The sequence below is a fragment of the Peromyscus leucopus genome, chromosome 4, assembly GCF_004664715.2.
Source record: "Peromyscus leucopus breed LL Stock chromosome 4, UCI_PerLeu_2.1, whole genome shotgun sequence".
Lineage (NCBI taxonomy): Eukaryota > Metazoa > Chordata > Mammalia > Rodentia > Cricetidae > Peromyscus > Peromyscus leucopus.
This window is the reverse complement of record NC_051066.1, coordinates 31,387,271-31,459,359: the sequence shown is the minus strand read 5'-3', so window position 1 is coordinate 31,459,359 and position 72,089 is coordinate 31,387,271. Positions and strand designations below refer to the sequence as shown.

At 37.8% G+C, this 72,089-nt stretch overlaps 1 long non-coding RNA gene across 3 annotated transcripts; it reads left to right on the top strand.

The window, feature by feature from the left end:
* Nucleotides 1–17,921: 17,921 nt before the first annotated feature.
* LOC119087838 lies at nucleotides 17,922–46,175 on the top strand. Of its 3 annotated transcripts, none has more exons than XR_005091322.1 (6): nucleotides 17,922–18,043; nucleotides 26,688–26,779; nucleotides 31,010–31,067; nucleotides 33,799–33,932; nucleotides 41,143–41,246; nucleotides 45,348–46,175. It is a non-coding gene; the product is annotated as an uncharacterized LOC119087838 (long non-coding RNA). The 3 variants fall into 3 exon arrangements; XR_005091320.1 differs by having other exon boundaries at nucleotides 31,007–31,067; XR_005091321.1 differs by lacking the exon at nucleotides 17,922–18,043 and adding an exon at nucleotides 20,094–20,536 and having other exon boundaries at nucleotides 31,007–31,067.
* The last annotated feature ends 25,914 nt before the right edge of the window (nucleotides 46,176–72,089 follow it).

Here is a 72,089-nt window from a genome sequence, read left to right as displayed (position 1 = left end):
AAGAAATATGTCTCAGTATTTATACTCAGTGGTGAAAGTTTTCCTCTATGATGAGGAATAAGACAAGAATGCCCACTCATGTCACCACAATTTAGTGTAGAATTCTGACCAGCACAATTAGGCAAACAAAACACACAAACATCACCCAAGTTAGAACGAAATGGTAGAGAAGATGGCCCTTTAAGTAAGGCATTTGCCATAGAAGCATGAGGACCTGAATCAGAACCACCGGATCCCACACAAAGCTGGGTGTAGTAGCATGTATTTGTAATCTCAATGTTCCTGTAGCAGGATAGGAGGTAGGGAGAAAAGAATCCTGAAGTCCTTGGGCCTTGCTAGTCTGGGTAGATAGTGATGAACAGCAGAAAACCCCGTCTCACAAGATGGGAAGTCGAGGACAGACAGCCAAATTGTCTTCTGACCTTCACATACAGGCCATGTCCTGTGTGTGCCTGAACTCACACAACTGAAAATGCATACACACAAACATGAAATTTAAAAAAATAGAAAGTAAAGATGATGTCATATATAAAGACTTCTTCACCAATAGAACAAACTGTTGCTGGAGGGAATCCTGGGATAGCCTATGACTAATGTCTAGATCCTCTGTGCCTCTAATGAGGAACTGGAAAACAGGAAATAGTGGTAGTAAAAGTATAAATTTACTGAAAGTGAGAGGGAAGGCATACAGTGTACTCCACAGAAGAAGCAGACTACAGCATATGTGGCCCCACAGGCCTGAGTTTGTTTCTAGTTTCTTCTCCTGAGTTCACAGGGAGGGAGCAGCTGATTCCTAGGAGGAAGAGTGGGGTGGATCCTTACCAAAATTGACAGATAAAAATTGACCTAACTTTGTAGGATTTGACCATGTAAAGGTAGAGACCATAAGTCTAGTAATTTACAACATACACATACTCCGTCATGTGTACACATGGGATCGTAAATAGGACTTTCCTCCCAATAGGCTACTTCAAGGGCACATTGACCCTCACAGCAAATACACTTGTGCAAGTTGGCCTTGCTTATCTCTCCTTTTATAAGGAAATACTTTACAGGAATTTCCCCCAGGTGGGGAGGAGCTGAGTGTTACCCTACTGGGATGGTGCAACTAAAGAGAGGTGAAAAGTGTCCCAGAATGTCCCTATGGATACCTTCTTCACAATGCACAAGCTCAGTAGCACTGTAATACTACAAAAATAGCACAAAGCAGTGTCATTTCTACACAGTAAAAATGAACTATCTGAAAAAGGAATGAAGACATCGGTCTACTCATAATAATGCCAAGCTTAGCTATACATTTAACTAAGAAGACATGTCTGTCATAAAAACTGTAGACATTAATTAAAGATATCAACATGATATAAATAAGTTCAAGGATTAGAAAAGTTAATATTATGAAAATGTCCATACTTCCCTAAGCAATCTACAAAGTCAGTTAATTCCTCTCCAAATTATTTAGGTCCACTCCTGGAGACTGTCACATAATCTATCAACTGTATAATTAGTATGTTGTTAAACTGTGGAGAGGCAGATAGTTTTAAACATTGCTTCAGTTGTGTTTTTCAACCAGATGTCAGTAGTACTGTAAACAAATAAATAGTTATAACATGGCCTAACTCAGCAGAGCTGGGCTTGCTAAGGAAGGAGAGAGAAACATGTTGAAGGACCTAGGGCACCTCATTAATACTTACCAGCAGAAACAAAAGAAGCCTCAGGGGTGGATCTTAAGGATACTGCATTAGGAATGAATAATAACTAGTTAAGAGGCTGCATTAGGAATGAATAATAACTAGTTAAGAGAGTTGGTCAATTTAGTTTCTTTTCAGTTACACCAAATTTAACACATAGCAAATTCTATGCCACCTCTGATGTCTTCTTAGGATGACCTGAAATTTGGAAACAGCCATAGTCATCCAATGTGGCACCAAGATGCCAAAACTATTGAGACACACGGTAGAAGGGAATTAAACATTTATTGAGTAGCCCTTGGTAGAATAGAATAATGAAGACCAAAAGCCCCATCAGCCGGGACTGTTTTTTAGAAAACCTTAAGACCACTCCGTTTACCACAGTTACAAGGAATGCAGTAATGAAGAAGGCAGAGATTCTCAAGGTAGCAGTCTTCTCCAGGCTGAGCTGGCAGTGGAAGATGTTACAGATTTAAGCCTGCTGATAGCAATCAAAAGAAAAAGATGGTAACAGGCAGATGCGCGATTGCAGCATCTCATTGTCAGTTAGAAAATACATTAGACAACAAAGATAGGTGAGCAGACAGGAGTCAGGTCTGGAGGAAGGCAGCCAGCTGTGCCACTGTCTGACACAACATTCAGATCCCAGGGGCAACTCTGTCTCAAGCCAATGAGAGTAATGATTACACAATTACAGAAAAATTCTAATGGGGCTTTCCACAAAGGTATAATAAAACCTCAACATACACATGAAAGTAAATACTATCTTAACCAATTAAAGCAATCTTGAGCAAAGTTAGAAGCATTACATTCCTGTAACAAAATTTATTACAATGCTGTCATATCCAAACATTACTGGAATAAATAGACATAAGGATCAATGAAATAAAATTAAGTACTAGGTACAAAATGCAGACATTTATAGCCAATGAATTATTGACAAAAGTCCAATAGTAAACAAAGGGAAAAAATTGTTGTTTTAATAAAGATGCCAGGAAAATTGAACATATACTTAAAAAATGAAATTAAATTATTTTGTTGCATTAATTAAACAATGAATTTCAAACTTAAACACAAGGCTGGTAAGTATAAAATTACTAGAAATAAATAAGAAAATTCTCATTTGCACTGGTTTAAACAATGTTTTTTTTTTCCTTTCTGGAGTGTGATCCCAAAGTATAGGCAACAGGAGAGTAGGGCAATGAAGTGCATCCCATTAAACCCTTCTGCAAACAATGGAAAAATCTCAACAGAACCAAGACAAAACCTGAGCTGAAGGAGGTATTTATGATCCAGACATCCCATAAAGAATTAATATCTAAAATACTCACAGAGTTCTAGTCAACAGTAAAATAAATAACCCAAGTTAAAAATAGGAAAAGGATCCTAATAGACACTCCTTCCAAGACACTAAGTGGCCAGTAGGTATATGAAAAAAGCTCAATATCACTAACCATCATTGATGGGAATGTCATTCTGTATGCTGTGAATGTGTTGCTCTGATTGGTTGATAAATAAAATGCTGACTGGCCAGTAGCCAGGCAGGAAGTATAGTATAGGCAGGATAAGCAGAGAGAAGAATGCTGGGAACAGGAGGTTAAGTCAGGAGTTGTCAGCCAGACACAGAGGAAGCAAGATGACAAGGTAGAACTGAGAAGAGGTACCAAGCCACGTGGCTAAACATAAATAAGAATTATGGGTTAGTTTAAATGTAAGAGCTAGTTAGTTGCAGGCCTGAGCTAATGGCCAAGCAGTTTTAATTAATATAAGCCTCTGTTTGTTTACTTGGGTCCAAGCAGCCTCAGGGCCACAGGAGCCGGGCAGGACCAAAAAAACTCCAGCTACACATAATAGAAGTGAACATTAAAACCACAATGAGATAGCACCTATACCTGCTAAAAATGGTTTTATTAAAACAATAAAAATATAATAAGTAAGTGTTGCTAAGAATACAGAAAGAGGAAACCATGGATACTGATAATGGGCATGTTAATTAGCATGGCAGCCATTATGAAAAAGAGTATGGAGGTTTCTTTTCCTTTTGCCTTTTGTTGATGGGGGGAGGGAGAGGGGTTTGGGGAGGGTCTTTCTGTATATCCCTGGCTAGCCTGGTATTCACTATATAGCCCAGGCTGGCTTTGAATTTGAGGCAATTCTCCTGCCCCAGCCTTCCAAGTGTTTGGATTATAGGAAGTGTTGTGGTTATTTAAAAATGAAAACGTTATCATAAGGTCTGCCAATCCTACAACTGGGTGTGTAACTAGAGAAAATGAAATCAATCCATTATGTGAGAGGCCTGCACATCCGTATTCCTCTGTACCACTTTTCAGAATGTACAAGATAGGAGTCACCCTAATGTAAGAATGTGTAGCATGGATCTTGAAAGGTCTTACTAATAAAATCAAACCTGAATCTAGGTGTTGGTGTAAATGCTGAAATGTCAGAGAAGCAGAACATGCCACAGCTTCCTCACCTCTCCAGTTCCTCAGCTGATCCTGTTTCCTCAGACTGGAAGCCTCTGACTCCTCCTCCAAATGAATCTCAACTGAACTTCTGCTTAAAAACCTAAAAGCTTAAACAGCTCTAGTTCCTGGTACTCATGCCTTATATACCTTTCTGCTTCTTGCCTTCAATTCCTGGGATTAAAGGCATGTGTCATTATGCCTGTCTGTTTCCAGTGTGGCTTTGAACTCACAGAGATCCAAGTGGATCTCTGCCTCCAGAAAGCTAGGATTAAAGGTATGTGTGCCACCATTTTCTGGCCCCTATGTCTATCTAGTGACCGTTCTTTTCTCTGACCCCAGATAAGTTTATTAAGGTGCACAATATATTGGGAAACACAATATCAACACAAGAATGAGTAAAGAAGATGTGGTATGTATACACACAATAAACTACTTAAATTAAACCAAGAAGGAAAGTTGTATGTGCAACTACATTGATGGACCCAAAAGGATAAGTAAAATAAGCAGGTTCACAAGGACAAATCAGAAGTAACTCCACTTACATGCAGAAACTGAAGAGGCTGACCTATCAACAGAGGGAAGCTGTCACTGCCAAAGACTGAACATGGGAAGACTCCACATGTTGCTCAGACAACACATTTAACCTAGGCAGGAGGACTAAATTTAAGAGATATATTGTCTATTGTGGCAACTATAGTTAGTACCAATATATTTTATACCTGCAAATGGCTAATTTAGATATCAAGTGACAGTCCATAAAATTTTCACAGTAATGGATATGTTAAGTAGCCTGATCTAGCCATTATATAATATATAAATATAACAAAACCTTATGTGTTTATATGTAAGTATATACAATGTTTACTTATTAATTAGAATAAATTTTAAAATACATAAAATCCTATTTCAGGACTGGAAGTGTCATTCACTGGCAGACTACTTGACTAGTATATATAAAGGTGTGGGCAGGGGAAGATTAGGGAGAAAGGAAGGGGAAATAAAAGCAGCAACAGCATATCACAAAATTACATTTTTATCTTTAACCTTAAAACTTCCAATTGATAAAATGAAAGAATATATAAAAACTCTATAAAACCAAGGTTTTAATGCCCATCTCATTAATTTTAGTAACAAAATTATGGATTAATTAATCCTATTGTGACAGGGGATTCACTGATCTAATCACTGGGGTAAGCCAGTTCAGACACCCTCTCCACTATTGCTAGTATTCTAAGCTGGGGTCATCCTTGGGGATTCCTGGGAACTTCCCTAACACTCAGTTTTTCCTTATCCCCATAATGTCTCCCTCTATCATGGCATCTCTTTCATTGCTCTCCCACTCCATCCCTGTTCCAGTTCGACCATCCAGTTCTCTTATGTTCTCATCCCCCAACCCCTACTCTCCACTGTCATCAGAGAGCCTTTCTCCAGTAACTGATGGAAGCAGATGCAGAGATCCACAGCCAAACACCAGGCTGAGCTCCAGGAGTCCAGTCGAAGAGAGAGAAGAGGGATTCTATGAGCAAAGGCATCAAGATCATGATGGCAAAACCTACAGAGACAACCAAACCAAACTAGTGGGAACTCATGAAATTTAGATCAACAGCTGTGGAGCCTGCACGGGACTGGACTAGGCCCTCTGCATAGCAAGACAGAAGTGGATCTTTATTTGCCTAAGGAGATCCCCGGGAGTAGGATCAGAATCCATTCCTGGTACATGAGCAGGCTTTTTTGGACCCCACTACCTATGATGGGACATCTAGCACAGCCTTGAGGCAGGGGGTGGGGGGAGCTTGGACCTGCCTCTACTAAATGTACCAGGTCTTAACTTCTTGTAGGAGGGAATGGGGGATTGGTTGGAAGGGAAAGGCTGGAGGGGCAGGAGGAGGGAAGAGGGGGATCTTTGATTGGAATGTAAAATGAATAAGAAAATTTTCTTAATAAAAAATAATTAATCCTATTGTTTTCTCATTAGCAACCAATTTTAAATCAAGGAAGTAGAAGGAATACCATTAAATATTTTTAAAAGTCTTGATAATAATCAAGTGGAACAATACATTTGAAATATTTGCTACAGATGCTATAAGTACTTTATAATGTTCAGTCATTACAAATATCAAAAGCTATAAATGTTTGCATATATTTTGCAGTATTTAGACTATTATAATTATTTTCTGAAGCTAGAATCTCAAAAATACATTTCCTGGACCAGAGTACCTGTGAGGCCTTTTGTTGATGGTATGAAAATTTTCCAATTAGTTTGGATTCACTTACATTTCAGGAGTTCTCTTGTCAGCGCTAATGATGTTAGTTTTTGAGTTGATAACAGGAAATAATTAACTTGCATCAGTGTGTTTCATTCTTGTGCCTTGATTATGATTATTATCAAATGGTTTGAGAGCTTACTGTCATCTGACATCCCAAGAACAATGCCAATAACCACAGGACTTGTGAAGTACAACATAGGAATAAGGAAGGTGTCCACTCATGTATTGTCTATTCCACACACTCTGAGTACATCAGTTGTTTCCCACTTTTCATTATTTGCTTTGGCACAAACATTATTATTGACATTATGAAGAGAATGGCTTACTTTTCTCAAAACAATAACCAAGTTTGAGAAGGAAGTGTTGAACACAGTGTCCATTAGGAGCACATGTGGAGTCTCTCCTTAACATACCCCAGGATTCTGAGTAAATAGAAAATGTCAAGAAATTCCATTTCCCAAACTACAAATTATAACATCTCACATAAATGTACCTTGTGTTAATTGTGAATTCCTATTTCTGGGCACATAATTCATATTTGTGGCATGAATGGAGCAATTTAATCACTCAAAGGATGGCCCTTGAGCCTGGGAGACAAGGAGAGGTGAACGCGGTGTTTAAAGAGAACAAAAAGAGGAAGCGTCAGAAAAATAGGTAATCAAAATATTTCAAATAGACTGTTACATTTTTACAACCAGCTATTTCATGTATAATTCACAGCAGAACACAAAGAACTCAAATTGTTAAGCAAGTAGGCACTGAGAAGACATTTGAAACTGTGGTTTGTTTATGGTATGTTCATTTCAATTCAGATAGCTATGGCTTGCAAAAGGATGTTTAAAGAAACATACTTATCTATTGCTTCATGCATACAAAGGGAGTGCTAGTCTACAACACCAATAAGTGAGTTTCCTTAACCTATGGCTTTCACCAAATTCTAGAACAACTTGGAAAGTACCACTGAAGTACCTTCACAGAGTCAAGAGGTGAATCTTGATGAGCTCCATGTGAAACTTCATTGGAAGCAGGGTCTCTATTTCTAAAGACTGTCTCACTAGATGAACAATGTTCTCATTGTTGGCAACACAATGGTCTGCACCAGTAAGTATCTTAGCCTCCCAGTTGAAACTGCAGACACCCTAATGCTACACCTATAACCTGACATTCAAACCAAGAAAAGTGAACTGTACAAGCTTCTTGGTCTTACCTGAGATTGTCAAGGTCTGTTTTCTTCATTTCTTTCTCTATTAATGTCTTGATTGGATGAGATCTTTCCAGTTTCAGCCATTTGCTTTGGAAGCATTGTGACCTCAGAAAATCACAGGTATGTGTATCTAGGCAAACACACTAGCTATGCTTCTCTCTGATCAGCAGTTCTCTTCATTAGCATTATATCTGAGTCCTTCAAAATGACAGACTCCTTAGCTTTTCCTTTATGCAAGACCATTTTAATACCTTCCCCTTAGGACATGATTCTTACTTTTGAAGGCACTAACATCTTTCACATAGTAGAGCAAACTAATGAGAATACCCATATACTAAAGTAAGTATGATCTTCACTGTAAACGTTTGAAGGATTGTAATGATTGCTTTTAAAAGTATTTGGCTTTGAGTAAATTTTGAAAGGTTGGCTGTAAATTTTCTGGCAACCAATGATGATAGTTGGGAATTTTGTGATATGAAAAATCCTACAGCCATGAATTAAAAGACTAATAATTGCCAGGCAGCGGTGGTGCATGCCTTTAACCCCAGCAATTGGGAGGCAGAGCCAGAAGTATCTCTGTGAGTTCAAGGCCAGCCTGGTCTACAGAGTGAGATCCAGGACAGTCACCAAAACTATACAGAGAAACCTTGTCTCAAAAAACAAAACAAACAAAAGACTAAAAATTCCTGAGTCCATAACTCTTCACAAACTAACATACTTAGGAGTATACAAAGCATATTAAAAATCTTATTAGATACAATTTCAGATTCTCAGTCTTAGCTGTTTCTTCTATGACATTGGGGGTATGGGTGTTCCAACTGGAAGTTTAAAAGTATTTTTCATATCTGCATCAGATTCTCTGCCATCCTTTCCTGAAGATGACTCAAGAGATACTGTTCAACAACCAAAATTGGTCACCTGGAATCTGAAAGTTTAGGCGACCTTTACTGGTTGGATAATATATCCCACCACCACTCCTAAACTGTTAGAGATCAAACCTAGGACTTCGCATATGCTAGGCAAGAGTTCTGCCCTTGAGGCATATCCCAAGCTGCAAATGGTTGTTTACTTGGAGATAAGAACTATTAGATAATTTCTCCCTTTCTTCTTTTTTCCCAGTTTGAGGAATCTAGGCTACAGGGTTATACATAAATAAAATGCCTGGTAGTAGTACTGAGAAAAACAATGCTAGTTAAGTTCTGTGGAGTGAGACTAGTAATGATAAACAAAGATGATGTCATTAGCCTCCTATACCTCCTCTTGTTCCATTTGAAGAAAATGAACATATGCTATGCTAACACTAAAAAGAATTTAATACACTTAAAAATTTCTGAGTTTCAGAGGTTGAATAAACCAAATGAATTCTGAGGAACTTAGACTGTCAAGAACAGAGCGGTCTGTGGGGAGGACGCAGTCAGTGAAGTGCCTGTGTACAAGCATGAGAACTTGAATTCGGATCCCCAACACTCACAGAAAAAGCTGAGTGTGCTGGTGCAAACTTGTAATCCCAGAGTCAGAAAGGCAGGGGTAGTGGGATCCTAAGAGCTGACTATCTAAACAGTCCTCTGGAAGTATTAGGCCCCAGATTCAGTGGGAGATTGACTACAGGAAGATAGCTGTCAATATTGACCTCTGATCTACACACACACACACACACACACACACACACACACACACACACACACACACGATCGCAGAGCCTCAGATGGATATCTCTAGTGGCTTATTTGGAAAGTTCTGTCTCTAGAAATTACATTTGAAAACAAGGAGTTACAGAAATTCAAGAAAGTGTAACATGGGTACATTCCAGACATTATCCATCTGTGATGAAGCCTGATGACTTTCTAAATGAAATACAAATACCACTTTCAAATGCATGCTATTCCCTTGGGGAAAAAAACTTCCTTAACAACCTGAAACCAAGCTACACAACTGTCTGGACAACCCCAGATTAAACTAGCAACAGTGGAGAGGATGCCTGAACTGACCTAACCCAGTAATCAGATTGGTGACTACCCTAACTATCAACATAGAGCCTTCGTCTAGTACCTGATTGAAGCAGATGCAGAGATCCATAGCCATGCACCAGGCCGAGCTCTGGGAGTTCAGTCCAAGAGAGAGAAGAGGGATTATATGAGCAAGGGGAGTCAAGATCATGATGGGGAAATTTACAGAAACAACTGAACCAAGCTCAAAGGCACTCACAAACTTTAGACCAACAGCTGTGGAATCTGCATGGGACCAGACTAGACCCTCCCTTGGCATATGAGAAACAGTGGTGTAGCTGGGTCTGTTTGAGAGGCCCCTAGCAGTGTGATCAGGGTTTATTCCTGGTGCATGAGCTGCCTTTCTGGATCCTATTACCTATGGCTGGACACATTGCTCACCCCTGATAAAGTGGGGAGGAGCTTGGTCCTGCCTCAACTGAATGTACCAGGCTTAGCTGTCCCCCATGGGAGAACTTACCCGGGAGAGAAAGGGGGAGGGAGTGGGAGGAGGGATGAAAGGGGGATCTGTGGTTGTTATGTAAAATGAATAAATTTTTTTAAATAAAATAAAATACAATCTATCTAGAAGTAGATAAGAGACCAAGAATTAAATCAAAGTTGCTTAGAACCATTTTCTGGATCTCTCAGCAGAAAATTACTAAACTAGGATTTATTTGATGAAAGGTGGGAGCAATGTGGTAATTGACATCATTTATTTATTTTCCTCAGTCATAATCAACTCGAGCAAATGTAAGTTTTGGATTTCTATATCCTGAGATGTGTCAGAGATACAGGGATTATTGTCATTTTGTGCTAATGTCATTAAAACAAATGTTTCATCGCTTCAGAATTAGCCCATGAGTCAATGCTTCTTATAATATCTGTAAATAAACAAAGAAGTAATGATTCTTAACACATTCTGAAAACACTGCCACACCCACTTGATGACTAGATAATGAGCCACTGTGTTAGGTACAAGTTTGTATTTCTGAAAGTTCAGAGTCTGGGTTTGCATAAATATTTAGAGGTCGATCCCTGACCAGTAAGGGGACAAAAGAATGAAGAGATAAATGGTGGCTGGAAAATTAAACACTCACTGAATAACTTAAGGGATGAATGAGTGCATTATTAAGAACTATCGCCTTTAATCCCAGCACTCGGGAGGCAGAGCCAGGCGGATCTCTGTGAGTTCGAGGCCAGCCTGGGCTACCAAGTGAGTCCCAGGAAAGGCGCAAAGCTACACAGAGAAACCCTGTCTCGAAAAACAAAAAAAAACAAAAAAAAAAAAAAAAAAAGAACTACCAAGTTCATTAATAGGTGAATTAATAATTAGAAGCATGAAAACTCCACAACCACATACAAAGTTGCCACTCTCTCTTGCCTGAAGCCAGTTGCCTTCAATTCTGTCTGCACACTGAAATCAACTGTAAAGCTCTGGGGAAAAAATACTGCCAGGAAATTGGACTTCACTGATCCAGAGTAATAGTGAGGTAAGAGTATTTTATAACTCTGGCATAAAGAGTTATAAAATACTCTCTCTCCCTCTCCCTCTCTCTCTCTCATTCTCTTCTTTTTCCTTCCTTCCCTCCCTCCTTCCTTCCTTCTTTCTTTCTTTTTTGTTGTTGCTGTGTTTTTGAAGACAGAGTTTCTCTGTGTAGCCTTGGGAGGAGAGGGAGCTGCAGCTGGGATATAAAATAAAGAAATAATTTAATTAATAAAAAACACACTGGATCAAAAAATACCACAACTGAAATCAACTTAAGGGAGATAGAGGCTTTTTGCTTTTGTTTATTTATTTTTAGTTTATGATTCCACAGGGTTAAGAACTATCCTTGGCTGGGAAGATATGGCATGGTAGCAGAAGCAGGAAGTCACTTGACCACATTTTCATCCATTCAAGAAGTAAGGTAAGGCTAAGAACCTCAAAGCTTTCCTAGTAATGTACTTCCTCCAGCCAGGTTCCATCTCCAAAAGCTTCCATAACCTCCCTAAATAGGGCCACCAGCTAGGGACCAAGTGTTCAAATACATGAGCCTATAGGGGACGTTTCTCATTTGAAACACCACACTAATCATTACAATTATATATATATATATATATATATATATATATATATATATATATATATAGAGAGAGAGAGAGAGAGAGAGAGAGAGAGAGAGATTTTCCTAACACTCAACACTCAACTGCAAGGGGAAGTCATCAGTTGGTAGGTACATGCAGAAGGCAGGACTGTGCCCCAATAGATTCTCTGACCAGGACAAAACCCTTAGAGATACTAAGTAGTGTTTTTAATAAAAGATGCTTGATCAATAATTAATTCTCATAGAATATTGAAGATTATTTCAAAATGCCAACATTCATTTTAAAAATAGGACAGTTCTATGGAAACAGCATCAACATTAGCAAAGGGGGCATAATACATTCTCTGCAGAGAAGTGCAGTGTGAGTAACACTTCTGCTACTGAGAATCAGCAGGTGGGAGGCAGAGAGCTCTCAAACAGTCCTCACTTCTGCTTACCAATCAGGAGCTGTGAGGATACAAAGGAAAGGTTACCAGCCTCTGCAGATTGGGAGCAAATATCAGCACCTCCCCCACCCCATACCACTGCATTTTTGGAAAATAGAGAAGATGGAGAAAACCCGAATTTCCAGTATTCATATGTTACTCAGGAGCACCACACGAATGCCCAATATGTCCATTGTCTTCTAACTTGCTTCACAGGAATAATGTGCCTTACCAAGAGTTTTGCATCCATCATTCTGTTTTTATTGAAACCTTAAAGGCAGGAGAGAAACCATTTTTTTTGGGGGGGGGTTCATTTATTTTTTTATTTTTTTTTTTGGTTTTTTGAGACAGGGTTTCTCTGTATAGCTTTGTGCCTTTCCTGGAACTCACTTGGTAGCCCAGGCTGGCCTCGAACTCACAGAGATCCACCTGCCTCTGCCTCCCTATGAGTGCTGGGATTAAAGGCGTGCGCCACCACCGCCCGGCGGTTCATTTATTTTTATTTCCCTTCTTCCAGGAAGAATTTCATTGTTATTATTTATGGAGATATACACTAATTTTCAGAACAAATGCCATTTAATTTTAACAGAACTACACATCTGTGTAGCCCACATATCTATTAATACGAAACTTATCATTCCACACATGTGCCTGAGCTTCTGCCAAGCTGACACCCACCACCTCCCCCACCCTACTCTGTAGCCTATATTCGTGTCATTGGTTTGTTCCTTTTCATTGCTGAGTCATATCCATGCGTATTCGTCCTTCTGCTGGTAAGCATTTGTGTTGTTTTCAGTTTGGAGACTTTTATAAATATAATTGCTTTGTGCTGGTATTTGGAGGATATATAGTTTATTTCTGTTAGGTAATTAAGAATGAGAAGGGGAGAGAAAGTGAGGGTAGGAATAAACTTTGTTAGAAATTACCAATAAGTAATCCAAAGTCTTACCATGTTGCGTTCCCACTAGCAATGAGAGTTCTAGTTGCTCGGGATCCTTTTCAACACTTGATAGTGTTAGCTTTTGAATCTTATACCATTATTTACTGCGTCTCACTTGTAAATTTCTCATAACTAATATTGACGGCATTGCTCATCCTTTACAAAATAGACATTCACATGTTTGCCCTTTTAAATATAGAAATCTTCTACTTCTGAGATGTAGGAATATTTTATACACTCTAAATACAGGCAATCTGGAATGATTAATGTAAATAAAAAGCTGCAAATGCTGCCATGTGTAGCGTACCTGTTCATGTATTGATAAGCTTAAATTTTTCAAGTATAATTTTGACTCCAAATTTAAATTTATTAGAATGGTTGGATATCAATAGAAGGCATATTCTGCTGTGTTAGGCGCTTTTGTTCTGTGAATGGCAATGCATGAAGTGGCTGGCGTTGTGTGTGTGCATACAGTAATGCAGGAAGTCCAAGTCTTCACTGAGCTTCCTGCATTACTATAGTAGCAAAAGAAATCTTTAAAAATCTTTATCTTGACAGAACTGCTTTCACCTTTAGTTCTGTAAAGTTGTGTCTTCATGTGTTTTCAGTGTTTCTATATGGTTCATTTAGGATTGTGCCATGAATATCTGTAGCTTCTCAAAATTCCTTCATTGAACTCAGCCATGAAGATGGTATGTTAGAAGATGAGACCTCTGGGAATTTTTACATGTATAATATCAGATCCCTTATTAATTTATGGATTTGTCTTTTTCATTTCCAATCTTGACTCCTTTTATTTCCCTTCATGTGTAATTTCCTCATTAGAACTTGCAGTCCAATACTGACACATGACCTGTTGTATTGGATGATTTCTATACATTAACCACTATTGTCTTACTGGATAATCTGTATATGGTCATGACATATAATAATTTACATATGGCTGGATGTTAGTGCCTTACTAAAGATTTTTGAATCTATATTCACAAAGGACGACTTTAGTCTGTAGTGGTTTTTTTTTTTCTTCCCATGTGATATCATTTGCTTTAGCTTCTGAATACTGGACGTAGGATTCTGGAAGACTTTTAAGTCTTTGTTAGAAGGTTTTTGATTCAGCGTCTTTGAAGTGGATCTTTTCATATTTCGTGTTGAGTAAATTTTGGAAGTTTGCAGGATTCTAGGAATTTGTCTGTTCCATCTAGGCTGTCTTATATACTGACATCCAGTACCCAGAGTAGTCTCTACTTTCTATTTCTATAAGGTTGACGTCAGTATTCCCTTTGTTGCTTCTTGATTCTAGTATTTTGAGTCATCTCTCTTCCTTTTCTTTGAAAAGAGAGATAAGTCTTGTCAATTTCATTATCTTATGAAAGTACCAATTTGTTTTTGTTGTTTTCTATTGTTTTTGTCTTCTCCATTTTATTGAACTCTGTGCCAATCATCCCATCATATTATATCATTTATTCTGTTCATTTGCTTATAGATAATCTTCCTTTTCTAGTGTCTTTTATCTAAAGATTTATTTATTTATGCATATGAGTACTCTATCTGTATGTATGCCTGCATGACAGAAGAGGTCATCAGATCCCATTATAGATGGTTGGGAGCCACCATGTGATTGATTGCTGGGAATTGAATTCAAGACCTCTGGAAGAGCAACCACTGGTCTTAACCACTAAGCCATCTCTCCAGCCCCTATTTCCCAGTATCTTGAGTAATGATGGTTTAAGATTCTCAGTTTGACAGTATAGCTAGAGTTTTCCTGCCTTGCCCACAGTCAGGACAAATCTCCATCACCCGCCAGTCCCACAGCCACTCAGACCCAACCAAGTAAACACAGAGACTTATATTGCTTACAAACTGTATGGCCAGGGCAGGCTTCTTGCTAACTGTTCTTATATCTTAAATTAATCTATTTCCATAAATCTATACCTTGCCACGTGGCTCGTGGCTTACCGGCATCTTCACATGCTGCTTGTCATGGCAGCGGCTGGCAGTGACTCCTTCTGCCTTCCTGTTCTTTCTTTTCTCCTCTCTGTTAGTCCTGCCTATACTTCATGCCTAGCCACTGGTCAATCAGTGTTTTATTTATTGACCAATCAGAGTAATTTGACACACAGACCATCCCACAGCATGACATGATCTAGGATCTCCTAGGAAATAAAGGAAATGTCTATGAGGGAGTTCCTAGAAAGGATTATTGGAGGTGGGAAGACTCACCTTTAACATGGGTGGCACTGTCCTGTAGGCTGGAGTGTCAAGCTGAATAATAAAGAGAAAGTGAACTGAGCACCAACATTCACATTTCTCTGTTTTCTGCCTGAAGATGAATGTGTTCAGCTGCACCACACACTTGTTCCATATTGTTCCTGCTGTGATCAAATGTGCCCTCAAACCATGACCCAAAATAAACCTTTATCTTAAATTACCATCACCAAATATTTTCTCACAGCCATGAAAAAATGAAGTCAATTTATTGACTTGATATCTCTTCTTAATTTAATGTAGAAATTTATTTCTAAACATTCCCCCAGCTATGGTTTTTGTGATATTCCTTCAGTTTGTATTTCTGATCTTCTGGTTTTGTTTATCTCAAAGTGCAATAAGTTTCTTTTGTGGTTTCCTTTTTGGTTCAATTGCTTATTTAAAGTCTGGTGTTTTACTATCCCCTATTTTTTTTTTTTAATTTTCCAGTTTCTTTCTGCTATTGACTACTGACTTCATTCCATTATGCTGTATGGCAGATGTTGTATTACTGCAATATTTTCTGAATTAAGACTTGGTTTGTAAACTAACTTAATTTTCCCTGGAGAAAATTCCATTGATATTTAAGCAAAATAAATAGTCTTTTACTATTAGATGTGCTGCTTTGCAGATTTTGGTCAAATTGCCTCATAGTGTTGTTCAGATTGTGTACCTTACTGCTCTTGTACCTATATGAGCTGGTGAGCTTGGTGGTAACCTATACAACTTATGCTTTGTTCATTTTTTATTTTTCCTTGGGTCCCAGTAGATCTATCTAAATTCACTTAGTCTCTATACATCATCAAATATGCTATGAACACCTTCTAGTGGACATTTTAAATTTTGTTCAGTCAATTTTTAAACTATAATTTTTTACCTAGTTCTTTCTTATTATGTCCATATTTTTATTGATAGTCTCTGGTTAAGTTATTCTCCTGGTATATGTTTTAAGCCATTAGTACCACTACAGTGAACTAATGAAAGTGCATGAAATGTAAAAAACAGACATTTATTTTTCACACTTTAGGAAATAGAAGATTCAATCTTGAGCCTAACTAATATCATCTTGAGCTTGACTAGTATCATCTTGAGCCTGACTAGTATTACCTTGATCATGACTAGCATCATCTTGAGCCCAACTAATTTCACCTTGATCCTGACTAGTATCATCTTGAGCCTGACTAGCATCACCTTGAGCCTGACTAGTATCTGGTGAGGGATGCTATCTGTTCATAAGATAATACATTTTGCTGCACCATTTAGGAAGGTGGAGTTCAATGTACTCACAGATGGAGGAGGAACACAATATTCCCTTCAAACTTGAGCCCTTTTATAAGTTTACTAATAGCACTCATGGGGACAGAATCTAATATCATAATGGGAAATAACTTTCAACATGAATTATGGGTGGAAAACTCACTCAACAGTTGTGTTAGTATCTTAGAATATATTGATTGTCTCTTGCTCCTTAATTGTAGAATTCTATGATTTAAAAATTCAAAACATAAGTATTTATGAACCCAAAAGAGAATTTTTAAAATTCATTTTACATATGAACCACAGATCGCCCTCTCATCCATCCTTCTGCTCCCCCCTCACCTTCCTTACCCACTCATGCCTCATCCCCTCCTCCAAAAGGGTAAGTTCTCCCATGGGGGGACAGCTAAGCCTGGTACATTCAATTGAGGCAGGACCAAGCCCCTCGCCACTTTATCAGGGGTAAGCAAAGTATCTGACCATAGGTAATAGGATCCAGAAAGCCAGCTCATGCACCAGGGATAGATCCTGATCATACTGTCAGGGGCCCCTCAAACAGACTCAGCTACACAACTGTCTCTTCTATACAGAGGGTCTAGTCTGGTGCCATGCAGATTCCACAGCTGTTGGTCTAAAGTTTGTGAGTGCCTTTGAGCTTGGCTCAGTTGTCTCTGTAGATTTCCCCATCATGGTCTTGACCCCCCCGCCCTTGCTCATGTAATCCCTCTTCCCTTTCTTAGACTGGACTCCCAGAGCTTGGCCTAGTGCATGGTTGTGGATCTGCATCCACTTCCATCAGTTACTGAATGAAGGCTCTATGATGACAGTTAGGGTACTGTTATTATCATTTTATGTGTATGAGTATTTTGCCTGTATGCGTGTCTGTCTACATGTATGCATATGAGTGCATGGTACATAAGGAGGCCAGAAGAGGGCACTGGGTCCCCTGTAACAGGTATTACAGTTGTGAACCACCATATGAGCTCTGGGAATCAAACTTGGTTCCTCAAGAAGAGTAGCCAGTTCTCTTAACCACTGAGCCATCTATCTCTTCAGCCCCAGTAATATAACATCTTCTTATAGATCTTTGTGCTTGATTATTTGATTTTTTTAAAAAAATCTTACATTTGCATGTCTCAATCCTTCTTCCCAAACTTGGATGATATCCCAAAATACAACATCAATTGTTTTGCTGCTTTGTGTTTAAATTAAATTGTTCATGTCTATTAGCAAATATAATACCATGTATGAAATTCTAAAGTTACAGATACTGATTACACTCCTCTTCTATAAATTTACTCCTATATTAGATCATTAAAATTCTTATTCTGCAATAAATTTTATTTTCTTAAGGTTGGAGGTTTTGCTTCTCAGGACAAAGGCATATGATGGAAGAAGTTTAGTGAACATTCTTGAAGGCAACTAAACTGAAGCTTCAAGAGTTGGCACAGATTTTCTTCAGCATTAGTCTGTCATACAAGGTAATATGTTGGTCAGGGCCCAGGTATGGGACATTAGATAGATCAGTGTTACCACAGAGATGGGGCCTTCTTTTTATCACTAATTTATAATATAAAATTCTTATTAGTTTTAATGCCTGGCCTGCTGGGCTTCTCCTTAGAAAGTCCTTTCTTGTGCCTCAAAGTTCAAGTGTATTCCATGCTTTCTCCTCCACTAGCTTCAGGAAATCAAGGTCTTAAGTTGAAGTCCTTGATCTATTTGTATGAGATGACAATAAAGTATTATTCTCATAAATGCAGCTATTCATTTTGACCAGAACCATTTACAGAAGATACTGTCTTTTCCCCAATGTGTATTGTTGGCACCTTTATGAAAAGTCAGGTGGCTACAGGAATATGAGTTTGTACATGTATCCACAAATCTAGTCCATTGATCAAGGTATCTGTTTTTATGACAGTATCATGTTGTTTTAAAATACTATATCTCTATAGTATAACTCGAAATATGGGATGGTGGTGACTCCAGCAATTTTTTAATTGTTCAGAATTTTTTTAGCTATCTGTGTGTGTGTGTGTGTGTGTGTGTGTTTCCATATGAAATTTAAGATCTTTTTTTTTCAATTTCTGTGAAGATTGCATTGAAACTTTGATGGTGATTGCATTGGATTGTAGATTATTTTTGATGAAGATGAGCACTTTCATATTATTAATCCTATCAGTCCAGAAGTATGGCTTCATCCTACCTGAGGAACTATGGGAAAATGATAGCTTCTAGCAGAGAGGGACTCTGGTTAAAGGTGTGATCCCTTGTAGGTTTATTATGCTGCAGTGGATGGCTACATAGCCAAAACTATTGAGGCAACACAAATTTGATTTGATGTCTTTTTATAAGACATAGAGTTAAGAGGGTAGAGTACTAGGGGCAGGTCTTGGAGGAATTGAGAAAGGAAAAGAAAGGAAAAGTGGGCCGGCAGTGGTGGCGCACGCCTTTAATCCCAGCACTCAGGAGGCAGAGCCAGGCGGATCTCTGTGAGTTCGAGGCCAGCCTGGGCTACCAAGTGAGTTCCAGGAAAGGCTCAAAGCTATACAGAGAAACCCTGTCTGGAAAAACCAAAAAAAAAAAAAGAAAAGAAAAGAAAGAAAAAAAAGAAAGGAAAAGTGATTATCAAAATATGTTATATGAAACTTTCAAAGAACTAAAAGGACATTTGAAAGAAGACTGTAATTATCTACAATAATGATTGAATTATTGCGAGCCCAGTACAGATATAATTTTACCAGCAGTTACTTTGCCATCTGAGGTACAACATGAGAGACAAAACTTCTATGATGTTCTTTTTACAGTCATCCATGATGGTAACATACATCATATCCCTAGCTGATGAAGGTATTGGAAATACCAACTACATAAAACCATCTGTCTGACAAAAAAATATTTCATTACTGCTTTTTAAAAACAATACTGTTAGTGAAAACCCTTCCTAAATTTTTAATAATTTTAATTCAGAAATTTTAAAAAAATAGAATAATTTACTTTGAATAAGTAAGATTTACATGCAAGATTGAATCAACATTTAAAAATGATTAATGCTACAATTTTTACAGAAATGAAATAGTGCTGTAGGCAATCAAAATTACAAAAGAAAAGTTAATACCCGTACATGATTTTCAAAGCCGTATGTTTGCAAATAATCATTGATAATGGAAAATGAATCTTCAGGAAATTATAGACTATTTCCCATCAAGTCCAAGAAGAATATGAGTACCTGGATAGATATGAATCCTACCAGGTCTTTAAAACCAGGTTTTAAGGGAAAATGAATTATCCATAGTCATTACAAAGTAAAGGACTCCCTAACACTCAGCAGCTTATGGTCACACCATACTTATATTGCCAATGTTTTTATATCCCTTGATATTTACCTAGCTGTATGTTTACTACTAGTTCAAAACCTATACATGACTTCTGTATCTACTTTTTCTTTACTATGTTCTATCTGAAGATTTTGTTTCTTGTTTGTATTGTTTGGTTTTTTTTTAAATTAAAACAGTGAGAATGGACGTTTGCCTAGAAGTCGAATTTAGAACCCCTACAGAAGTGAGTCCTGAGCTAAAACTTAAAGAGCCTAATTAATGTTTGAAGCCAGACAGAAGAGAAAGTGCTGACATAGCCAAGGAGAAGCAATTAGAGGAATAATTAGAAATGCAACAGTGGGACCTGCCAGCGAGTCTGAAAAATGTATTCACCAAGTATTGTTCAACTTCCTCCAAAGCCACAGAGTTTCTGAAAGATTTCTGTTAGAGTTCTAAAAGAGGCCTTTGCAGGGTTGTATTTCACTCCTTCCTGTTGTCGCTGTTATTCTAGAAAGGTCCAAAATAACGAAAGGAGCTTTCATGGCATGAACGTGGGTAGTTTTAGAAATAGATCCAGACCCCTGATTTTTCTGCCAGTACTCTCTACACTGAAGAACTTCTGCGTTTCCAGCACACTGACTTTCTGCTCAGGTTCAAATCGTAAGTTAAGGGTTAGGTGGGGTAATTACAGTGGGTGAATTGGCATGTGTTTTCTGTCCCATGTCTGATATCAGCTCCTAAGCTCCACAGTCCTGAGTGTCAGTTTTCCTGAAAAAGAAACACTTCTTTTCTTCATTGTTTGGAATGCATTCTCCTAATTTATACTTTTAGTATGGACTGCTAGATATTCAGAAAAATTCACATTTAGTAGCCCCGTGCAAACTGTCACACATATTAAATACCGAAAATACTAAACACTGATCTGCTTCTGCACATCCCTTCTGTATCTCATTATTTCTGGCTAGCCTGTGGAATCATTTATTTCTTTCTAATCTACTTACTTGTTTGCCATTGTTCATCATCTGCAGTTTAACAATATCATCCAGTAATGCAGTGTAACTTATAACCAATGCCCCCCCTTTTTTCCTACAGCTTCTAATATTTGAATAGTCTATCAACCAAAACATAAAAGGACAGCCTCTAAGCTATCAAAGAATTTTCAAAACATGTGAGCCATGGAAGGAGTAGGCTCGGTTGATATCACTCAGTGAGTAAAAGAGCCTGATGACCTGAGTTTATCTCTGGGACCCACAGAAGTAGAAGGCAGGAGCCTACTCCTGTAACTGGCCTTTGACTTTCACATAAGTGCCTTGGCACACACACCATGACAGGTGTGAACACATGCACATACACAATAAATAAATAAGTAAATAAATAAATGTAATAACATTTTAAAATGAAAAAACAACTCAAGCCCTTTCCTCTCCAGAGAATACAAATGATTTGCATAATATAAAAAGCTTAAGAAAGCTTGTAGTAGAGTTTGGGTTCCCAGAGAAAACCAGGCATAGGAAGTTCAAATGGCAGAAGGAGGTGGCTCTGTTGAGACAGACTGTTAAGGTGTTTGTTTAAACAGTGACATTTACTTGAAAGAGAAGGGATATAGAAAAGACATAAATCAAAGACTGGAACCAACCACTCAATGTAAGACCAAAACTCCAAACCAAACAGGAAAGATCAGGTTAGATTTCATGAAAACTGTGGTGGGAATATGTAGTACACGTCAGAAAAATACCCATCAAAATATTTGTTAGTGTTTGTTTGCTCTTTAGTTTTACTAAGAACACATCAGAGCACAGCAGAGTTGGAATGAAGATGCACTCTGTACCGGAGGAGACAGAAATAGACCCTGTGCGCTCATCGGTTTCATCAACAGTGCCTTCTCCTGATTATTTTTGTCTTGTTTTTCAAATGGGATACTGAATAACTACCTCTGTCTCACACCCACACACATTCTAATTCAACCATTTGTTTTTCTTGTTTGTGTCTATAAATATGTTTACACTCAGTGACATCTTCAATAAAATGTGCACTTCAGAAATAAAAGTAAACTATTGAGTTCCTTTAGACCACTAATTAGTCAACAGGACTAATGAGCACCGTAAAAGTGATGTCTTTGCAGTGGATGCAATCTATTTTAGTTAGAGTTAAACTTAGTTTTAATGTAAAATAATTTGTCAATAAACATCCAACAAATTATCTATGATCTCTTCATTTTAAGTGTTATAATTTTTAATCGTAACACATATTTTATCTTTCTATATTTCCATCCATATTCTTCAACATTCTAATAATGCCATATTCAAAGTTTATTCTGTTTTTCACATAACAATATGACAATAAAACTGCTCCCATTTTTATTGTGACAAATGAATATAAATGTTACTATGGTAGTTATTTAGTATGAGTTTTTTAATATTTTTAAAATTATGTAAGGACTTATCTACAAGATGTAATAACAATGGCTTCAGTACTGTAAAAATGTACAGTATTCAGTATAGGTGTATTTTTCAAAGTTACATAATATGATGATAATCATAATTATTTATATAATACTAAGGTTTTTTTAATTTGTGACAATAAATTCTCACAAATGAATCATTGGACTTAGTTTACCATGCCAATAGCAATGCATGAGCTTCTCGGTTTTATATTGAACTCTTAAAGATCTGTCTGGTGAACCATTTTTATGATGTTAATACTTGTCCCTGGCTCACAAGATTGATTAATTAAAAGTTTATCTTTCTAATGTACAATCAGTGCTATTAACACAGAGAACAAGTTACTCCTAATTGACTCTTTACAAAAGAAAAACCTTGTCACCAATGCTGTGAGGTTGAGAATTCAGAAGGGATTTCTATTTCTTGATCATTATGACATCATTATTTTTTAAAATAAAGTATCAACAATATCATCACAGCTTTGAGTCAATGACACTTATTAGAATTACTGCTTTAAATGCAACTAGAAAGTTTAGCAGGAGAGACAATCATCATAAAAAATATTTAAAAGGCATAAATGTTTTTTCAAAGGAAAATATGAATATAAACACATTAATAATAGTATAGAAGTTTAGCATAAATAATGAAAAATGTAGTGCCATTTGTCACATGACTAAAATTATAAACCAAATTGTTAATTACCAAGCAGATGTGACTGGCTATATATAAATGTGAAACATGATATTACAGAAGAGCAATTCATGGTAAGTTCCAGCAGAAGGAAAATAATCTGATATCAGCTAACCTCTTGTTAATGCATAACTTCCCATGACATCAGTGATACAATTCCAACCAAATATGCTAATGGCCAGACTGTTTTTCCTCCACATAGACAATGAAACAGGGAACAAGCTGTTTTCTGGGGAGAGTGGGCAAGATCAAAACAGCGATAACTAGGGAAATGAATAACCAGAATATTATAACAGCTTGTGGGTCACAAGCTTCACATCACAGATTCTGCTGACTTATGACTCTAAGGCTCAAAATAACCCACAGAGCCCTTCACACTGCATGCCTGACAAAGTAACTTGGTCATTATATATTTTGGTAATAATCTTTATGATCATTCCAAGGTAGATTTCAAAGGGTAGGAGGAGGTGATAAATCTTAAATGAAGGAGGGGAAGTCTGGTGAAGGTGTGTTAAACTTCCTGGTGACTGAAATCCCTTTAAAAAAGGCAAGCTCTCTAACTTTACTATAACTGATGAGAACTACAATGTTTAAAAAAAATGGTTAACACTGAATTTTCCTCAAGGTAGATTTAGATCAATACCAATAAACTTGCTGGGAAATATCTAAACTTTTCCAATGCCAAGACCTCAGATGAACTGGATCAGTGTTTTTGGGAAGAGAGACCTAGCAAATGATACTTTTCAAAGTCCTCTAGACTTTAAGGACTACCAAATATTTATCACCATGGATGTAAACAATTCTCCTTTTTTCTTTTGATTAGTTTATTTTTAAATAATATATATGATATATATATATATGTATATATGTCATATATACATATATATAACATATATACATGTATACATATATGTGTGTGTGTGTTAAACTAGAACTTCCCCTTCACCTCCTCTTTCTTATTCCCCCAACTCCCCTTAGTCCCTTTTGTCAGCCAAGACAACCTCACTTCTACTTTCACATCGCATGTACATGCACTATTTTATGTATCTGTATAAAATCTAGGAATCACTAGTGAAATGATACCAAGTGGTTCAGTCTTCAACACCAACACAAAAAGCCCACAACTGTCCATAACTGCAATTCCAGAGAACCCCAAACCCTTCCTTCCACATGAAATGTTCCTATTTCTGGAATAAGGTGGAATAAAGACTGTCATTCTGATTAGGGTGAAATAAAACCTCAAAGCAGATTTTTATGTCTATTTATGATTGTTGGTGAAATTCAAGTTTTTTTCATGTTTCCTGAGCATTTTCATTACCTTTTAAGAATTATTCATTTCATTAGCCCATTTATTTATTGTTGATTTCTTTCTGTTTAGTATTTTGAGTACTTACATATTCTAAAACACAGTTTTAATTATCTGCCAGATGTATTTCTATAAATTCATTCTTCCACTGTGTATTCTATCTCTTTACTAAACTGTTTCCTTGGCAGGACAGAGCTTTTAAGTTCCATAAAGTCCCATTCATCAGCTGTTGGCCTCATTGCCTTAACAATTGGTATTCCATTTTAAAAGTCCTTGTCTATGCTTGCATCTTGGAGTGTTTCCCCTACCTTGCACTTTAAAAGCCTCTTCACATGGTCAGGTTTTACATTAAGATGTTTGTTCAGTTTGGAGTTGATCTTACACTAAAATCAGTGCAAGGTGAGAGATAGACATCTAGTTAATTTTTCTGCATGTAGATATCCAGTACCCCAAGACCATTTGATAAGTGGGCTGTCATTTTCTCCAATGTGTATTTTTGGTTTACTGTCAAAAATCAGGTGACTGCACCAGGATGAGTATATCTGGGTATTCTCGTCTAGTCTATTAATCTACTTTTATGCTTTTGTGTCAGCACTGTGCTATTTTTGTGAAATATGAAATCAAGTTTGGGGAGTGATAACTCCAGCATTATTCTTTCCCTTGGGGTTGCTTCACTACCCAGAGTCTTTTGTGATTCCACATTTTTTTTAAAGATTTTTTTTTCTATTTTTATTGTTAGTTTTTTTTCTATTTCTGTATGTTGAACCATTTTTGCATTTCTGAAAATAAGCCAACTGAATTGTGACCAACAATCATTTTGTTGTGTTCTTGAAATCAGTTTGCAAGTCTTTTATTGAGAGACTTTACAACCATGTTCATTGAGTGGATTTGTCTAAACATTTTGTTTTCTTTGTTGTGTTTTTATCTGGTCTTGATGCTACATTAATACTAACTTTGAAAAAGTAGTTTTTGGAAGTGTTCCTTCCTATTCTACTTTATGGACTTTTTGAGAGGGATTGGTATTAGTTCATCATTGAAAATCTGGTAAAATGTAGTAGTAAATACATATGGACCTGAACTATTTGCAGTTGGGAGTCTAGTTATCAATAATGGACCCATTTTATGTAATCCTTCAATCCAGGAGTGCTGCTTGAAGTCCCCATTGATATTCCACGGCAGTCTCTGCCCCCACCCAGGCTCCCAGCACACCAAGTCCTTCCTGGTTGTGATTCAGTCTAGCATTCTTTAGCTTGCCAGTTTCAGCATATATTCACTAGTTCTAGGTTCCCTATAAGTATGAATTGCAAAGAGTCTAGGGTTGCTGATACGATACAACAGAAATTTTTCTGAACTGTCATCCAGGGACTCCTCTGGTCCAAGGCCAAGTACTGATCCAAACATAGTAAAGAAAAGGTGTTCTTAGAAATCCTTCTGCCTGTGCCATTGTCAAATCGGGTCTCTCTTTTTCTTCTCTTTAAAATTTGTGTTATTGAAAGTTTGCATTCTGCATTGATTCAAATCTTGACTTCTGTAACCAAACTGTGTGTTGCCTTCAGCAGTACAATCTAACCATGTAGTTCAAAGATGGCAACTGAGAACTATGACAGTAGCCTGTATTGCTTTGGGAACCTTTCAGGGCTCCATGATCATTAAACCATAAGGAGGTGTTCTGCATTTGGCATTGGGGATTTGGTTTTAAATAGTCTGGCTTCTGGGAAAAGCTTTCTCCATCCATACAGGGTGCCTCTATTGAAACTCTTTTTTATTAACATATATTATATTATTTTAATATATAATCTTAAATATAATAATATTAGTGTATTTTATATAATATTATATATATTAGTTTATATAGTTAGTTTTTAAAGTGGTAGTTTACTATATGTCATGTTGTATACCCTTAATTTTGATTGATCTTTCTCCCATATTCCTGACTGTATTCCCATCTAAACCTTTCTACTCTTAATACCCCCTGCCCACTTCATATTACATGTGTTTCACTATAATCCCTCACACTTTTAAGACTTTCTTATTGGGTAGAATTCATAGTATCAGAAAGTGCAATGACAGTTTTGGGGGAAGGGAAGTCATATTTTGTCTTACCAAGGTGTGGACCCTTCGTGGCTATAGTACTGTCTTGCCAGGCAAAATATTTAGTTGGTACAATAGCGGCATGACTGTTTGGGAAACAACCAACCAACAGTTTTTGGATCATATTTGAAGCCATCTCCAGGTGTTAATGCCTGGTATTGCAAACCCGGCCCAAAGCCTATACCTGAGAGGTCATGGATCCCACGATGGATTCCACTATTGATACATCTCTAAATGGTGTAGAGTCAAACTGCCTTCTAAGTATTTATGCTTATATCCATAGATTAGTGTTGATCTCAGCCTATGTCAGAGAAGATTGTTTTTACACTGGGTGATGCCTGAAGCAGAAACTCATAACCCAACAAAGTGCTGAAGGTAAGCGATTTTTGAGTGTTCAGCTCTAGTCTGGACATCTATGACACCCTCTCCAAGGCCAAGGGAGCACTGTGTAAAATGAGGCAGAAAAAATGTTAAATGCAGAAGGCTGTTTATATGTGCTGTGAAGTGCTTTAACTGAACAGGACATGGGTCATTGCAATGAGGATCACATAGCAGCTGTGGCTCCTGCACAAGACAAGCACAAACAATGACGGAAGGAGGTATCTGTAAGAATAGGGAAGGGATAAGAGAGAGTAGTGAGGGGAATATACTCACAGCACATCATAGGCTTGTGTAAAATTGTCAGAAAAGCAAAGGAAAACAAAACAAAACAGTATGTATGAAACCCAAAGCAAGCAACAGTCAATGAAAATCATATCAAAATTCTTATATCGTGTTCACAATTTTTCAACTCCTGAAAATCATATCAAAACCCCCAATTCTCCAAATTTCCAATTTAATTTTGAACAAAAGAGAACATACCTTTCAGGGAAGGCTCAACCAAAATCAAGTCAGTATAAAATGCCATAAGGAAACCTGATACTTTGTATGCCAGAATAAAAAAAAACACATATAAATAGAGATATTTTACCTAAATGTTAACTGTGATCCACCAACCTAATCACTTTTTTTTATTTGTGATAAACACAAATATATATGTTGCAATCAATAACATAAACATTAAAAAGAACAAACAGGTAATATCGTATTATGTGACTTCAAAGAATTCTCTAAAAAATAGTGATTGTGGCAATGTGGTAGTATCATATAAAGAACCACAAAGACCAATGAACTGTAATAAAAATACCATAAGTGAACCCATTCATTTATAAACAACTCATTTCTGACAAATATATCAAGGGCATATAAAGGGAAAAGTCACTATAATAAATGGTGTTGGGAAATTGAATATTCATGTATATGAGATAAATTAGACCCCACACACTTACATTCATGAAAAAATATGAGGCTGTAAATACATAGCATTCAGCAACTTTCTTTGCTTCTTTTTATAATGTAGATGTTTCAACTTCTTCATAGTAAATACTTCAAATTTTCTCCATATTTGGCCCTCATATCTAGAATTCTTTCCCTTTATACTTTCTACTTCCATCACTATATGATAAGATTTTACCCATATCATTCATATTATTTAGAAAACTCCCTTTATAAGGGACTTGAAAGAATAAGTCAAATCTAAGTGTCATAAGCATTCTAAGACTATGAAGCTGTGAATCTTCCAGTGTTCCTTCTTAGTTTTATTACTTTCTGAGAATTTCATACATGTATAGAAAGAAATAAAATTGTATACACCTCTCATTCCCCATTTCATCTTTCAAATTCATCCCATCTATTCAACACTTGCCTTGCTAACTTCATGGCTTTATTTTTCTCTTTAAGAACTTATAAACGCCAATGAGTGCTGTTCATATGTGAAGGGCTATGGAGCATCCACTGAAATATTGGAAATATACTAGTAGCTACTTTCTAAGAAGAATGATTTGCCTCTCCCAAGCAGCTATCAATTACCAATATCTCTTCAGTGGGTGGATGGGTTTGAGGATGGAGATTATCTACCCAACCTTATCAAATTTTGGCTAGCTTGATCTTGTGTAGGTCTTCTGAAATTAACCATAGATGGTATGAGTTTATGAGTGCACTAGTCATGCCCTGTCCAGAAGACAGAATTTCACAGCATTTGTTCCTGTCCTGTAAATTTTACATACTTTCCTCCTCTTCTTCTGTGATATTTCCTGAGTCTTGCAGGGAGTGGAGAAATTGATGAAAACACCCTGTTTATTGCTGAACACTCCATACCTTCTCAGCATATTGACCAGCTGCATGTCTCTGTACTGACCATTGCTCACTATGAAAAGAAGTTTCTCTGACCAATGTTAAAAGGAGCCCAGGTCTGTGGGCATAAAGAGAAATACTTAAAAGTCACTTTGACATGATCGTTTAACAAAATTACAATAGTAGATTCTATTCTAGGGGCTTTTGATCAAAATTATAGTACCAGGTATAAAATTCCCTTTTGAGGATCAGGCATCACATCCTATCAGAATGTGGTTAGTTACCCCATAAAGGTTGTGCCACTACTACACCAATGGACATTTCTCATCTGGAAGGTTGATATTGTAGCATGTAAGGTCCAATGTTGGGTAAGACCTTTAATGTACTTTTCCCTCAGCAGCCTGCACAGCAGCTTCTAGCACTATAAAAGATAGTCAGTGGATACAAGTTTTCCATCATTTTAAACCTGATTTCTTTATGTCCTTAAGCCAAAGTGTGCAGTCTTCCAAAATAGGGTCCTACCAAGTAATTATGGAGAATAAGCAAGGGCAATGTTGTGATGATATATTGTATCCCCCAATATATTGTGCTCCCTAATAAAGCTTATCTGAGGATCAAAGGGAAGAGCCAGCCACTATATTAAACATAGAAGTCAGGCAATCATAGCACATGCCATTAATACCAGCATTCGAGAGGCAGAGATCCATCCGGATATCTGTGAGTTCAAGGCCACACTGGGGAACAGAGTCAGGCATGGTGACACATGCCTTTAATCCCAGCACTAACCATAGAGTTCTGGAGGTCTGTACAGACAGACAGGAAGCAATGTAGCTGAGTGGAGAGAGGAAGGGAGATACAGAACAGAAAGGCATATAAGCATGGGTATACAGGAAGTATATCTCTTTGGCTGTGGATTTCCAAGTGGTAAGAACATGCCTGGCTTCTTTCTACTTTTCTGATCTCTCAGTTTCTACCCAATATCTGGTTCTGTTTTTTTATTAATAAGACCATTTAGCAACTCATCTTACACAATGTCAATAGCCTGTGTTGTCTTTGAGACCTCTTGAGCCTCCCTGACAAACAGGGAGATGACCCATGGCTTTTGTTGGAATTTTTGTTTGATAACCTATGTCTTCTGGTAACAACATTACTTGCTTATACTAGGTACCTCAATTTGAACTCATTTTTTAAAGTCATTTTTTTTTTAGATTGGAATAATAAGTAGTGGATCTCCATGATTTGTTGAACCAAACTAGTGGAGTTCAAATGAAAGCGTAATTTCTACTTCCCTTTTCTTCATGACCCACCAACTTTTAACGTCTTCATACAAACCCCATAACAGTGACTTGAGAACATATCTGATGTCCCCTAAAATCCCATGGAAAGCCCTCCCACTCTACAAAGACTCTGGGAACCAAAACTATCTGTTCAAGTATTTCCTAAGTTTGCGATCCACCAGGAACAGCTGTGACTGTACTTGGCAACAGGGGATAAAGGTAAAAGAGATGAGGCGATGCCTGCACAGTGAAACTACTGATACTAAGTAAGAATAAAAGAGACATGACAATACCCCAGGGAAATATCAGTAAACAGATGGCTGAAACGCTACAAAGATTTAACTTGAATATGGAAAAATTAACAATTTATGCATAAAATTTTGTAAAGAGGTAGTGAATTTGATAAGTTGCCAGCAGGCAATTGTGTTGAGTATAATCCCTTAGGTCTCCCATCACCTCTCCTGCTCACTAAGCTCTGTGTTCCAAAGGCTGAGCTGTACTGTTTATATTGATGAAGCCCTTGTTTCCTGCATTCCCAGTGGATTTTGCTAGAAGAAGTGGGGGTGGGGAGGAATGAATGGCAGGAGAGCTGCCTACGGATTTTATTTTTCCAGCTCTCTGCTGTCAGATAACCAAGATTTAGCTGCATCCTCTGCTGTAGGCCGCAGCCTGTCGGACAGTTTCAGGCAGGAAGTTACTTCCCTGATTTCTTTCTGGCCCCTTCAGGCCCAGGTTGGCTAAGAGTTTCCATTCTTGCTAGTTCTTTCATGCTGCAATATTCCTTCCAGATTTCTCTGAAAGTCCCATCTGCTCTTAGGTTTCTTTATCAAATTCTCTTCAGTTGCCAAGTTTGAATAAGCTATTTCTTGACAACACCCTAATTCAGCATTCTTACATGGAAACAGACCACCATGCTTTAAAATTAGATTATTTTCCTTGTTTTTATCGTATATCCTTCCCATATTTCATCCCATCAATATTCTTTACAGTGCAACATATCCTCATTTATTTAAGCTAAAGGAAAAAGGCTATACTGTGCAAATACAATTTTTATTTAAATTAAAAGTATTATCTAGGTTTGGATTGCATTATACTTATTGTTACAGGGTAGTAATGCATTTGTCCTTAAAGAGCCTATTTCTATGCTTTAAAGCAGGTTGCTTTTGAGAGTGGAGAGGTGGACAGGTCTGGAACATCACTGGCTTTACAAAAATGTAAGTATAATCTTCAAGAAGCATTGACCTTAGCCCTCGTAACATATACACAAACTTCCTTATCCAGACAGATTGTGCTAGCTCTACACAGAAGCAGAACTATCTGATATATGTTAAAGGTCACCCAAACTATTCCCAATTCTCCTTTCCTTGAATGATTTTAGCTATTATTTCCTTGGGTGGTTGAGTGTTGGCTTTGCTTTCTTTCTGTTCTCTTCTTGGCAGACACAGTCACCCACGCATCAGGAACCACACAATAGATCACTAACAGCTTACAGTGGATTACCCATGGGATCCTTTGCTAGCAAGAGCAGGACACTGGGTGCCCAAGAACATGAAAGTTTGTGAATGTGAGAAGCTGGATTGGCAGGGAAGGGCCTGGCAACACGAAGAGGCTTTGTGTGCTTTAGGGGAGATGTGCTTCACATTTCTGTAGGTGGAAGGCACAGGGTTCTCAGTAAAACCATAAAAGCAAAGACCACAGCAAAGGAAGAGATGGATAAATAAAAGCAAAAAGGAAAGGATACATCATAGCTCTATGATGCCCCCAGTTAAGACCATCTGAGCAACATATAGGTCAGCTGCACTGAGGTAAAATAGAACATAACTTCTCTGCTCTTTAGTTGGAATATGATAAAATTTCCTTGTTTAGAATTGTTTCCATGGGGGCTAGAGAGAGAGCTCAGTGGTTCCATGTGTGTACTGCTCATGCCGAGGACCCAGCTTCCATTGCCAGCACTTCTAGGCTGACGACCACCTGTAACACCAGCTCCAGGGGTACCTGATGCCTATGGCCTCTGCAGGAAACTACACTCACATTCACATATGCTCCCCCCCCAAAAAAAAACATACATAGACATAATTTAAAATAATAAAAATAAATCTTTAAAATTATTACAATGTGGCACAAATGGTCACTAATCTCCTACAATTTTACTTTCACACAGGAAACTCTAAGCGCTAACAAATTTTAAGCACTGGATATTTAAAAGAGAAAATTCATCCTAGTGACAGATGTTTTGGTTGGAGGACTGGCATGGTCCCCACACCTCTCAAAGCAGTTACCAGATGTGTAGGTAGCTTTGCTTGGGGCGTGTCTCCCTGGCAAAGCCTCGTCAGGGTTTGTGCAGCTTTCATTCTTTTATGTTGGTTGTTTAAAGTTAAGAACTTCCTACACATCAAGATAACTTCCCTAGAAAGTAATCTGATGTAGAATAAAGAGCACGAAGAGCCACGCTGAGAACAGCAGCAGGAGCAGAGTAGCAGGGCTTCGCTGGTGGGGAAGGAAGGAAGCACCTTTACTCTTGGTTTCTTTGTGTACCGGCCACTTTCTCCCTGGATGTGCACTCAGAGCTGGCCTGGTTTGGGTGCATTGGGGCCTCACTGAGAAATCCTTCCTGTTCTAGTCTGTGTTCTATTCTAGAATCCTCATTTGTCTCTCTGGCCAATGTGTTGAGTCGCCCAATTTGAAGGATATTTCTAAGGCAGATCTCTTTTTCCAGTTGACACATTGTGACACTCATTCAGACAAATCTGCTCTTGCTGTCTTCAAACAGAATAGGTTATGCAGCTTCAAACTCAAAGCACATTCGCTGTTTGTGAGGTCAGCAGACCACAAAGATTTAGTTCTTCACTGCTGCACAGAATGATTCTTCAGTACTTACTTCCTTTACTGCTTTTCTATTAGATGCAAACTAATTATTTTTGCTTCCCAAATCATCAATTAGCCCACTATTATAGATTCTAATAGAGTTAGGAACTAAATGATCACATTTATCAGTTAAAGAATAAATAGAATGGGCTCTATTTCAAAATCTGTACCACATTTCTAATTCCATATTGTCAATCCCTCAAGGGTGTATTATTCTCTCTCTACTGTGTGCTCGGTATACAGTCAAAATCCTTTATTTTAAAAAATACTTTGCAATTTCTTGTCTCGTCCAGGCCCCTCTCTATGCATTCTCAGGTCAATTTTCAGGTCTGCATGTCTTACATTATCTTCAGAGTTTCACAGTTGCAAGGAGAAAAATAAAGACCTCCTTTAGACTGACATTTAAAGGTTTATTATTCTCTCTTTGATATATGAGCTTAATGCTCATTAACACTAAAATGAACCAGCTGAGAAAAGAAAAAAATCTACCTTCAAAGATTCAAGAATAAATAATGTAACACAATCCCTTTTCTCTCACCTCACTAAAATGATATTAACCAATTCCACATTCCTTCAAAGAAAGCTTTTAAAAGTTTAATACTGTCTGCCTTCACTTTTCAAAGGTGTGCTAATGCCTTCCTGGAGTCTGATTGCTTTGAGAGGAATTCCTTTGCCTCAAAGTAGATTTAAAACAGCCTCTTCTATCCCATTTTCTATATTCATCCTCTAAGATTAAATATAGAAGACATCAAAACTCCAAGTTTTTTTTAACTAAATACAAAGCATGTAATCCTTTGAGAAATATTATGATTGTTTAATTCTTCCATAATTTGGCAAGTTTCAATAGTAGGAAAAAATATATGTGTATATACACAGCAAATGAAGATGAGTGTTTAAATCAACATTTTTTTCATTAATTCAAATTAATTCTATTTAAAAATAATCCCTGTTCTATTTTCCTTATAAGCTTCAATCCTGTGGACATTTATTTATTTCTCTCTTGTATCCCAAATAAATACATCAGCCAAGCACATGTCTAGTCATGTGAGTCTAAAGGTAATTTCATATGCCTCTTTACAGGTGACCTATCATGTATAGACTATACAATCAAAAAAGCTCAGAATTAATACCTGAAATATCCTCGCATATGAAACACTTGGATTTCCACACAGACAAAAAGTGAACAAGAGTGAGGATGTCACAGATCTTTCAGGGTGAGTGACAGTTGCTCGTCAGAACTTTTTTCTTTGCGCCTTCCCTCAACAGGCATCTTCTGTCTAGGAGTACAGTGCTGGAAAGGGAAACTCCCCAGAAACCAGAGTGTAGCCCCATGTGGGTGATAGCTTCGATTCCTCCTTGGGATCCCCTTTCTAGAATTTTCCACTTGCTCAAATTCGCCTTTCTCAAATTTCGGTCCTTACTGCTGATCAGGATTATCCGAGGGTTCAGTTTTGTACAGCTGACTGAATACAGAGATAACAAGATATCTAGCTTTCCTATCTGATGGGCTTCACTCCCTTATGGGCAGTGGAACAACTTTTGCCATAGGACTGGTAGTGGCATAGTATCAGGGACTGAGTGTGTCCTCTAACTCAATGTTGGCTTGACCCTGACCAGAGCTTACAGAGAAGAAATAAACAGATTCTGCTGGGGGAAAAAATATAGCAGCTATTTGAAGTTCTAACTGTTTCTCCCTCCATTTGTAAATTTCAATGTAAAAACATTTTATCAGCATTTAATGCTGAAGTTTCTACCCATAGTCCTCATATGCCTGAAACCTTCTGAGAATTCTCATGGTCTGTGAGTTCTGATCCAAAGGCCTCAGATTTGGCATGGGTCTTTGCTTTCATAGCAGACTCTCAGGTAACGTTGGTACTTAGCCAACAGACCATATTTTGAGAAGCAAGTGACTTTAGTGTGCGGTACAATTCCCTGGGCAACTTAATTCAAACCCAAAAAATGTCAAACTCTGGAGCAGGGTATATGAGGTGGGACCCAGGATTTTTCGTTTATATTTCTTTCAGTACTGAAAATTCTTAGGCTTTAGCATGTTGGACAAGTTCAGGGTGTGCAGGATTCAGCTTTGGATAAGATATCAGTCCAAAGCACGGGATGTACTTTGGCTTTACAAATTAAAAAGTCTGGAATCTGAGATAAGTAATTTCAGAACTCTAAGGCACAGTTCCCAAGGTTACAAAATGAGCTTGGTAAAATCTGCTCCATTTCTCTGTCAGCACTGCTGTGTCTGTCAAACAGATCACCTATGTTCAACACCGTTCATGTGTAAGTGACCTGCCAGCCCTCCGTAATCATTTCCAGAGTCATCTGATCCGAGACTCTGTCACCACCTTCTCCCTGATGTGCTGCCAAACCCACTTTTCCAGTCTTTGAAATATTCAAAGGGGATCACAGTAATACACTCCAAGGGAGTCCTGGAACACCACCAGCAAGCCCAGACACTCAGAATGGCCACAAGCATCCACTTAGGACAGTGCATGAGAGCAGCAGGCTTCACCTGTGCCTAAGCTGGCTTCTTTCTGGGTGAGAAACAATTTTCCAATGCTAAATTTGAACTTATGAAGCCTCAGTTTCTTAAGAGGTCATTTTTATCTTCATGTAATCTTGGATGCTTTTATTCTCATGGCATCTAAAGCTTTGGTTTAGAGACTTTGGTGATACGTGATGAAAGTTTCCCCATCACATGTGTCTCAGAAGCTAAAAGAGTGATGGTGTGTTTGATAACTTGGAAACAATGCAAGTGTCAAATGATACCCCAGCTCTTCTATTCCCTCCATTTCTTTGATCATCTATCAACTCCTGAGCTCCATAAGCCAATAGAAAATGCCCTCTCACTTTCTACCCCCAGCTCCCTCACAGTCAGCATCTGCTGTCTATCCATGGGAAATTTCCACTGTGAAAGATCATCATTCAAAAAGCATCAGGATATACCATCCGTTGGAAAAAACAAAAACAAATGAGTCTGGGTATATGAAATGGTGTTCCACAGTATTCACACATGCATACTCATGTAAGACTTTTAATACATCCTTCCTGACTTAAAAGTATTTCTCATGCCAAGTTTGCTCTGAACTGGGTTGAATGACCATGCCTCTGTGCTTATAGATGGAAATGTAATGTTGGGCAGCCTGAAGATCAGTTCAGAGGAACTGAAGACTAGGTCCTCTCCCCTCAAATACATGCCACTTGCCTGCCTGCAAACAGCTTCAGACATCTTCCCTACCAGACTGATTCCTGAAACTACAATATGAATAAGTCTCTTTTGAGCTAAGGAAAAAGAATAAATTAATCTTTGCTAACTAACTAACCTAGTCTAGAGTAAATATACAAGATTCTTTGCAACAAAAGTTATTGTCCTTGTTTCTTAGTGTTGCTAGGATGAGTTAGCCCAAATGTGTGACTTAAAGAAACAAAAATGTATCTTATAGTCCTGTAGGTCATAAGACAAAAATGTACTCTACGTGTTAATACTGGATTGTTATTCCTGGAGTTCTAGGATAGAATCAACTCTCCATGTGTACATTATGGAGATGACCTACAAACCTTGGTTCATGCCGCTTTCTGTATTTGCCAATAGAATCTCAGTGCACACTCAAATCTGTTCCATACCCATACAATTGTTACCTTCAAGTACTCTCTGATGGTTCTGCTCCGTTTTCTGCTGTAGGATGTCTTTCTGTACACTGTGAGTATGTGCTGCTCTCATTGGTTGACAAATAAAGCTGTTTGGCCAATGGCAAGGCAGAATATAGTTAGGCAGTACATTCAAACTGAAGATGGAGATGAAGAAGGGTGGAGTCAGAGGAGACAAAGCAAGCCACCACCAGGAGAAGCAAGATGTGAGAGGAGAACAGGTAATGCTACAAAGCCATGTGGCAAAATGTAGATTAATAGGAATGGGTTGAGTTAAGCTGTAAGAGGTAGCTAGCAAGAAGTCTGAGCTATAGACCACACAATTTGTAATTAATATTAAGCCTCTGAGTGATTATTTTATAAGTGGCTGTAGGACCACGGGTGGGAGAGATTCATCTGGAGAAACTTCTAGCTACAATTTTCCATCTTTTTGCAGTTACAGTGAGCCAATTTATGTTTTATAGGATAATCTCTTAAATCCTAGGCAGTCTTCACAACTTCACAACATCTTGTCATGTAAGCTTGTTTGTTAACATGTTTACGAGAGTAGGCTATGGTTAGTTTGAGAGGTTCAGTGTTTTGTCTCCTGTTCTATCTGGAAAGATACCTTATTCATGATACACAAAATAAAGGCATTAAATGTCAGAACTGGATGAAATAGATGGAGTATCTAAAGGAAGATATTGAGGATCTAGGGAAGAGAAAACAAGAACCAAATAAGTGAGAAAAGCCCTATTAAAAATGTAAATTGTGAAAAGAAAGTCTACCTACTTCATAGTTTTATTTTACTTTAGTTCTAGTTTATATAGATTAGCTTACATAGTTCTACTTTACATGTAGTTCTACTACAAAATAAATGACAGTTATGCCTATGGTAATACAAATATTGATATCAACATACAAAATATGTGATAAGAATTGTAGTGGTTATATTTTAGCACTGGGGTTATGGATCACTCTTTCTTCCATTTTCAGGAATGTATAGTGAGTCTACCTTCTTTTATCTTTCAATGTTGTGAATTGTCCTACTCCTGATTATATTTCCATCTGTGGGATGCCTACAGCAGACTCTCCAGTGGCCTCTCTGTATTCATGTTTGCTCCTTTAGTACACCCTCCAAACATCATCCAAAATACCCATCTCCATGGTTATCTGCCTCCTAACCCCCTTCTGCTTCTCCAGTCTCAGCTTGTCTGTTTTTTGTGCTCCAGGCAGTGAACTTGATGATCCTCACAGTTAGACATGCAGCCATATCCCACCAGCATGCTTATCACTGCCCTACATTTCATGCTACCTTGAGTCTTTGTGGGACTGTATCTCGGCAAGGAAAGAAACTGTTATGTCTAACATTTCGAATGATTCCCAGCAAATTATGGCTCTTAGCAAAGGTGTTGAATATCACACTCTTTTAAAATAGACTTGTAAATAATATCCCCTCTTCTCTTTTCTCAGACAAAAACGTGACAGAGTGTTCTGCCTTGGTTAACGGCTACTTTACTAACTACTCCTTCCAGCAGAGAGCTGTTGCAATATGACCACAAAATCATTGGCTCCTATCTTTTAAAGCACAGGAATGTGCCCTGGAAAACAATAATGGGAAACATCAGTAGAAACAAGGACTAGAATCAGCCACAGAAAATCAGTAGTTTTGTTACTGCTCTGGCTCTCCAGGCAGTGATCCATTTTCAGAATGCTTCTGAATTTGATTCAAACATCTCCTTTTAGGAAAAGTATTGCTACTATTGACAGTAAGTTAGCAACATACTCAGAGAAAGTAGGGATAGAAGATGCTTTTCCTAAGTACCTCCAGACAGTATTATATACAAATCCAGTGGGCGAATACTAACAAACACTAAATAATAAAATGTTTTATCATCTGGTCCACAAAAGGTGGACCTCCCCTTTTAAAATAACCTTACAGCAAATACTTCATAATTACCTCATAAACATGATTTTATTATTCTCCATGGAATAAACCATCTGCCAGAAACTCCAAAGCTAGAAGACAGGCAAAGTGTGGGCTTTTATCTCAGAAACCACAGCCATTCTCCATTATTGCATGATCTCCCGGTCCAGCATGTCATTGGGATGGTAGGCTGGTTCAGGCACTGCTAGAATAAGAAAGAAAAAAGGCTCAGGAACAGAACACAGTTTTTGTTGTTTTATATGCCATTATTTAACTTCAAGCTATAGTTAAGCAATGAATAATACACATTCCCGTTAGTGAGAAAGACAGATCTCTTGAACATTCTTTCTTTATAGTACATTCCTCCTTCAATCTAAAATTTGAGGTTCAGCATATCATATGAATATTGCAGGATTTGGAACAAGAGTGTTTGTCTGTTTTCTGAAATGATAATGCTGTTTTATTATTATTGTGTTATTAGACCACAACTCATCTTTAATCTTAATCACAGTATTTATCAACATTGTATGATGGATTTGAGGGGCATAATGATCACAGTCAGTATTTATGGAAGCTTGAAACTCCTTCAAGTTAATCCTCAAAATTGACATTGTTCATTTTTAAAGAAAACATTGGATGTGTTAGCTACCGTAGTTAAGCAATATCTAATAAATAAATGAAAAAATGAGAAAAATATAAAATAAGATGTGCAATAGATGCCCTAAATTTTATAGCAAACAAAAATGAAACAACACATGTCCTGTTTCACATGCACAGTCACAATAGTTGGAGCACCATGTTATATATTCACAAATAATTACTAGAAATAAAATATATTGCATTCATCTCAAATGAAGGTTTAACCATTGAGTCATGGCATAAGTTTTAATTAAAAAAACTATAAAATGCCATTGAATTAAGGTAATAAGAAAAAATATTGTAAGGGATAGAAGTACATATCAGGATTTAAAAAAAAAAAAAAAAAAAAAAAAAAACCATTCCTTGCATTGTCCTCAATTGTTCTACAGAGAATACTAGGTTTGGAAAAATTTCTACCACATGAAGTCAATGAATTTCAATATATGAAAACTAAGGAGAATAGTGTTGTGTATTGGGGTCTATCAAAACAGCAGATGTTTAAAAATAGCAATTGGTGATGATATTGATGACATGGCTTGTCCTCCAAGAGAATTCATAGGCAACTGCTTCCTTGGTTGCAACACCAAAGTCCATTAATAATGTCTTAGAGAGTAAATTTTAGAAAAATATCTAATAGCCATGAAGAAACAAAGAAAATTCTCAAACTTTAATTTTAAATATTTTTATGCACGAAACAAACATGCCATAAGACAGGTTGTATACTTAAAAGAATCTTTGCTAAAATAAAATAGAAGAACACCTTACCTTGCATCAAGTAGTTAGTTAAAAACAATGGTTTTAAAATATAGTAGCATTTTAGCAAAAAAAAAAAATGAACATTTAGATGACTAAGAACTTCTGTATGATTGTCTTTATTCATTTGAAAATTATTTTTTATACGTAATAACAAGATGACTTTAAAGTTAAGAAGACAGAAGTGCAAATACACATGCAGACACATAAACATATAGATATATACATCTATTGCTAAGAATCAACCTCGGGGTCTCATGCAGTCTAGGCAACAGATCTACCACTTCTTTATTTATTTAAGAATAAATCAAACTGGTAAAATAGTTCAGTTTTAAAAGTCAAGCTTCATGCTGGGTGGTGGTGGCACATGACTTTAATCCCAGCACTCAGGAGGCAGATATATCTATGTGTATTCAAGGCCAGTCTGGTCTATAGAGCAAGTTTCAGGACAGCCAGAGATTTATATAGAGAAGTCCTGTCTCACAAAACAAAAACAAAACAACAACAGCAAAATCAAGTTTAATAAAAGTAGTAACCTGCCCTTGCTCATATAGCAAGGAAAAGATGTAGCCTGTTTTTTAGAGCATGCCCATCTGACTCTATTTCCTCCTTGCTCCAACTCATAATTCTGTATGGTATCCCATTACAAAGAGAATATGTCAAATGGCATTCTTATGTAATATTTCATCATATTTATTTAGTGCCTACATTACAGCGTATTCCGCCAACTTGGCTCTCAGGTATATTTTAATTTGCCAGAAGACTTATATCCTTCATCTCAGTCATATGCCTCATCTTGACTGCAATTGAGGTGCAACCTCTGAGACAATACAGCCTATATTTAAAATAATGCTGAAATTCTTTTCCTCCTTTTGAAAACCCAAATCATAAAAAAGAAAAAGCTTAGCAAGAAGTACAGTGTCTACCATAGGAGCACAATGAGCCACAGGAAAGCCTAAAGAAATCACCAAGAAAGACAACACAGTGCAGGGAAGAGCATCAATTCTAAGTTAGAATCCTATTCAGGTACTTGAGTAAGCAACTGCATTCTGTGTTTTCTGAGCTGGGGAGAGAGCTCGGTGGGTAAAGTGGTTGCTGTGCAAGCATGAAGACCTTGGTTTCCCCTCACCACCCACATAAAAGTCTTAGTGGCAACACCAGTCTGTATCTCCAGATCTGGAGGAAGCAGAGGCAGGCAGATCCCAGGGGCTCGCCGGTTCGCCAGTCCATCTGAAAATAAGCTAAAAAATATGGTGGGTAAACAATCAAGTAAAGACATTCAGACAAAACCTCTGGACTCCATATGTGCCTGCATGAGTAGGTGTACCCGTACACACAATTCATAAACACGCACAGCCCCCTGCCCTCAAACCCCCCAAGTTTTGTGCTTATAAGCAAAAGAGATTAGGGGCTGGAGAAACAGATAATTGTTTTTGAAAATTGGAATTGACTGGCTTTATCTGTTCACCTTCTAGGGATAAAGTGTCCATTTGCTGAGTCAAACAGGAAAGGTAGTGTGATAGCATGAATCCAGGCCAAAAGGGGGGAAAAATCACAAAGGTGACAGAGACTACAGAAGGTACAGTATTTCTATAACAACCCACTTTCTCAAAATCAACCAGAGTCCTATAAGAAATGCATTAATCTTTTCCAAAGGCCATGGTCACATGACCTCCTGATGTTATACTAGATCCATCGTCACACTAGGAACCACAATTCCCCTAACATAAACCTTTCGGGGTACATACCACACCTTAACCATAGCAGCTCCTAAAGCCACCTGAGCCCAAGTTTCACAAGCTAATAAGTGAGTTATTACCATTCTTTGTTTTGTTTTGTTTTGTTTTTCGAGACAGGGTTTCTCTGTGTAGCTTTATGCCTTTCCTGGATCTCACTCTGTAGTCCAGGCTGGCCTTGAACTCACTAAGATCTGCATGGCTCTGCCTCCCCGAGTGCTGGGATTAAAGGAGTGCGCCACCACCACCCGACTGAGTTATTACCATTCTTGATTGGTGTCATGGTATTTAAATTCTTCTGATATATCCTGCTATACAGTACATACTATTGAACAAAGTGTACTGGTTAGTTTTATGTCAACTTGACACAAGTTATAGTCATCTGGGAACCTCAGTTGAGAAAATGTCTTCAAAAGTTTGGGCTGTGGGCATTTTCTTAATTAGTGATTGATACGGGAGGGTCCAGTCCATTCTGGGTGGTCCCATCCCTAAGCTGGGAGTCCTGGGTTCTATAAGAAAGCAGACTGAACAAGCCAGGAAAGCAAACTACTAAGCAGCACTCTTTCATGGCCTCTGCATCAGCTCCAGTCTCCAGGTTCCTGCCCTGTTTGAGTTCTTGACCTGACTTCCTTCAGTGATAAACAGTGATGTAGAACTGTAAGCCAAATAAACCCTTTCCTCCCGAATTTGCTTTTGGTCAAGATGTTTCATCACAGCAATAGTATCCCTAACTAAGACACAGAGTCTCAATAAAATTAAAGTTTTATCATTAGCGATTGAGGGTATAGTTAATAATATATGAAGAAATGAGGTCAGTAGTTAAAGTAATAATTATTCCTTCTTTTTGTATAGGTTATTCACAATGGTGCCCATCATTGTGAATAAAAATTATAATTAAAATTGAGGAGTAATATCAGTACAGTTTTGAGTGCAATAAAAAGGAAATCAGTGTTTAACTATATTTTTAATTATAAAAATGAATATAATGAGTAATAGAAATAACATTACACATCCTTTGACCCCAAATTCCAATGACACCGTAGAAATAATTGCTGCTGGATATGGCTATCATCTTATCATTTCAGTTTAGAATTTTATAATATATAAATGTATCAGAATTACCATTTTATGTATCAATTTACATAAAAAGATTCAAGTCTATAATCTTTATTTACATAAACATAAGTATAGCTATACAAAGGATACCACATATACCATGGGAACTAATTAGAGGCAGACATCTTCTACATCGTTTACTAGGACACAGAAATTTTATTTCTGTAGGTTCTGAATGGTTTTGTTACATTAAATTTGATGACTCTTCCTGTTATTTGTCCTTATGTGTTATCACACATTAATATTTTAATTGCATATAAAAATTTCAGACTGTGTAATAATTCAGGGCTTTGTTCTCTTGTGTCTTCTAGGTAAAATCAGAATATATAACAATAATGATAATTTTAGCTTCTTTTCCTAGTTTTAATGCTTATTTTCCTTATCTAATTTGTAACGGTTAATAGATAAACATATCATTAACATAGGAGAAATTTTCTTTTCTAGTTTTCATATCTATTTTCCTTTTCTTCTAATTACATCTGATGTTTTGGGAAAACTATGAATATTCTCCTCCCTACCTGCAAAAGCTGCCTTTGAACCTGAGCTCACTACTGGATGGGGAGGCTGAATATCCTGGGGACTGCTTCCTCATACAGCTCACTGCTTTTCAGCCCATGCTGATTTCCCTAAGGTCAAGGACTTCTTAGGCTACATGGCGAATGCCAAGCCACCCTAGAGTGAGATCCTGACTCAATAAACAAACAGCAAGGTAACATAATGCTTCCAAAGGAACACAATACCTTCCTGCAGCAGACAGTTAAAAGAAGATTGTAGAGTTGGAAATGTAGCTCAGCTGGCAGAGTCTTTGGCCAGCACCCACGAAGCCCTGGGTTCAATTCCCAGCATATGGTAGTATGCATTTCAGCATCCTGGAGGTGACAGCAGGAGGATCCAAAGTCACACAGTCTACCTCCAGCTAGTAGGTTTGAGGCTACCCCGGGTTACATAAGATCCTGTCTCAAAGATGCCCTGGGGAGCTGTGTTAGTTTAAGTCACTGTGGCAAATACATGAACGAGACAATGAAAGGGAGAAAGGATTTATTTTGACAGTGTCTCAGAATTTTCATTTGATTATTGATTATATTGTTTCTGGGCCATGCTGAGGCAGAATAGCAGGGCAAGCTCATTTACTTCATACCAAGTCAGGAGAGTGAAAGAGTGGGGTAAGGAGGGGCAGGCCAAGACATGGTTCCAAGAACATATCCATTATAGACTATTTTTACCAGCTAGGTTGTGATGATATTGTATCCCCCAATATATTATGCACCCTAATAAACTCATCTAGGGTCAGAGAACAGAACAGCCACTAGATAGACATAGAAGCCAGAAAATGGTGACACACACACCTTTAATCCTAACATTCTGAAGGCAGAGATCCGTCCGGATCTCTGTGAGTTCAAAGCCACACTGGAAACAGCCAGGCATGGTGACACACACCTTTAATCCCAGGAAGTGATGGCAGGAAGCAGAAAGGTATGTAAGGCCTGAGGACCAGGAACTAGAGTCTTTTTAAGCTTTTAGCAGCAGTACAGCTGAGATTCGGATGAGGACTCAGAGTCTTTGAGTCTGAGGAAACAAGATCAGCTGAGACATAGGCAAGACTAGGTCTTGTCTCCTAAGCTTCCAGAAACTCAAGACAATGCCACAAGCTGTTTACCAAACCATGAACACATGAGCCTATGGGGGACAGCTCCTTTCCAGTCCATGACAAGAATATCAAAATGCTTGAAAGCAAGTTCAACAGATACCATGCTTTATTTTGTTTTCAAACACGGGAAGTAGATTTAGATTTCTGTCTGTGCATGTGAGTGGGGCACTAGAAAAGAAACCGTAAGAGAGAAGACTCCTTCATCAAGAAGGTAGGTAAATAAGGAAAGAGAGGGCAATGGAATACATGTGAAATCAGAGCAGGGTAGGGGGCACTACTGGGAGGGAGGGAGGGGGTCAGCACCAGGAAAATGTGGTGTCATTGGGGAGGGGGCAAAGAACAAAGTACATATGAAAATTCTGTAACAAAACTCCACAACCTGGCATACAAAGACATGATAACTTAAATATTAAAATTCAAAAGGACAAGTATAAGGAAACTCAGTGAGAAGTAAGTAAGACAGGTGACTCAATATTAGGAAAAGGATTGGTTCTATGGAGATGAAATCTAGCAAAGAGGATGTGATCATGAGAATGACTCATACAGAAATGACTCAGTATGACATATGAGACATAACAGTCCAGAGCATAAACAACAGACTTGCTCCAGCCAAAGAAAGAATTTTGAAACTGGCTCTATTAATACAGGTCTGTAATTCCAGCTGTTCTTGAGACAGGCAGGAGGATTGCCAGTTCAAGCCCAGCCTTTGCTATAGAAAAAGCTTAAGGACAGCCTGGGTAATTTGATGAAATGCTGTCTAAAAAAAAAAAAAGTTTAAAAAAGATGGGGATTTAGCTCAGTGATAGAGCACTATCCAGCACTCACCAGGCAGTAGATGCAAACCTGAGAAAAGAGGGAAGGGGAGAAAATAAAACAATATGTCACATCATAAAAGAAGCACATGCTTGAAGTTTAGAACTCTAAGAGAAGGGGAAGGCGTGAATAAAACCTTTCTAATCAAGTAACAGATGGAAACTTCCTGTTCTTAGGAATATTCATGTACAGGAAGCTCGCGTGATCCCAGATAAACTTAACCAGAAAAGATTCCTAATGTATCTTATCATTATCAGACAGTCATAAATAAAAAATAGAATTCTAAAATCTTTCTCCAGGAGGAAAAAAAATCCAACTTACTTTTCAAGGAACTCCTATCAGATTAATGGCATATTTTTTTCAACAGAAATCTCTCAAGAAGACTCTCAAAATATTTCAACAGAAATCTTACCGAAGTTATGAAAGAAAATGACTACCAGTGAAGAAACTTCAGAAATGAAAGAGAAACAAAGAATCTTCAAGGCAAGTAAAACCCGAGGGAATTCATTATCAGCAGATTGCTCTTACAGAAGATGCTCAGGAGTGCTCTACATCTTGAACTGTAACACACATAGCCAACATCACATGAACAAATGGACGTATAAAGCCCACTAGGAATGCAGACCTGTAACTGCATGTAGTCCTAACCCACAGAAATAGAGGCAGAAGAATTACAAGTTTGATCCTGGCTCCAGGGCAAGATCAAGAAGAGGAAAACAATGAGGAGGAGCAGGATGAGGAAGACAGGACCAAGAGAACAAGGAGGAGGAGATACTTAAAAAAGGAGGAAAAATAGTGATTATTTATTTATCATTTCAGAGCACCATTACCACAACTGTAATCAATAAGAGAAAAGCAAACAAACAAAAAAAAGTTTGTATTCCAAATAGAAGAAATTAACAACATGGCAGGCATGCTATCTTTACAACTGAGTACTAACATTCAATAGAATCATATTACATTCTGTCACTTAAAAGACTGGATTAAGAACAGGACCAAACAATATGCTGCCCACAAGAAACACATTTGGTCAGTAAAAAACACACATTAAATCAAAGTGAAATATGGAAAAATGAAACAGAAAGTAAGCAGGAGTGAGTTATATTGATACCAGAAAGTATGGCCTTTAAGATAAATTCTATGTAATTCTCAAGGAATAACTTAAACTGTAAAATGCAACAATAATAAATGTATATGCACCTGATGCTGGAGCAATCAATTTTATTATTATTATTAAACAGTTTTTAATTTTAAATTTATTTTAATCATATTCTTCCCCTCTCCCAAGTCTTTCCAGATCCTTGCCCCTCCTACACCCTTCCAACTTTAAGACTTTCTCAAAAAAAATAAACAAAAACCACAATGTAACAATGAACACTCCCCCAAACCAAGAAAACGAAATAAAACATCACCTAAAATGAAACAAACAGCACCCTCAAACTGTAACCTAATAAAAGCACGCACAGCAAAACTGAGGAGTCCATTTTATGTTGTTCAAGTACTCCTGAACTTGAAGTCTGTCCGGGAGTGGTTGATACTCCCAATGTCAGTCCACTGGAAAAAGTTGACTTTCCCTCTCTCAGCAGACATAAATGACAGTTCAGTTGTTAACCTTTACCCTAGTGACTAGGTTTTCATCTATCCATTCATTTAAAAATCTATGTAACAAAATAAGATATAATAAGATAAAGCAAAAACCATCACATTGAAGTTGGACAAGACCAACCAAGAGAAGGAAAAGAACTCCAAGAGATGGCACAGGAATCAGAGACCCACTCGTTTGCATATTCAGGAATCCCATAAAACCATTAGAGCCCAAGTCATAATATAAGCATAGAGGACCTGGTGCAGACCCATGCAGGCCCTGTGTATGCTGCTTCAGTGTCTGTGAGTTTATATAAGCTTTGCTTATGTTAATTAAGAGGGGCTTGTCTTCTTGGTGTCCTCCATTCCTGCTGACTCATACACTCTTCCTGTCTCCTCTTCCCTGAGTGTGTGTGTGTCAGGGGACAGGGGTGTTAGGACAGGAAGATCTGTGGGATCTACTAGAGATCCACTAAAGGGGATGTGAAAACTTTCCTGCTTTGAAGCTAGAGATGAGACTAGGGGATTGGGTCTGAAGGAAAAGATCTGCAGTCAGCTGTCTGTGGGTTATCTCCCATGGAAGACTGCTCAGACATGGGTTTAAGTCAGCAGAAAGTCTTTATTAACCTGCCCTTGAACTACCCTGGGTGTCTGGGATCCCAGTGTAACCCAAGCCTTTCTCAGGGTGAGCTTCTAAGCACAAAAAACATATTCTGTTTTGACATACAGTTAGCCAGAGACAGAGTTACAGAAGGAAAAAAAAAAAAAAAACAAGGTTAGTATGTATGGAGACTTTGGACTTTGATAGATTAAATCTTTGTTTTTATTTTGATTGGGTGGTGGTGTCAACACACTGAGTTTTACAGCCTGAATGGCACTTCCACCATGGAGTCAGTTGTGCTAAGGTCTGGGACCTGTTACAAGCCTATCTCCTTTCCTGGCTAGAGTGGAGCAATCAATTTATAAAACAACTATGATTAAGGAAAAGATGGGCTCCAATTAAAGGACTTCAATACCTGACTTTTGGTAATGTGTACATAATCCAGACAGAAATCAACATACATTACAGTTAAAATGAATCAACTAGCTAAATATAAGACCTGAAACTCTAAGACAATAACCAAAAAGCAAAAGGCACTGATGCAGGATGAGATATTTTGAGTAAGATCCCAAAAGCAACATCAACAAAGGCAAAAACAGACATATGGGATTATTTCCAACTAGAATCTTCTGCATAGCAAAAAGAAACGATGAACAAAGTAAAGAAATCATCTACAGAAAGCAGCGGTCAAAATGAAAAATCCACCAGTCAACATGAAAGCAAAGACATAATACATCGAAGTCCAAAGTCTCTATATGTACTAATCTTGCTTTTTAGTTTCTGTAGCTCTGTCTCTGGCTAACTGCTCTTGTTAAGTGAAGTGTGTCAAACTAGGATATGGTTTCTGGGCTTAAAAGCTTACCCTGAGGGGCTGGAGAGATGGCTCAGAGGTTAAGAGCACTGACTGCCTTTCCAGAGGACCTGATTTCAATTCCCAGCATCCACATGGTGGCTCACAACCACCTGTAATGAGATCTGGTGCCCTCTTCTGGCCTTCAGTCACATATGCTGTATACATAAATAAATAAATCTTTAAAAAAAAAATTCACCCTGAGAAAGTTTTGGGGTTACACTGGGATCCCAGACACCCAGGGTAGTTCACTGGCTGGCTAATAAAGACTTCCTGTTGGCTTAAACCCATGTCTGAGCAGCCTTCTCTGGTAGATACCCACAATAGGCTGACTACAGATTTTCACCTTTCCCTCTGCTCCTTCACATCCAACCCCCTAGTTTCATCCCCAGCTTCAGAGTGAAAACACATCTTTTGCATCCCCTCTACTGGATCTCTAGTGGATCTCGCAGAGGATGTTTGCCAACTATTTTGTCTTACAAAAGATTGATATCCAAAACCCTTACTAAACAGCTCAAAAAACACAACTCGGGAGCTGACAAATGACCTAGACAGACTTTTCTGATAAGAACTACAAATAGCACACAAGTAAATGAAGATGTGATTAACATCATTATTAATCAAGGAAATGAAGGTCAAAACTACCAAGAGATATTGTCTCACCCTAGAAAGGATGGCTATTATCAAAAACTAAAAAATAACAAGTACTAGAAAGGATGTCATAAAAGGGAGTTCATGAATTGTTGGGGGATATATGTTTTTCTTAAAAATAGGTATAATATAAGATCTATCTAACTCATATATATCCATAATATTTATCATATACATGTTATATATACATATATATATGATCAGTCACATATAATTCTAGTTATATATGCAAAAGTACTAAAACTGCATTGCAGTGAAATATCTGTAATCCCATTTGATTATGGGATTACACTCATAATAACCAGAGTATGGAATCAACCTCTGTCTCCAACAAAGAATACGAACATGGGGGTTGGAGAGGTGGTTCAATGGATAAGAGCACTGGTTGCTCCTCCAGAGGACTGCGGTTTGATCCCTAGCATCCACAGGTTGCATACAACTATCTGTAACTCTAATTTCAGGGGATCCAGTGTCCTTTTCTGGCCTTTGAAGGCACCAGGCATGTGTATGGTAGAAGAAAATACATATGTTTGTGTGTACACATGAATACACTGAATATCATTCTATTATACACACACACACACACACACACACACACACACAAATTGTACCCTCCCCTTCACAGAAAAAATGGTTGGATATTACATCAAGTAAATTAAAAGAGACAATAAAAGACAAATGCCACATTTTCTTTTCACAAGGAAGCTAAAATACTTGATAAGAATATAGAATAATAATTAGCAGAGATTAGGAAAGGAGAACGGGCAGTAGGAAGTCAGATAATGTATGCCAATACACAAGATTTAGTGAATAAATCCTAGGTTGCTTTCTACACAAAGTAGTGACTAGTTCACAATAAGTTTTACATATTTTGTGAAGACTTGAAAGCAAGGAACTCAGTTTCCAAAAATAAAATAGTAAGTAAATAAATGGACATGTTAAGTACCTGATCTGGTACATAGGCATTATAAGCATGCAGTGTAATGCATATATATATATATATTATCTCATAATTTGTACAGTTATGTGCTGCTTAGAAATAAAAAAAAAATATCAAAAGAAATGGAAATACTTACTGTTCTGTGTCAGAACATGTGAACAATGTCAACCCATGGTGAACAATGCCATGGGGAACTGTAAGAGACACTCTAGGAAAAAAGGCAGAGGGTCTTTTGCCTGAGCTGCACTTTGTGCCTTGGATTGTTCTTGGATGTGATCTCGTGCCTCCTGTGACAAACACTGACATTTAATTCATAAGACGTGTTTATTATTGTTGGATGTCAGATCATAGCTATAGAACCCAATCTGGTCAGTGTGCCCTGAGTCTAGACATGGCCTTCTGCCTTGCTTTCATGTTTTCCCAGATATAATCTATAATACCAGGTAATTATGTTTTAGTTGGTCTGTCCTGAGTAAGTTCTGGGAAAGCGCTGCTCTGTTAATATTCAGTATGTCTTTAATGACCTTTACATACAAATTTTTCTGGTCATGTTTTTGTTTGTTTGTTTGTTTGGTTGGTTGATTTTTTGTTTGTTTTATCTCAAACAACTTTCCTTGGAGCATTGTAGCCTGAGTTTTTCCGGCCTTGGCTACAGTCAGGACAAATCTCTGTCACCCGCCAGTCCCACAGCCGCTCAGACCCAACCAAGTAAACACAGAGACTTATATTGCTTTCAAACTGTATGGCCGTGGCAGGCTTCTTGCTAACTGTTCTTTTATCTTAAATTAATCCATTTCCATAAATCTATACCTTGCCACGTGGCTGGTGGCTTATCGGCATCTTCACATGTTGCTGGTCATGGCGGCGGCTGCAGCGTATCTTGCCTTCCTGTTCTTTCTTTTTTTTTTCTCTCTGTTAGTCCCGCCTATATATCCTGCCTAGCCACGACCGATCAGGTTTTATTTATTAACCAATCAGAACAACTTGACATACAGACCATCCCCCAGCACAGCCAAGTGCAGACCATCTCAAACACCTGCACTCAGGCCCATGGTCCTAATCATCCTCTATACGGACCTGCTGGGTAACGCCACAAAGAACCCAAAAAGGGCTCCCACAGGACATACAAATCATCCCACAGCAGAGCATTGTTTTCTTTGTTTCACTGCTGTTTAAAAGCACACTAAAACTGAAGCAAGGTTGTCTACAGCATTAGACTGTAGTTCCCCCCCCCCCCCCCCCCCCCGCCATTCTTTCAAGTTCTTAGATCACAGGTCCAGCAGACAAGATCTGCACAGGTCAGCCAAAAAGTCAAAAACCCTCCTTGATTTGAACATTACATATTGTACTGATATATTAAGTTATTACACAGTATCCCAAAGTTATTATTTTATGAAACCAAACATATTGTAATTTAATACAGTAATTAGAATTGCTGTATTCTGAAGCTCTAGCCCTCAATTTTCTTGCCCCTGCTGTTTCAGCATCAAGCATATGGACTTCAACTAGCTATACAATTTATAATGTTATCATATTCACTATTTCTAGTTTAGTAAGAGTTTTTTTCTTACAAGTAAATGCCAAATTTTATCACATACATCTCACTGGTTTTTGTATTAGTGTTAATGTTTTCTTCTTTGAATGCTAATGCCTATATCTACATACAGATTTTGTATTAAACAATAATTCTATTCTACAAAATTCAATTTCCTTTTTTTTATATTTATTCTTCTCTCATACATTACATCCTGACCACAGTTTTCCCTCCCTCCACTCCTCCAAGTCTACCCTCTCACCTCTCCCAGATCCAACTCTTCTCTCTTTCCCCTCAGAAAATGGGCAGGGCTTCCATGGGGATCAACTGAACACAACATAACAAATTACAATAAGACCAGGTACAAACCTTCATAAGGAGGCTGGATGAGGCAATCCAGTAAGAAGAAGAGGGTCCCAAGAGCAGGTGAAAGTGTCAGAGACACCCCTCACTCCTACTGTTAGGGGTCCTACAAGAACACCAGCATACACAACCAAAATTTATATGCAAAGTACCTAGCACAGTCCTATGCAGATTCAATGATTGCCTCTCCAGTCTCTGTGAGCCCTTTTGAGCCCTGCTTAAGTGATTCTGTGGCCTGTGTTTTTGTGATATTCTTGACCCCTCTGGCTCCTGCACTCCTTCCTCCCCATCTCTTTTGGGGTCCCCAAGCTTCTGCCTAATGTTTGGCTGTGAGTCCCTGCACCTCCTCCCATCAGTAGCGGAATGAAGCCTCTCTGATGACAGTTGGGCTGGGCTCTAATCTATGAGTATGGTAGAAGATCATTAGGAATCATTTCATTGACTTTTTTTGTTTTTATTTTTTTGCCAGTTGTGTTTGGTTCTGTCCCAGGTCTCTGGGATACCCTGTCTCTGGTTCCTGGCCACCCAGGCAGTGTTGGACATGGGCTCCCTCTTGTGGCATGGGCTTCAAGTTGGACCAGCCATTGGTTGGCCACTCCCACAATTTGTGAACCACCATTACCCAGGAAATTCTGTAGGCAGGACAAAGTGTAGGTTGAAGGTTGTGTGGCTGGGTTGGTATCCCAGTCCCATCTCTGGGAGCCTTGCCTGGTTACAGAAGATGGCAGGTTCAGGTTCCATATCCCCTACTACTAGGAGTCTTCACTAGGGTCACCCTCTCAGTTTCCAGGGAGTTTCCACTGAGTTAGGTTTCTACATTGCCTCCCAAAGCCCTCTAATTCCAGTCATCCCTCTGTACTCTTTCCCTCCACCCTCATACCTCCTGTTCTCATCCCCACCTGCCCCCTGTCCAACTGCAAAGTCTATTCTATTTCCCTTTCAAGGGTGACTCATGAGTTCCCCCCTTGAGCCCTCCTTTTTGCTTGGCTTCTCTGTGTCTGTGGATTATAGTGTGATTATCTTTTACTTAAGAGCTAATATCCACAGTGAAGTGAGTACATACCATGTCTGTCTTTATTACTCTTGGTTACCTCACTCAGGGTGTTTTTTTTTTTCTCTAGTTCCACCATTTGCCTGAAAATTTCATGATGTCATTCATTTTAAAAGCTGACTAATATTATCTATAAATGTGTCACATTTTCTTTATTAATTCTTTGGTTGAGGGACATCTAAGTTGTCTCCAAGTTCTGACTATTACGAATAAAGCTGTTATGAACATAATTCACCAAGTGTCCTTGTGATAGGATAGAGCTTCCTTTGGGTATATGCCCAAGGGTGGTTTAGTTGGGTCCTGAGGTAGATTCCTAATTTTCTAAAGAAACACCATATTGATTTCCATAGTGGTTGTACAAGTTTGCATTCCCATTAACAATGGAGGAATGTTCTTCTTGCTCCACATCTTTGACAACATGAGTTGTCACTTATGTTTTTGATCTTAGTCATTCAGACAGGTGTAAGATGGATTCTCAAAGTAGTTTTCATTTCCACTTCCCTGATAGCTAAGGATGTTGGACATTTCTTTAATTATTTCTCAGACATTTGAGATTCCTCTATTGATAATTCTTTGTTTAGATATGTACCCTGCTTTTTTATTGGATTATTTGTTTTATTAATGTCTAGTTTCTTTATTTATTTTGGATATTAGTCCTCTCTCAGATGTGGAGTCAGTGAAAATCTTTTCTCATTCAGTAGGCCATTTTACAGATCAGTTTCCTTTATAGGCATACCTGCAAAAAATACTCAATAAAATACTTGCAAACAAAATCCAAGAACACACCAAAAAGATCATCTATCATTATCAAGTAGGCTTCATCCTAGAGATGCAAGGATGGTTTAACATAAAAAATTAGTAAATGTAATATGGTGGTATTTTATTTGTACTGAAATGTAATTTTCATTGTATGTTAATAAACAAAGTTGCCCGGGGGTCAGAGCTATTAGAGCCATAGCAAGAACGTGGTCGTGGTGGCGCATGCCTTTAATCCCAGCACTTGGTAGAAGAACTGGGTAGATCTCTGTGTATTCAGGCATACAGCCAGCATTGGAGACATATGCCTTTAAGACCTGGAGGGCGGTACTTACAGGCAGTAACAAGGCAGTCATGTGTTTGGGTTTACAACCAATGAGAAGACAGAACAGAAAGACTATTTAAAGACAGAAACACAGGAAGTAGCTCTCTTTCAGGAAGTTAGGAGCACTGCAGGAGGCAAGATTTTAGCTCTGAGCTCTGACCTCTCGGCTTTCTCTTTTACATTGGTTCTGTGTTTTTTTTTTAATTTTAATAAGACAGTTGGTTACATCTACAATGTAATCTACCATATCAGCAAACTGAAAAAAAAACCACATGATCATCTCATTAGATACTTAGAAAGACTTTGACAAAATCTAACATCCCTTCATGATAAAAGTATTGGAGAAAGTGAGGACACAAGGGATATACCTAAACATAATAAAGACAATTTATGGTAAGCCTATAGTCAATATCAAACTAAATAGAGAGAACCTCAAAGCAATTCCACAAACATTAGGCACAAGCCAAGGCTGTTCACTCTCTTCATATCTATTAAATACAGTATTTTAATTTATAGCTATAGCAACAAGACCACTGTAAAATATCAAGGGGATACAAATTGGAAAGGAAGAAGTCAAAAGTATCATTATTTGCAAATATTATGATAGTATACAAAAGTGACCCTAAAAATTCCACCAAGGAATTCCTACATCTGATAAACACTTGTGGCTGGATACTAGTTTAACTCAAAAAATCAGTAGCCCTCTTATATGCAAAGACAAACGGGCTGAGAAAGAAATCAGGGAAACAACAATTCTCACAATAGCCACATACAATATAAAATATCTTGGAGTAACTCTAACCAAGGAAATAAGGTTTTTATGACAAAAACTTCCAGTCTTTGAAGAAATAAATTGAAGAAGGTATCAAAAGATTGAACTATGTCCCATGTTCATAGATTAGTAGGATTAACATAGTAAAAATGGCCATCATACCAAAAGCAGTCTACAAATTCAATGATATCATCATCAAAATTCCAGCACAATTCTATACAGATCTTGAAGAGACAATACTCAACTTCTCGTGGAAACAAAAATCCCATAATAGCTAAACAATCCTGTACAATAAAAGAACTAAGGGAGGTACCACTATCCCTGATTTCAAGATGTACTACAGAGTTATAGTAATAAAAACCATATAGAATTGACATAAAAACAGACACACTGATCAATGGAATCAAATTAAAAAAAAAAAAAAAGCCCAGACATAAGTCCACACACCTGTGGATACCTGGTTTTTGATAAAGAGGCCAGAAATACACAATGGAAAAAGGAAAGCATATTCAATAAATGGTGCTGACCTAACTGGATGTCTGCTTGTAGACAAATGCAAGTAAGTAGATATTTATCACCCAGCACAAAACTCAAGATCAAGTGTATCAAAGACTTTAACATAAAGCCAGATACGCTGAACCTGATACAATAGAAAGAGGGGAATATCTTTGAATGCATTAGCACAGAAGACAACTTCCTGAACAGAACACTGACTAATCCACACACTAGGATCAACAATCAATAAATGGGACCTTATGACACTGAAAAGCTTCTGTAAGGCAAAAGACACTCATAATAGGATAATTCTTTTTTTTATTGAGAGATAATTAGAAAGAAATGGCAAAAGGGAAGATATCAAAATTGTAGAAGCCAAAAGTATGTATATGTGTTTTATGTATTTCTCTCTTGATTTTAAATACTTAGTCTATTTTATCTGTGCTGCATGGTATTATAGTTAAAACATAATTTTAAAAAGAAATGAAAAAATTTAAGTTGTAAAAGGAAAAGTGAAAAATCAAGAAATAACATTTTTTCTTTAAAAAATTAGCAATTTGATTAGGTTCATGATAAGAAATTTCAATCACTAATTTGTCAAGATAAATTCTATATGTTAGATCAAACACGGAGCATGGTAACCTCAGTGCTGAAAAATACCTTGGCTTTTTCTTGTGACCACATCTTATTGTTCCAGCTTGCATTACTCTCTAATCCTTTGTTTCCCTTGTTTCTCTTCTTGGGGTCAAAGTTATGACAACTTTTCCTGATTTCCCATGAAGATAAGAATCAGGGAAGAGTTTGGCTCATAGGGAATGGCATGATTAGGAGGTGTGGCCTTGTTGGAGTAGGTATGGCCTTGTTGGAGGAAGCGTGTTATTGTGGAGGTGGATTTTGTGGTCTTGGTATATGCTCAATCCATGCCCAGTGTGACAGTTCACTTCCTGTTGCATGCAGATCAAGAATTAGAACTCTCAGCTCCTTCTCTAGCACCATGTCTGCCTGTATGCCACCATGCTCCCAACCATAACAATAATGACTAAGCCTCTGAATCTGTAAGCCAGCCCCAATTACATGTTTTCCTTTATAAAAGTTGGCATGGTCATGGTATCTTTTCACAGCAATAAAACCTTAATTAAGACAATAATCAAATGGCCAATAAATTTAAAAACACATATGAAAGTCAAGTAACCCACCCAAACTTCATTTCTCACTTCCCTTTCCTCCCTCCAAACCTTCCAGATACCCCTCCTTGCTCTCTTTCAAATCCATGGCCTCTATACATACATACATTCCTAAATAAATAAATAAAAATATTTTTCATTAAAATTAAATGTACATTGTACCTGATAAAGATTTGAGGGTATCGTAACAAAACAATGAAACTGAGGGAGGAACATTATATAAACACAAACATTTCATTTATGAAAAGCTGATATTTCAGTCTAATCAGAAAAGGAAAGACAATTGTGTATAGGGTCTGAGGGAAATTAGCTATCCATTACATACTTAGACCATTACTTCATATCACGTCACAGGGAAAATAGGTTCTAGGTTCATTAACTAGCTGTGTATAAAACTAAAATTGTTAAAAGGATATATTGAATTGATATTAATCTCAAAGAAAGCTTTCTTACGTAAAACAAAAGAAAAACTTAGTGGATTTTAAATTGAAACAAAAAAAGAAAACTCAATCAATTTAACTGGTTTAAGTCTTTCTACATAACATACATACAAAAGGGACTATTGGTAATGTTGGTGACAGTTTTGAGTTTAACACTTAGAAGGCCAAAGAAGAAGGTTTGCAAGTTGGATGCTGTCCTCAGCTGTATTACAAACTGTCTCAAATAGGAGGAAGGGAAGCTTCCTTGCACCTTAATGGGACAAGTTGTTTCATGCTAATGCTACTGTGTCTTCCCACCATGATGTACTAAACATTATTATCAACTCTTTTATCTTTGGGGGAATGTAACATCATTACATCATTTCTCTCTTCCCTTTACTCCCTTCAAACTCTTCTACATACCACTCCTTATGTTCTTTCAAATTCTTGGCCTCTTTTTTTCAATTAATCATTGTTACATGCATATATTTTATAGGTGTATACATATATATTCCTAAATACAACCTGTTTAGTCTGTATATTACTCGTATGCATGTTTTCAGGGCTGACCTTTAGGTATTTAGTAAGCAATAGGTGTGCTTTTCTCTGCTGAAGACTGCATCCTTTCTTAAGCTGTAAACAAAAATAAAATAGATTTTCTCTTAAAAAAAAAAATGGTGTGATCCCTGTCCTTAGTGCATGAGCTGGTGGTTTGGAACCTGGGGCCTATGAAGGGACACTTTGCTCAGCCTGGGAGGAGGGGACTGGACTTGCCTGGACTGAGTCTATCAGGTTGAACTGAATCCCCAGGGGAGTCCTTGCCCTAGAGGAGATGGGAATGGGGGTAGCCTGGAGGAGGGCAGGGAGGAGGGAGGTCAGCGGAATCCATGGCTGATATGTAATATTAAATCAAATTATAAAAATAAATTAAATTAAAGAGAGGTAAGATAAGCAAAAAAAATGGTGTGGGTAGAGTAAAGACAAATGTCTGTCTAGAAAGAAAAGAAATTAATCTGTAACAAAGAACAATATCTACACTTCATGAAAAACACTAAAAGTCCACAAAAATTGACCCCACTTAAAATAGATGAAAAGGAATAATAATTGAACAGAAAATGAAATTTAAATGGTCTTTAAAGGTATAAAAATGTGTTCAAATGTGTTAATAGTTGCAAAATGCATATTTAAGCAATAAAGATGCACAATTTGTTATCGATCATTGAGCAAATTTTAGAACATACATGAGGGGTAGGGAAGTGGTTCAGTTAATAGTATTTGCTATGCAAACTTCCACATAGTGATCAGGGCACCATGGTGTGGTTCTGTAATCCAGGTACTGGTCATGCAGAAGCCGGAGGAGCCCTGGAACTGGCTACCCAAGCCAGCTAATCAGTGAGTTCCAGGTTCAGTGAGAGACTTTTCCACAATAGAGTAAGGTAGAGAGCAGTTGAGGAAGAAACCTAACACCAGCTCTGGACTGCACAGGCACCACATACATACAAAGGGTATGTCTATAGAGGTAAGGATGCATTCACCAGTACCTCACAGATCCAGTGACTTGATACACTGGGAATTCAGTACACTGATTTCAAGTGACATAATCAATCAGAATTTTTAAATGTTTTAATACTTTGAATTTTAAGTTTCAATTTCTGGAATCTGCCCACAAGAAATACTGGCATGTGTACTAAAAGTGTATGATTTGCAATGACAAAACTAGAACAAACTCAACACATTAATAAATCATGTATAGCATTATCATAGAATATCGCCATCCATTAAAAATAATGATGAGGTAATATATATCGAGAGCTGACAGAGACATTGTAATAGCCCATTTTGTGTTCCTATAACAAGATGCCTTAGAGCAGATAACTCACAAAGAGCAGATGTTTTCCTTCCTCTGCTCTGACAGGAAAGAAATCCAAAACCAAGATGGTAGCATATGGTGAGGGTTTTCTTGCCGTGGCCTCAGCTGGAAGAACGCAGACCAGTAATACAGGCCCAGTTCCCACTGTCCAGCCCCTTGAGAAAAAGCATCCAATTCTATTCAAGGGGTGGTGTTCCCATGGTCTAATAAATGTTAAAGGCCCCAGTTCTTAGCTGGTAGCATCCAAATTTTGGAAAAGACATGATCAAACTACAGTGGAAAAGGGACAGTATCTAAAACATGGTTGAAATCAAAGAGCAAGGTGTAATGAGGCAATTAGCTGCATTTCCAGTTGTGTGCTTTTGCTGAAAAGACCTGAGTAAATACACATCAAATCAATGCTGGTTCTGTTTTAGGAATCAGAGAATAGGGAAGAATGGGGGAAAACTCTCTTTTGAATTCTTATTAATGACTGATTTATATCTGTCATGTAGTCACATAAAATAATTTGTCATTTAAAAACCACCAAAGCTTCCTGTAATTGCAGCTACATGGGAAGCGGAGGCTTTGATAAATTTTGAGACAAGTCTGAGAGACACAGTGACATCTCATCTTAAGCAAACAACCAACCAAATAAAAAGATTAAAGAACTTAATGTCGTAGAAAATGTGCAACTTGTCAAACGAAGTGATAGAAAGAAGCAAATCCTAGCAAGTAAAGCCTTGGTGACCATGGTGTGACATGTAACCTTTCAGACGAGCAAAAAGACATCGAGCATCCTCTGTGACAGTCTTCATCATGTTGAGCCAACTTCTTCAAAATGCACCACCTACAGGCAACAAAGTGTAGAATGAATAAAGGCTGAGAGCCATTAGAAATAGGCAGGTTTGAGGTTAAGTAGTATTTAAAATTCCAATAGCAGAAGAAAGAGCAATGGCAGTTGAAGGAAAGATTGTGTTGTACCTAGAAAACTAGGAAGTTTCGATAAAGGAAAAGGCTTCAGTTGACGAGTCTGCAGAATACTGGACTACAGATTCACCCCAAACTCATCTGATATTCTTAAGCTCCCAGGTTCAGAAAGGCCAGTGTGGAGCAGCTAGCCAGGCCATCAGCACTGAGGCCCAGGTTTCTGTCTGGCAGCCTTGTCACTGGGTTCTCTGCAGGACTCCTCCACAAGTACCCCTCTGCTTTCAGTTACTCACTCTTCTTCGTTCAGCTTAGTCCAGGCAAACTCAAGTTGGCTAAAGAACACTGAGGCTACCCAGGTGGCGGTGGCACATGCTTTTAATCCCAGCACTTGGGAGGCAGAGCCAGGTGGACCTCTGTAAGTTCGAGGCCAGCCTGGTCTACAGATCCAGGACAGGCACCAAAACTACACAGAGAAACCCTGTCTTGAAAAACTAAAAAAAAAAAAAAGAAAGAAAAAGAAAAGAAAAATGAAAAAGAAAAGGAACACTGAAGCACAAAATGGCAAGGATGATAGGAAAAGGGAAGTGTTAAATCCTGCAACACTGCTCCAAGCCCATAGTTCCCTCTTCAGTGGGCTGTCCTTAGTGACTAACACTAACAGCTACCAAGCCAAGTCTCCAATAATGGAAGACTAGCAGTGGTCGAAACTGTAACTCACTTAACATCCATGACATTTCCCCGAAACACCTCTGCTGCACATTCATAAGAAGTGTCAGTGGAATGCTTGCTGTGATAAACAACTTCAAAATCAAGTATCCAAAGGATGCTTCTGACATTCATTTCAGAGATGGATTCTAAATATCAAAGGGGTGAAATCTGATTTTAAATATGCTATAAAATTAATCTAGAAATATATACAATCAAACATATACAAAATTATTTAACCAACAGATATAACATTTCATTGTCTCCAGTAGAGAAAACTAAATGAGAAATTTTCCCTCCTGTGCCAGTCAATGAAAGCCAGCAGTAGCTTAATATAGCCCGCTGTGTGAGGCCTTCATGAGCAAGGCCATTTTAACTTTCAAATTTTGTCTTAAGTTGTTCCCCACCAGCCATGATCCTGTACTTTAAAAATCATAATTATAATACCGATGGCAGCCATCCACACTGCCTCCTTTGGTGTGTGGCACTGTGAAGGCAGGTGTCAAGTACAGCCGTCACCAAGGACCCTTCACCAAGGACCCTTCCCTGGACTCTAGTAAAGCAGAGTGCACAGAGCACAGAGTAAGCAGATCTTCCCGCAAATGGGGTAATTAGAGTCATAAAGATGATCCCAGACAAAGAAGCAGCATTCAGCAGCTAACTCTTTAACCCTTACCCTCCCCACCACTCTGCCTAACCAAATCACTACGTTCCTTTATTGTGTTGTTAGTTCATTGTTAACCACCAGGACGGTGTATTTCTGTAGCTTAGCTTGCATTTGGAAGCAGAATTAAAAATGCATGCTCTAAGAGGTAGGCATTACATGCAGCCCACGGGAGTATGGGTGTTGAAATGAAACTGTCAGTTTCGACTCATACGTCTACCACATGTAGGTGTGGAATCTTATGTACACGGTACTATAGCTCTAACTAGCCTTGATGACCAGGTTGATGCTGAACTAAGTAAAATAATGTACGCTAAGAAGTAAATCTAAAGTCGGACTTTGGATTTCTGTCCTCTGGAGCCGATTCTGTCACTGGGTCTAACATCTAGCTCAGACAGTCTATTATGCTTTGGAGCATTTCTCTAGAATGACAACGTGAGAACCTTGGAGGGCAACTCCATGTGGGCCTCAGTTTACCTGCATGGAGACTGGAAAATCAACTCTCAAAATCAAATTCTTAAGTTAAGCAACCATACCTTCTACCTTCTTATTAGTAAAACTTTTCCTTGGGGTGCCCAGGTGAAGTGTAGCTATCTTAAGCCTTTGGAAATGATCCTCTCTCTCCAATTCAAAGCTTCTTTCCAAGGACCAAGGGTTGGTGAGTAGAACAAATGCACCAGCAGTGTAGGGGAGTAGCTTTCCCTCGGTCAGGTATACCAAAGCAATGTTTTACATGAGCATTCCATATACTTCAAGTTACTACTCATTGTTCTTATATTAACACCAGAAAAACATAGGAAACTCATGTATTATTCTATATAAGTGAAACACCATAACCCTTGAGGTGTTAATTAAAGATAGTGAGGACTTTTGTATTCCAATGAAGTTACAAAAGTAGATGGGAAGAGGAATATGAATTGTTATTTCTCATGAAGCCCCAGGGGACATTTAATAAAGGAAGCCCAGATCTGGGATCAGAAGAGGACAGATATGCAGATCTATCTAGGGCTAATTTCTGATGCAGTCCTTCGAGTGTTAAATCAATACTTTAGACTTATTCCTAGAAAGCCAGAAAACACTGCTGTCCTTGTGTACCTGTCTCACATGTCTTTAAATCATTTAGTCAACCAGTGTAACATTCTGATGGTCACAGAGGTGAGACCTCAACAGGCAGTTGATATTTAGAGTATAACCCAGGATGTCACAGACCCCAAACTACTGATTGTATTCCACACAGCCTAAAATCTGCAGCCTCTGCCCTGGTCATCAACTGCAACCCACCACCACCACCCACAATTTGGCATTCAGGGATATTCTCCTATGCCCTTCTTTATCATCTGAGGTTTATCCAGCTGATCCCTCTCTTTCTCTTCAGCAGATACTTTCAAACACTCGGAATGCAACCCTATCAAATCAAGTAAACCAAACTTCAAACACACATAAAGAGGTGTCCAAATCTGAGCATTCAATAAAATGCATGTTTCAAAAGAAAAAAAACTTCCCCTCCAAACATGACTTAAATTATATATTAAACAGAACATAGCTTTAAAATATATAAACACATGGGTTGGCAAGATGGCTTAGTAGATTAAAGCACTTGCCTTGCCTGGTTACCTGAGTTCTAAATCCCAAATGCCAGGGTGGAATGAGAGAGCTAACTCCTGAAAGTTGTCCTATGACCACACACGCACACACGCGCGCACACACACACATGAACATGCACACACTTTTTAAAAGGCACAAACTTAGGCTGAAGAAGTAGTTCATTGGTTATGAGTACTGGCTGCTCTTCCAAAGAACCTGGGTTCAGTTCCCAGAACCCACATGATAGTTCACAATCAACTATCAGTAACTTCAGTTTCAGAGTCTACTACACCTTCTTCTGGCCCTTCACAGTCACCAAGCACAGATGTGACACATAACTATACATATAGGCAAAATATCCATATACATAAAATAAAATAATTAAAATTAAAATATTTTAAAATTTGCAAATGTGAAATTATAGGGAAGGTTATTTTATAAATCATTTGCAACTGCTCTTAAACATACATGAATATAAACTATTTTACAAATTAAATACAATTCATAAAAATCCAATTTAAATTAATATAATGGGGTAAATGTTATTTTCCTGAAAATAGGGTCTTTTCATTGTGGAACATAGCACTGACTGCTTCAGAACTGGTGGCCTTAGAGGCTTCCACAACCCTAATCATCATTGACAGCTGGATTCTGCCATCTCTCTAATTATGAAAACTTTTACAAAGAGTATGACACTTTCCTTCATTGGATATAAGCAGTTTTTTTAATCATTAAGTGTGGAAGAAAGGACATGGAACAAAGTCATATATAGGGTAGAGTAATGGAACAGGAAAAGTTAAATTTGGTGGGTGATGGGAAAACAGCATAGAAAAGGGATTATACCATTTTTGAAAAAAAATCATATTGGAAAAAACCTACTTCTGTAAGAATCTTATACACATATACATATATGAGACAAGTTTAATGGAGTAACCATATGATGGGGCATAATGCCCTTACTAGACATCACAGACTAAGAAATAAAAAAACCTAGCTCCAAGAGTTGCCTCTTTTTGAGCTTTTTGGCCAAAGAGGCCACATAGACACCCAAACAACACAGGCTATTGCCATTGCTCTTAGTTACTCTCTAGAACTTGATGGTACGACACCATTGCTGAAGACATCACATGCTCGAGTCAGAGGATGTGAAAAGATCAAGCTGGTATTGGCCTGGAAGTTTCATCTTTACTGGCTTGTTTCACAGGGCTGGGAAGTGCTACTCATGCTACCAGAGGAGAAAGTTAACCATGAATCTTCCTCAGCTGGGGATCTTAAGATCTATGCTAATGACCTGCCTAGAAAGATGGGCCCTCTCATACAATAGTTGCAAGAATGTCATGGGAGAATCCAAACACTTTCTGATTGGATTTAAGGTCCAAACCACAAGGTCACAATAGTCAATGGGGTCAAGGACCAGTGACTAGACAAGTGATAGGCTCTAGAGAAGAACCTGCTATTACTTTTCTGCTAAATGGACATATTCTCAAACCCATTCCTAATGATTTATACCTGTAACTTATTATAACTCTTAACCTTCATCAGACGAATTAATTTTTGTGGTAGATGGTGATTAAAATAGACCCACAACTGCTTATAATGTGGAAAACAAGAGACTGTTGAGTTCTCAGTCCTAAATAGGGCACACATATCATATCTTCTTCTCTGAGACTCAAAGATCATCATGGAAAAGGAGGTAGAATGATTCTAAAAGCCAAAGGTGGTGGGTGGCTTCAAGAAACTATCCAGGACACAATGCAGCCATTGGGAGAGAAAGAGTCAGTTTTCTTTAACAGTGTGATGGCTGGTGTGTCAATCACCTACTAGAAAATAGTCCTATACCCAAGCATATTTAAGCAGCATAAATTTTAGTAGGTAAGTTTTAAAAAGAAAAAAAAAACAGAAGTTGTTAGTGAATAGAGAAGTTGGGGAGAACTTGGGAGGAGTTAGGGGAGGGAGTAAATGTGACCAAAGTACATCCTATGAAAGTCTCAAAGAACAAAAGTATTACTTTGAATTTTTATTATGTTTGGTGTGTGTGTGTGTGTGTGTGTGTGTGTGTGTGTGTGTGTGTGTGTGTGTGTAGACATGCAGGAAGAAAGGTGTATTTGTGGAGGTCCGAGGACGACTTGAGGATTTAATTTTCTCCTTCTATCACATTCCATCACATAGGTGCCGGAGCTCAAACTCAGGCTTAGTAGCAACTTTATCATCTCACCAGCCTGTTGTTTTTATATTGACTCAACAAATAAAACAGTTTGGCAATACTAAATTTATATTATAAGCCTCATCTGGATGGCTCATGACTAAACCGGTATATAGATGTCACTGAATTAAAAGAAAAATAAAAACCGGAGCTTCCGTTACTAATTCACACACCACTGAGAACAGTTCAATGGTTGAATTGAATCCACAGGCATCCATTTGGTACCTTATAAACTGTCCTCAAAATATTGACAACTAAACAAGAATCCTATACAGGCTTGAATATATATGAGGCCAAAGATAGTACCACAAGTTAACTAGCTCGGGAGCAATCCCTAGGAGTAGACCTGTGGAAAACTGGCAAGAATATAATCTATCTAAAGGAATCAGTGACCACTCATGGTGGCACAGGTGACCATTTAAGAACTATGACATCTTCTGCTTCAACAGAGTAGAAATTGATTTAATATTTTATGTGAAATATTCTAAATTGTAAACTTGTTTTAAAAAATTAAACATTAGACATCTCAAACGCAAATTTAAGTTGATGTGATTTGAGAGTCACACTTTCTAATGTCCAGAAAGTTACTGCTGCTGTCTGCCGTCCACAAAATATTCTGCCCACCCAGGGATACAGCTGACCCTGTAAGCCACAAAGGGGAGGACCCCACAGGAAAGTCGTATCTTTAGAAGTAATGGCTTTGGAGTAAGTGGAGCTAAAAGGAGGCACCCTGGGACTCAAGCAAGTAGGGAACATCAGGCTGGTGAGAACTTGAGCTGAGAAGAGCCTCTGGGAGCTGCTTCTGTAAGTAGCCTTCTCAGGCAAAGGATAAGTGGTCAGTGCTGCCACGAAAGACAATCTGCTGTTAGTAGTCACAGATAGGAGGGGTAGGAAGGGAAATTACATCCCCAGACTGAGGATAGGTTATCAGCCCCCTTGTGTCTTACACCCAGACCAGCTTCAGCATTTCAAAATGAGAGCTCACTCATGACTGCTAACAGCATTGTCATTTTCAATATATAACTCCCCGGGGTCAATCTACTTTTCACAGGAAAACAGACAGTATAAGGTTACTTGGACTTACAAAGAAGCCTTAATAACTAGACTTTCAGTTTGGTTAGTTTAGCCAAAGAGAAGGGAGCTATAATAAAATAATAAAATGTACTTTTTAAAAAATCTTTTCCAAGTAGCCCAGCAGAACGTTCCCCATAAGAAAGTATCACTGCAATCCTCAAAGAAACGAAGAACAACCAACATTCCGAGATCTATTTATGGAACAAGCTTTAAGAAATGATCCATGGAATAAAATTTAGGAAATGCAGCCCTCAGACACTTTGCTTGAGAAGTTTGCTGTAAGGGGTGTGTAGACTCCAGTTGTGTCCACCATTTGTGAACCAAGGAATACAGAATGTTACAAATCATATTTCTGTGCTGTTATCAGAAAACATGACAAAAATAAAAATTCACCAATTCAATGGTATATATTGGAAAACTATGTCACTGTTTCTATTCCCCCAAATTAACATTCACTGTGAATGAGAATTAACTGATAATTATCCCATAAAGTTACGAAACTGAAAAAAAAATGCTTTATTAGCATTTCTATCAGATAATGATAGAAACGAGTCCTCTGGCCAGGCAAGACCAGGTAATCACTGCAATGAAGTTCTTACAAGCAGGTCTCAAAATTTTTAAATACTGCTAGAGAATTCTAAGTTGTAAAATGACTTACTTTGTTCCTATATGATTTCCTGACCTTGTAACACACACTCTATGCCATGAATGAGAGGTATCCATTCCTGTCTTCACTAGAGATGATTTTACTAGAATCTATTCATTCCCAAAGATATCAAAATACATGTACATTTGTGTTTCACTGAAATTTATTTCATGACAAGAAACAGGTACTCAAGTAGAATGTAAAGTTAATGCTATACCTACACCTTCTTCGGTACTGTCAAGGGTCAATGCACAGTTTAGGGGTTTGGGTTTGTTTCGTCTTGTCTTTCCAACAATGGAACACTGTCCCTCAGCACCACAGAAAATAACAGAGCATAGGCAACTGGGGAAGGGACCTAAGGGTTACAAGGGTAACTATTGACACTGATCTAATCCGATCAGCAAGTGAATCATTTTCTTATTGGTTGATCTCTGAATTTCTTAAATGTAAATTTTTAATTTTTCTCCATTTAGGAAAAGTATTCTGTGTTAAGTCCAAGAAAATAGCTTAAAAACTTTTGTTCTATCTCAATATCTAAATTAGCACAATTATAAGCTATTTTTTGAGGCTCCCTCAGAGAAAAATAATCCAAATAAAAAAGACCACTAGAGCTAAAAATCTAAAATTATATTGGCTTAAATTATTTATTTTATTTTACAGGATAACTTAAAGAAAACCTATCTGAGTATCTGATAACTATTTATATTATTATTTGTGTACACGTTTAAGCTTAGAATCCCAAAAGTCTACTATGATAACCATTAATCTTTCTATAAATGCTATTATTAACTGTTTTTACTGTCTTCTCCAGAAAAAGATACAAATGCAGTCAAGAATCTCCAGAGATAACTTTGATCATGCTCAAATGAGAGTGTTATTCCATCCTGACAGTCCATCTCATCATTTTACCATCTGTAAATGCCTCTGAAAAAAAAAGAAAGACAGAAAGGAAGAAAGAAAGAAAGAAAAGAGAGAGAGAAAGAGAGAGAGAGAGACAGAGAGAGAGAGAGAGAGAGAGAGGAAGGAAGGAAGGAAGGAAGGAAGGAAGGAAGGAAGAAAGAAAGAAAGAAAGAAAGAAAGAAAGAAAGAAAGAAAGAAAGAAAGAAAGAAAGAAAGAAAGAAAGAAAGAAAGATGTAACTCCTTATACTCCAGAGCTAATTGGCGTCTGTTTTTTAGGCTGAGTTAAAATTTCAAAATTCTCATTAAAAAATTTCAGACAATTGGCTTGGTGTGGGAGAAGAAACCTAATGTGTCTGCTGGCACCACTCCAGCCTCTATGTCATTGGTCTACATTCCTAGAGCATCTCCATTAGCTAAAGGTAAAAAGCTAAAGCATAGCGTAAACCAAAGCGATTAGAAAGGAAGAAAAGCACTAGACATGCAAAATAACGGGAACATTAATCAGGATCACCAGCCATCCATTAGCACCACAAGTTCCATGTGCAGATCTAAAAGGAATTTAGATAGCCTAATGAAAACCAGGGAAGAATGTTTTAAAAGGTAGAATCTCTCTCAACAATAGAACAAGGTCTGTTACTTTTCTTACAGAATCCAATGTATGTCTACAGATACCCTCTAAAATCAACTCTGAAAAGCTGAAAGTATGCTCTTCACTTTTCAATCTAGTGCAAAATGAAGACTAGAAGGAACTAAAGGCATATGAGGGTAGCTGTAACCTTGCCAGGGAGAAGAAGTATGCAATCTTAGTTTTCAAAATTGCTTTCTGATGTGTCCCTACACACTTAAGTCCGAGCTGCCATCACTCTGTGTGAAGATGACAACCGCAGTGCTGCATATCTCACGGCCATTAATAAGCCATTATGAGGCACAGGAAAGAAATTAAAGGCATAGCATTATGGTAAATTATTTGGGGCTCCTCCATGTCACATCTATATTTTTGAGCAGGTCAGACTAGTCAATACAAAAAGAAACAGACACATTATAAACTTAGAAGAAAAAATTCTTGAATAGCAATTCTTTCTCATTTTTTAAAGGCTCTTCCATCTCTACCCCCAACCAATATAACTCAAAAACACTTGAGAATAAATAAGCAAGCCTGACAACTTACATCTTAGGCACAATCCTTCCCCAGGCACCTTCCTCACAGGCACAAAGTATATACTCAGAAGCTCCTAGAAAAAGAATGAATTGATTTGATCAAATATTTAATGCCTCTATCAAATTTCCCAGAGAATCCACAGCCTTCTAATACTGCCAAACAGAGAAAGTGATTTTACTGAGCTTTTAACATCAAAGGTACAGAGTGTACAGTAAAGGAGCCTATTAAGGGAAGGGGCTAGGCGGCATTTATCTGCTCTCTTCCCTTTTGAATATGGTTCCTCCTCTGCTGCTATTAACTGCTGCATTGCATTTCTTTGTCAGACATCTCAGCAACTTGTAAGTGGAGGTCAAAGGACTTTACAAGAAATTTAATTACCAAGGGCATTCAGGAAAGATAAAAAGTGGGTGGTACGGTTTTGTGGCTGGCCCTCACCAGATACATGCTTTTCAGAGTACTATCAAGTCATCAGTGGAAAGAAAATGGTACACAAGTCTAGACATGCTACTTATACTTGAAATGAGAGAACTACTAAAAAGGAGTGGCTAAATTAAGCGTATCCTGTATGAACCCATTCAACTAACAATCATTTACAGAAAATCCAATTGATTTCTACAGAAAAAAAATGGGAGATGATTTCCTCAGATAAGTGGTCTGTAATTTACTTGCACTTTTTAAAAACCTGCTGATTAAACACAATATAAAGAATTTACCCAGCAGGTTAATAAATATGGTCTCAAGAATAAGATCTTTGGGCATGATAACAGTTGCCTGACTCAGAGTAAGGAAGTGGCTCAGCCTACAGATGACTGACCTGGCAAATGTCACAAGCCACAAGATAGAAGGCAGTTCGCTTATTTGCCTGAAAGATTAAAGTCTTAAAGAAGAAAGGTGAAAAAGTGATGACATTTCTGATATAAAGCTGAAGAACTCTCCGACTGAAGTCTTGGGAAGATGAAAGGGGATGAAAGTCGTGCTTTCTAGCGCATACCCCACCCATAACCGAAACCTCACAAGGTACAGGGAGCATGGTGCAAACGTCGTAAATCGGGTGAAACCAGAAAACTCAGATGCAAGAATGAAACAAAAATGTCCATCAAGTCTCTTTAGAGGTCTCAGAAAGCTGCCAGACCCCAGATCCCTCCTGCTTGGTGAAAACAAAGCTGACCAAAGGAAGTTTTTGCCTCAAACATCTAAGTTGAATACAAGGCAATCAAGAACCATTATCCTCTGCACACTAAACCATCTTGTACACAGAAAGTTCTAACATATTTCAAAGAATTTATCTCAATTTTTCTACATAAAAGAAGAACTCATAGATAGAAGGAAGTGAGTACAGGTCTAGATGGAATTTGAACATTACTTAAAATTATCATTCTTGCTAAAATGTAAAGGGGAACTCCTACATAATGAAATGCTGCTTATGCATTGTTTTTAGGTGGGGTGGTAGAAAACAAAAATATTTGCTTATATCTCAGTGACTGACATCAGTGCCCAGTAATGTAAAAATAAAGGTAGAACCAGAGTTTTTGCACAAAATACAAATTTATATGTGAACTTGAACGTTATTACAGAGCAGTTGATTCTTTGTTACCAGCTTAATAACATGCCATGCATTACCATGTACCACTGATCAAATCACAAATGTTTCTACTGATTTTAAATATATATGCTTATATGCATGAACATATATATATATATGTATATATATATACATATATAAAGCATCTTTAAAAGGCTGAGTAAGACTTTCATTAAAAGCAGGCATATTAAATATTTTTCCATCTTGTTTCTTTTACTTAGATAATCAAATTCTTTATTACAGTTCACATGAACTAGAGATGCTATTCTAAGTAATCAAACAAGAGAAAATAAGATTTACAGTTTTAGAACATTATTATCCCAGATATTTTCTGATGTACAGGTTTGAGATAATTTTAGGATCTTCTTCCTGATTTAAATTAGTTACTTGATATGCTGTGGTCATATTTACCTGTCAAACCAGTCTATCCCCTTCCCTATCCACCCAACTTCATGTCCTTTAATATATAGTTTAAGCAGCAAGCTCACTTATGCTCTTGACATAGAAGCATACATAATTGGGTTGAAGAGATTACTCAGCAGGCAAGAGCAAGTACTGGCTGTTCTTCCAGAGGATCTGGGTTTCATTCTCAGCACCCATGGGTCAGTTTAGGACTGTGGTAGCTTATGACTGTAACTCCAGATTCAGAGGATCTGATGCTTGATGCTTTATTCTGGTGCCTATCAGCACCAGCACACATGTAAGAAGACAGATACAAAGGCAAAACACTAATACACAAGAGGGAGATGGGAGGGAGAGGAAGAAGAGGAGACGAAGGAAGAGGAGGAGGAATTTCAAAGTTTACCAAAGTACAAGACGTATTTTTGTTTCTTCCTCCTGTCTAGAACATGATCTTGCAGGTCACTTCCTCAAAAACAGCTAGTATTCTAATAGCTAAAAATACAATTAAGATCGTTTTTCCTGGCCTAGACTTCTACCAGAAGCACACTCATACTTTCTATTCCCTTTTTGCATTCTATCCTTCAGCAACTCTAAGTTGCTCAGTATTCTGTTTTACATTACTGCCTGGGAACATTGCTAGGAATTATATAAACCACAGTGAACAACTTGAATGAGCAGTCTCTGCTGAAACCTTGTCATCCTATAACTGGCCATAATTATGCTTAGGCTATGTTTAGAAATAATGAATTTTAAATTTCTCAGGTTTTCAAATTATTTTACATGAGACAACTAAATATGCACATTTATTTCAAGATTCCCTAATAAATCTGTCAGAGTATAATATGTAGAAAATGGATCATGCAGAATTTTTCATCAACTTGTTTTAGATAAATCTCTGCAAAGCCAGAACTATCTTTTATCATTGCCCTTAAATCCTACTAAATTCATAAAAAAAACCAACTTGGATTTGAATATATCACACAACAGAAAGTTAAGTTTATACTAAGTACAAGAGAAGACATCTCATGGGGAGGGCAAAGGTTGTTATTCTATTTAAGAGGGACTAGATATGCCTGAACAAACAAACATTAATAAAATAGCCATAATAAATACACCATGCCAACTCTCACCCACAATAACACCATTTTCATCCATTCTTGGAATCATACTAGGAGGCTGCTGTAATGATGTGATCAATTCACCCAAAACACCCTGTTTCCACCGCCTCAGTTTGGTGATCTTCATCTCCACTAAAGCACTACAGCTTCAGACATTCCCCTACCAAGATGAGCAGCCACCTTCCCCTTTCCTCCTTCTACCACACTGGCACTACAAATTCCCCAGCACCTTCAACTTCTGCAACCAGATTCATCTATCAAGAAACCCAAGCGAGTATTAAATAATCATTTACTACCAGGATGGATTTGAGAATTCAAAATTTTGACGGCCCATCCAAACTTTCATTCACATTTCCCTCTGGCAAATTCCAGTCTCAACAATCCCAGTGAAGAACATTCCAAACTTTTACCACTTTATTCAAGTATATAATCCAATGTTTTCAAATTTATGCCAGCCAATGTCATGACCTGCTTTAAAAAAAAACAAAAAAAACAGCCTGCCAATTCAGGCTTGAAAATCTCCAATATATCTTAACCTGAGGTAAAACAGATGTCTGTCCATATTATTCCCTCTCCTGACAGAGGATTGGATAGTCATGTCTCTGACTACTCCCACTTCTGTCTCAGAATTCTTCACTGCTTCACACCAAGGCCCCTCTTTTTAATCACATTTTAATTGGTTCAGTATGTTGCTACAATTAGTTAGTTAGTACTTATGCATCACTGTTAACTGAGTCCACACTTCATTCAGAGTGCCGTAGTTTCTA